This window comes from Petaurus breviceps, unplaced genomic scaffold, assembly GCF_028583685.1.
Source record: "Petaurus breviceps papuanus isolate PSGF00001 unplaced genomic scaffold, PetGlider_PUasm1.0 287, whole genome shotgun sequence".
Classification (NCBI taxonomy): Eukaryota; Metazoa; Chordata; class Mammalia; order Diprotodontia; family Petauridae; genus Petaurus; species Petaurus breviceps.
In genome coordinates this window covers 2149368-2221275 of record NW_027186029.1, presented here as the reverse complement: position 1 = coordinate 2221275, position 71908 = coordinate 2149368, and the positions used below count along the sequence as shown (strand labels likewise).

Sequence of the window (71908 nt, the reverse complement as noted above, 5' to 3'; positions counted from 1 at the left end):
AACCTACAGCGAGGTTCCAGAACCTCTGCAACAGCAGCACTGTCCTTCACCAGTGGACAAACCTGGCAAAACAACATCAAAACAGACAAAATACTAGCATCACCGCCATGTCTCCTCAGTCCTTGGCAGCTCTGGGTGGCAGCTCTCAAAAGTCCTGGGCAGCTCAAACTGGCCCTCAGCAATCCTCTCCATTTTTCTGCCTCCATGATGCTGCTTCCAAAAGTTCTTCTGTCTCTCTTCCTCTGCTGGTGCCTCTCGAAATCCAGCACCAGCTCCTCCCAGTTCAGCCCTCTCTTTTCACATCAACAAATCCATCCCACAAGTGGGATTCACAAGCTCTGGGTTTTAACACTCAACCCGAAAACCAAGCCAATACAGGGGGATCTTTAAATTCCATTACTATTACAGTGCCCAAACTGTGTTAAAGCCTTTCAAGCTTATGTTTGTCTGATAGTAGACACACTTATACTTTGACCCTGACATAGTGATATCATTTTGGTCCTCTTAGAGCATAAAGGACTACAACCAACCAGTGAATAAGTCTTTAAAAAATTACCACCCATTCAGCATGATATTTCAGAAGCCATTGTGTATGACTCAGCAAGCACATCTGCCAGTTCTTTCAGTACCTGAGGAATAATTTTTCTGACCCAAGTGACTTGAATTCATCAGGGGTAGTGACTTCAGGCTCTCTTAAGACATCCCTATGCCTCTTAGGTATCAGTTCCCTATTAATTATTCTTATTCTGTCCTTTCTAGCCCAAAGTTCACTTACTTTGGCAGACAAAAGAGAGGCAGAATAATAGTTGACCAGTTTTACCTTCTTTCCTTCCAGTCTGAAAAGCAATCCTGTCTCTTCTCTGATTTTCTTTCCCACTATAACTTTTAAATAAAGAAACTTATTTCTTGTTTCCATAGCTCTCCTCAGCAGCTTCATTGCATTGAGAGAATTAACAGTGTTGACAGAACCAAGAGAATGTTGTATGAAGTAACAGCAATATTTTTCAATGAATAGCTCTGAAAGACTAAGTTATTCTGAGGATTATAAATACTCAAACCAACTACAAAGTACCTATGAAGGAAAGTGTTATCCACCTCCAGAGAAAGAACTGATAAATAGAAGTATGCATAGCATGGTTTTACATATGTACATATATATCTGTGTCAGATGGTGGACTTTCTGGTGTGGGGAGGGAGGGAGCGAGACAATTTGGAACTTAAATTTTATTTAAAAAGTATTGACATACTCTTCCTTTGAGCCCCTACCACACTTTTGTGCTTTGTGTTCTTCCTCTGTTTACTTTTGTTTTTTCCCTTTTCAGCGTGTCATTTAGAAACCAAGGTTGATTGGTGCATTCCCAACCTCTTTAGACAACTCCCCTTTTTCTACTTCAGAGTTGTTCCCTTTGTGTCTTGAGAATGTCATTTTTGGAGCTTTCTGTCTTTGCCAGAATTTTAACCCTACCTATCCTACCCAATCTCTGAAATCTGCTTTCCCAAAGTCTAGGTAGTATGGAAGCCAGGAATAGTCTGACTTATTCTCTATTGCAAATTGTAAGATGGAATATTCTCTTCTTTCTGATGTTCCCTTTATTCACACCCTAGCAGTCAGTCATACCTTGTTAGTGAGAGTCACATATAGAGGAGCATTTCCCCTTGTTGGTACTTCTAGCCTTCGAAGGATCACATTATTACTGCAAGTCAAGTGTACTTTTACTGTTGTTTTAAAAGTCAGTAAGCAGTTTTTAAGTGCGGGCGACCGTGCTAAAGACTAGGAATACAAAGAAAGGTCAAAGAGACAGCCCCTGCCCCTAAGGAGCTCACAGTTCACTGAGAGAGATAACACACAAAGAAGCTGAATAGTGAGGAGGGGGGAAGGAAGCCTGACGAAGTCTGGAAGAGTACAGCTAGCCAAGTGGGAAATGAAGACAGCTGCCTGGCGCCCTTGTGTAACAGAGGATCTCGGAGGAGCTTTCTGCTGGCCCCCCTTCACCCTCCCCAGAGGGAGGCAGGGGATACTGAGGACAGATGTGGGTCCAGAGAAGAAAAGGCAGCTGAGCAGGAAATGAGGTGGCTGCCCGAGGTACCTTTCTTAAATGGAAAATGTACCTCATGAGCATTTCCACATAGAAGGAAGAATAGAAAAAGAGGGTTGCATATAGAGCCATCGGTCTTTCTTATACTTCATGCAGCCTGAATTTCGTTTCAAAGTAATTTAGTAAATTCAGGTTTCAAAGCTGTCCTTGTCTGTGCTTCCCTCTCTGTCTCTTCTTATGTGCGTTTAACAAAATACAATTGCCTTATTTTCTTAATATTACTCTTATTATTTCTAGTTCCCTTTCCTCCCAAATTCCACTGTAATTAAAAAAGAAGTCTTGTAGAAAGTAAACATAGCTGAGCAAAATGGATTCGAACTTTAGGCCATGTCTAAAACCCTATTTATCACTGTGGACCTTGAGTCCCCAGTATATCTGTCCGGCATAAGGTATCTGTGTCTTTTGTTGTCATTTCCTCATTTATGTCTTCCCAGGTTTCTCATCCATCCCTTTCCTTTCTTAAGAAAAATAATATTTCATTACTTCATGTATCATAATTTTTTTGTTCCTCAGTTGATTGACACTTCACTGTTCATTTCTACATAATAAGTGATGATATTAATATTTTTGTATATATGGGTCCTTTCTCTTTCTTTGATCTCTTTATGTTATAAACCAAATTGTGCAATTACTGGGTTAGAGGATTATGTATATTTTAATGACTTTCTGGCTATGGTGCCAAATTGTCTTTCAGAATGGCAGGTGGTTTCACATCTCTGCTTCCAGTGCATCAACATCTCTGTTCTCCTTTAGCTTCTACAGCAACTGACATTTTTCATTTTTGTCAGCTCTCCTACCCGATGAGTGTGAGATATAGGCTCAGAGTATTTTAAATTTCTATTTTTCCAATTATTTAAGATAAGGAGCATTTTTTTCATAGGGTTCTTTATAGCTTGGATTTCGGGGGCAATTGCCTGCTCATGTCTTTTGATCATTATCTATTACAGAATGGCTCTTACTCTTATAAATTTGAATTAGTTCTTTATATATCTTAGATCTTTAGCAAAGAAATTTATAGCAGAGATTTTCCCCAGTTAACTATTTCCCTTCTGAGTGGATCTGCATTGATTTTGTTTACAAGGAAGCTTTTCAGTTTTATTTAATCAAAAATGTCCATTTCATCTTCTGTCATCCTCACTTACCCTTATTTGGTATTTCCCTCTCCATAGTTTAGAAAGGTAACTACATTCTTGTTCCTCTAATTTGCTTCTATGACTTTTTCAGGGGCCAGCTAGGTGGTGCAGTGAATAGAGCGCTGACCGTGGAGTCAGGAGGACCTGAGTTTAAATGTGGCCTCAGACACTTGACACACTTACTATCCATGTAACCTTGCGCAAGTCACTTAACCCCAATTGCCCTCCCCCCCCAAAAAAAAAAACAAAAAAATTGATATGACTTTTTCAATCCAGGGTCATGTATTCATTTGGAGCTTATTATGGTACATGGTGTGAGGTGTTGGCCTAGCTTCTGCCAGATTGCTTTTAGGAGTTCCCTCTAATAGATCATAACCCATCCATACCAGTCCATCTGTTTCAACTTTTATTCCCATACTTACAAATGTTTATTATAACAGGTTCTCCAAACATCACAAGGGTCTCAGTGGAACACAGTAGGGGATGAAATCTAGTCAATAGAATTCTTCATCCATTTGGTCTTTCCTATATGGATGAACAGGCCAAACTCTCTTGAAATATTATATATCTCTTCTAAGAGGCTTTGTAGTATCTGGGGCTTGATGTTGTTATCTGCAAATAGTAACATCTGGAGTGCGTAAATTAAGTTAAAAAGCTTATATCAATAAGTAAACTCATGAAAATATATTTAAAACTTATAATTAGGATTAAAAAGAAGAAATTATTAGAAAACAATCCGATGTGTATGGATGGGATATGCTGGCATAATACAAATGGTAATGCTTCTAAATTAATCTGCAGAATTGATTATTTAAATTACCAAGGGGATACTTATATATTGGTAGAATAGTAAAAATTCATCTATATGTTATTAAGATTGTAAAATCTGAAAATTATATTATAAAGTAGTAATCAAAATATGTAGTACTGATTCATAAGTAGAAAAGCAAAAAAGGGGAAGGGACTAAATAAACCCAGAACTGTAATCTTTGAAAAATTGAAGACCATAAGCTGCTTCTGAGACTTGACAAGGAATGCTAAGAAAAATAAAAAGTAGTTTAATAGAAAACAGATTTAGACTATAATTTTTCCTGGTGGAGAATACAGAGAACACTATGTATGTATATACCAAGAATAACAAAGAAGACATTGACATTGCTTTTCATCTCATTTCAGATTGGGAGGCTACTCCAGAAACCAAGCAGTCATTTCTGAAGCTGGGCGTTTCAATAAAAGATTTATCCCAGGGAAGAGGCACAAAGAAGAATCTCTCTTTCTCCACATTAAATAAAACCTGGAATTGTGATGCCACATTAGAGAGGCATCAGAGCAATGAGGAAAAACATTGTCAAAAAGAAAATATAACCAAAAAGAAACCTAGAAATAAATCTAGAAACCACAAATATAATAAATGTTATAGAAGTTTATCTCAAAGGCACTTTTTTTTGGCACAACAAATATCTCTAAAAACAAATCTTTGTAAACATGAGACCCAAAGAAAGGGCATGAAACAATCTAAAAATTTAAGGAAATGTAAGAAAGCATGTTCAGAGAAGATATTTTGCAAGTATAATGAATTTGGAAGATGCTTTAAGTATAATTCATACCTTAATGAAAACCTTAGTCTACAAAATGGAGAAAAACGTTATCAGTGTAATGAATGTGATAAAGCCTTCAACCAAAGGATCAGTCTTATTCAACATCACCGAATTCATACTGGAGAGAAACCCTATGAATGTCATGTATGTGGTAAGACTTTCAGACAGAGCACTGGACTTACTCAACATCAGACAATTCATACAGGAGAGAAATATTATGAATGTAATGAGTGTAAAAAAGCCTTCCGCCTGAGATCACAACTTATTCAACATTATAGAATTCATACTGGAGAAAAACCTTATGAATGCAATGAATGTGGGAAGGCTTTCCGCCAGAACTCACAGCTTATTCAACATCGGACAATTCATACTGGAGAGAAACCTTATAAATGTGATGAATGCGGAAAGGCCTTCCGCCTGAGAATAGAACTTACTCAGCATCATAAAATTCATACTGGAAAGAAACCTTATAAATGTAATGAATGTGGAAAAGTCTTCCGACTCAGTTCACAACTTATTCAGCATCAGACAATGCACAGTGGAGAGAAGCCTTATGAATGTAATCAGTGTGGGAAAACTTTCCGCCAGAGCACAGGACTTACTCAGCATCAGACAATCCATACAGGAGAGAAATGTTTTAAGTGTGATGAGTGCAAGAAGGCCTTCCGCCTGAGAACACAACTTATTCAACATTATAGAATTCACACTGGAGAGAAACCTTATGAGTGCAATGAATGTGGGAAGGCTTTCCGCCAGAATTCACAGCTTATTCAACATCAGACAATTCATACTGGAGAGAAACCTTATGAATGTAATGAATGTGGGAAGGCCTTCCGCTTGAGAATAGAACTTACTCAACATCATAATATTCATACTGGAAAGAAACCTTACAGGTGTAATGAATGTGGAAAGGTCTTCCGCCTCAGTTCACAGCTTATTCGCCATCAGACAATCCATAGTGGAGAGAAGCCTTATGAATGTAATCAGTGTGGGAAAACTTTCCGCCAGAGCACAGGACTTACTCAACATCAGACAATCCATACCGGAGAGAAACATTATGAGTGTAATGAGTGTAAAAAAGCCTTCCGCCTGAGATCACAACTTATTCAACATTATAGAATTCATTCTGGAGAAAAACCTTATGAATGCAATGAATGTGGGAAGGCTTTCCGCCAGAACTCACAGCTAAGTCAGCATCAGATTGTTCATACTGGAGAGAAGCCTTATGAATGTAATGAATGTGGAAAGTCCTTCCGCCTAAGAATAGAGCTTACTCAACATCAGAAAATTCATACTGGAAAAAAATCTTTTGGGTGTAATGAATGTGGAAAGGCCTTCCTCCTGAATTCACAGCTTATTCAACATCAAACAATCCATAGTGAAGAGAAACCTTATGAATGTAATGAATGTGGGAAGACCTTCCGTAAGAGTGCATACCTTACTCAACATCAGAAAATTCATACGGGAGAAAAACGGTTTAAGTGTAATGAATGTGGGAAAACCTTTGTTCAGAGGGCAGTTCTTACTCAACATTATAGAATTCATACTGGTGAAAAACCTTATGAATGTAATGAATGTGGGAAGGCCTTCCGCCAGAGCACAGGACTTGCTCAACATCAGGCAGTTCATACAGGAAAAAAAGAGTATGCATGTAATGAATGTGAGAGTGCATTTAGTCAGAGGGCAGATCTTATTCGACATCATAGAATTCATACTGGTGAGAAACCTTATGAATGCAATGAATGTGGGAAAGCCTTCCGTCTGAGTACACAGCTTACTCGACATCATAGAATTCATACTGGGAAAAAACCTTATGAATGTAACGAATGTGGGAAGGCTTTTCGCTTAAAGACACGTCTTAATGAACATCAGACAGTACATACTGGTGAAAAACGCTTTGAATGTAGTGAGTGTGGGAAGGCCTTCCGCCAGAAGACACATCTTACTGAACATTTGTCAATTCACAGTGGTGAGAAACCCTTTGAATGTAATGAATGTGGCAAGGCCTTCCGCTTGAGAACACAGCTTACTCAACATCACATAATTCATACTGGGGAAAAACCATATGAATGTAATGTATGTGGCAAGGCTTTCAGTCACAGGACAGAACGTAATCGGCATTATCGAATTCATACCGGAGAGAAACGTTATGAATGTAATGAATGCGGGAGGGCCTTCCGCTTGAGCACACACCTTACCCGGCATAAAAGAATTCATACTGGTGAGAAACCTTATGAATGTAATGAATGTGACATGGCCTTCCGCCTGAGGGCACAGCTTACTCATCATCAGAGAATTCACACTGGAGAGAAAATGTAGGAGAGTTATCATTGAAGAAAGGGTGGCCTCCAGAACACATCACTTAATACTAAACAAAGAAAACTTGTCTATGTGGTAAATATGAAATGACTTTTAGCTACAGCACAGGACTTAGGAAATGCCAAGTAATAAATACTGAGAAGCCATAAATGTAACCACCCCAAGAATTATTGCCAGATGTATACTACTTTACTGAAAATTTAAAGAATTTTAACTAAAGGGAAACCCCACATCTGAAGCAGAGCCTATCCACATTCCCATAGCTATTCCAAACCTTTTTCTTCCTCTTCAGATTCCCAGACTTCTTCCTCCCCACACTCCAGTACCTGTTGAGATTGACACAAGTAATTAGTTGTCTTAGAGAGGTTTTTCTTAATCCAATTTCATCTTAATGTACACACCAGTAAGTGTAGGCTCTTTCCCCTAATTACTTTCTATCTTACTCCTTAAAGTGACTTTAGACTAAAAGGAGACTTTCCCAAATATATTGTAATAATCTTCAGTCTGAAAACAGGTTTATTAATTGAGGCTTATGACCATCTAAAGAGATCCTACTTCTCTAGTTCTTTTATTGTGAATGCTGGCCCTAGAGCTGGCCTGCACAACATCCAGCCCTTGACCCCATGTTTCACATTCTCTGCATTTTTCTCAGTTTCCTGAAATCCATTGGTGGGCCCAAGTGCCATGTATTTTGTGCTGACCTGCTGTAAGTGAATTTTGCATTTTCACTGCCCCCTTTCCCCTCAGTGGCTGGTGGGCTGTGAGCTGCCCATAATGTTGTGCAGGCCTGTCCCTGAGAGATTTCTTCCCCAACCCTCTTATGGGGCAGAATCTTATGGGGCCTTTATCCCCTTAGATCTCACTTTGTCGGTAATCCTTTTATAGGCTCAGACCACAGATACTAATTTCCTGGAAGGGCTATGGGGGAGAATAAAAGACAAGGTTGCCCATTCCTAATTAGGAGCTGTAGGAAGCTGAGCTCTTGGAGACATCTTCCTCTAGCCTAGATTTTCCTGATGCTTTTTTACTGTGTATAGGATATAAATTCTCACAAGGGAAAGGCCCTGTAAGATTCACATTTTGTGTTGCTCTGTCTCCTTCTTAGGTGGGCTAAGGCTTGACAGGATATCTGGTCCCATAATTAGTGTTTACTGGGTGTCTTCCACTTTACAAATACTCGGACCTAAGCTGTGCTGAATTATATATCCCCAGTGTGGGTGCCTCTGAAACAACAGGTTAAAGTCTTATGCATTTAAAGCAGGGTTACCAAGTTTTTTCTCAACAAGCATGTATTTTCTCTCCTGGCCCAAGCCCTCCTCAGTTGGAAAAGAGGGGGGAGGGTAATAAATACACAGTCAGACGAATCCTCCAGTGGCCACATCCACAAATGTATGTCTGTTCTGCATCTTGAGCCCATCACCTGCCTGTTGGGAGGTGGGCAGCATGCATCAACACAGATTTTCTGAAGTTGTGGTTGGTCATTGCATTGATCAGAGTTCTTAAGTTACAAGGTTGTTAGTGTATAAATCATTATGGCTCTCACTTCAGTCTGTTCGTACATGTCTTCCCAAGTTTCCCTGAAACTATCCCTTTTGTCACTTCCTAAATCATAGTAGTATTCCAGTACATTCAAATGTCAGAGAAGCTAGGTGGCACAATTGATAGCGTCAGGCCTGGAGTCAGGAAGACTCATCTCCCTGAGTTCAAATCTGGCCTCTCTTTACTAGTTTCATAATCCTGAGTAAGTCACAAATCGCTGAGTAAGCCCTGTTTGCCTCAGTCTCCACATCCCTAAAACAAGTTGTAGTAGAACACGGCAAACCACTACAGTGTCTTTGCCAAGAAAACCCCAAATGGGAAAGATTACAAGAAGTCAGACAGGACTGATTAATAACTGAACAACAATATTCACATGCTAAGCAGCAACACTGAGGGAGGACCCCAGAGTCTCTAAATGTGACTCGAGTAGCTAATCCTCACATTGATTCTCCGGCTCCTAAGACAATTCAGCCAATGCTAACGTCCTGACTTTCCCTGGCCTTTAAATCCAAAAAAGAGATTTTTAGCCATCTCAGTTCTATGACAGCAGTATCAAGCATACAATATCATACTCAAGTTGTGTGCTCAGTAGAGTGAAACACTCAATACTTTAGACGCCATTAAGGACAAACCATATTTGAACAAATTATTTTCCCTGTGGGCAAAACCCTGTCCAGCCTTGTGCATTAAGGAGAGGAAGCCCACATGCAGATTTTGGCTTCTACAGATCCCAGCTTCATTGGTGGACTTAAGAACAAAGATCACTCTTCTTGCAGCACGGCAGAGCTTGTCCGGACTGAGGGATGGAAAAGGGGTAAAAAGAGGGGAAGACTGTAATGGCAGGATCCCAGCCAAGACATCAAGTAACAAAAGGTTTTCGAAGTAGCTGAGGGGGGAGGAGTGTCATGGATGACAAAGGTTCAAGGGATGGTCATAAGATTGGCCAAGCTAGAGTGGAGAGGCCAGAGTTAGAAGCTCAGGTTGATTGGGGCAGTAAGGAACCAAATTGTGGAAGGCTCCTCTTGCTGTTGTGTGTAGGATGGATTCAAGACTGAGACCCCATATGGAAAGCCAGAATGGCACTGACTTCAGTGTAAGCCCACAATGACTGAACATAGTTCTGACTATGAATCATACATAACCTTAAGGGTTGGAAGGGGACTCTCACACCATCATGGTCAACTCATACTTGAGCAACAACTCTATCACACCCACAGCAAGGGGTCATCCAACTTTTGCTTGAAGACCCACTGTCAGTATTAGCCCATTCCATTTTTCAACAGTTCGACTTTGTAGGAAGTTTTTTCTTCCATCAAACTAAAAGCTCCCTCTTTGAAGTTTCCTCCCATTGTTACTATTTATATTGTATTATAGGACTATCTTGGGACAGGCCTAGCTTAGCAATAGTCGACTGATTCTGGCTAGGGAATGGAAGGCAAGGAGACGGTCATGGACTAGATACTGCAGTCAAAACAAGTATACAATGCAGAAAACATTACCCCCTTTCCTCTCTGCTTTAACCATGGCAGTGACCATGCTGCATCTGACAGATTTCCTTGCAGAGCAGTGTGGCAGTCAAGGGAGACCTTTTAAACCTCAGGTACCAAGGACTCCAAATCACTGATGATCTCCAGAATAGCCTTCTCTTCCCCCAGAGGGAAACCAGCCCAGCCTACACAAAACATGCTGCTCTTACCACATCCCAGCCCTCGGGCCCCAAAGTTTTCCGGATTCTCTTCCACCAACAAAAAAATCTTTAAACAATTGTGACCTCAGAAAGAAGACTAATAGAAGTAACATTGGATGGGGCCCTTACTAGAAATGACAGCACACATTTCTAAAAAAGTGTAATTACTGCACTGGGTGTGATGTCGAGGGAAGTTCAGAATATGCTGATATAAAAGCATGGATAACCAAAAGCAGCATCACCATCAGGCCCACAGCAGAGCAGGCAGTATAGTGGAGACAGCAATGTCATGGCCCTTGATCATGCATAGCGTTGCTGGGAGTGTTCACTAACAGACTGTGATTCTGCTCAAAGCTCAAGAACCCAATACCCTGCCTCCTTTGCTGATGCAATTGGCCCTGGCCTACAAGGATCCAGTTTCTGAAGATCATAGTTTTGTCTGGTTCATCCAGATCTCTGTCCCACTGTAAATGAAGCACATTCAACTGATTCTAGCAACCAAATTCCTGGTACTGTCAGAACCAGCAATGGATATGGTCTTACAGGTGTAGACAGCATTAATGATGCATTACCATCTTGTTTGCCACTGCAAGGGACCTTGTAGCTGAAACTTATTTCTGTTTCCCATATACTTCTCAGGAGGCTGACAGTGAAATGGACTCTTTAAGCAATCATTTCATCAGTATGACCAGATACTAGGATTGATTGTCCCTTTTCCTAGGACTGCCATCTCTGCGGTGCCTTGACCACATGGCAGGAAGGGGGGAAGCTTTCAGTTTCAGCCGTTTGGGGGCTATGGCTTTCAGGAGAACTTATATGACAGTTATGGTATACATTGAGATGTAATTCCAGTTAACCCCTTCTGACCCACCTACAGTGCAGAGTTGCCTGAACCTTGAAGCCTCTGCTCCCTAAAAGAGCTCTACATACCCCAAGAAGTGGCCCAGGTTCTGTCCTCAACTGGCAAGTCTTTTCCCAAGAGATGGTTTGGACAACTTCCCAGAGAGGACTTGAAGAACCTCAAGGGATGGAAAGTAAGATGGAAGAGGGTGAGGGTTGAAGATAGTCTTGCTTTCTAACCACATGAGAGAGTTGTTTGTATGTTTAGTAGTAGTATGTAGTTTCATAACTACATTAAGTGTGAAATTGTCCAGAAGAAAAACATTTCTTAGCCAACTTGGTGGTAGATGAGAGTGAGGGAGAGTATACATAGCCCTAACAGGACTCAGCTCCTCAACAAAGGCACCCAAAGGGGCAAAGATTTTACATTTCACACCCCACCCAAGGGGCCCCCAGGACAGGGAGTTTCTGGCTAGTGGGCTCTAGGGCACCCAATGAACCTCAGTATCAGCTTGGGCCCCAGCATGAGTTGTATGCAAAAGGGTTATATAGATCAGAGTCAGCAAATCCATTCTTGGCTGAGTCTATAAAAACAGGTGGCCAGATATGGCCTATGAACTATAGCTTATGACCTCTACTATAGACAGTGGTGACCCGTGATAAGGATCAGTGACTATTTCATCTCAGTAGATGCGATGTGCGCTGCCCTCTGTATCTCTCACACAGCCCAGTAAGATCTAGGGCACAGCCCTTTAGAAGTGGCAGAAGCTGGCATGTCTGGTCTCTAGGGGGCCATTCTGTACTCTTTATTGGCATTTCCCCCCATTGAAGCCTCCATCGGGCTTCTCACATCCCGTCATGATACAACACGAGCTCCTCGTCACCAAGGACTGTCTCACTTTTGCATCTGTAAACGGTCCACCCTGTAAACGCTTGTGAATGACTGCCTAGATCAATGTGCCATCCTGTGAAATTCTTAATGTGCGTTCCAGCTCAGTTCAGTCGTTTTCGCGGCAGTATCCAACTCCTTCTGTGCAGATGCTCAAGTGCTTTGCCATTTCCTTTTACAGATGAGGAACTGAAGCAAACTGGGGAATCTCCAAGGGTTAAGTGACTTGTCCATGGTCACACAGCACGGACGCGTCTGGGGCCAGATCTGAACCCAGAAAGACCGAGTCTTCTGCCTCCAAGCCCAGCTGCTCCCCATCACAACTTAACAGCTGTGTGACCCTGGCCACGTCCAGCATCTTCCCTTTCCTGGGTTTTTCCAGCAGTAATGCATGGCTGTGAAAGCCGGACTCGGAGAATATGCAGAATCACACTGCCCAGCTCTGGTGCTGGAGAGCAGCAAACCAGCTGCTGCCTGAGGGACGCAAGACCATGGACTGGGCCGGACCTGCAGAGCCGGGGCTGATGACGTCACCCGCGGGCCGGGGGCCCGGGGAGGAAGGGCGTCCAGGCCGGGACAGCCTGCCGAAAGCTCAGGCTCGGGGGAGGGGGTGTCACGGCTTTCTAAACCCTGGGCCGGCTCTGGCGGGGCGGGGTGACCGGGGCGGCGGGGCCGAGGCGTGCCAGGCTGGCTCCCCGCACGCCTCGGGGTGCACTGGAAGCCCCTTCACAAACATCCCCACGCGCTTCCGCGGTCCGCGGTCCGAGGACCCGGGCATAGCTAGAAACCGTGCACCGCGGGCGGACTACGATTCCCAGCGGCCTCTGCGGCCGCAGGCACTAAGCGGTGGCCATGGAAACGGGGGCGGGAGGCTTGGGCAGAGGAACGGCAGAGGATTGGTGGGGAGAGAGAGGCGAGGCCGGAAGAGGAAGGACCAGGCCAGGCAGGTACGCCTCGTAACTTCCGCTTCCACGTGACGCTAGTGTCTCGGACGGGTTCGCATCTTCTTTGCCTCCTCTCCCTTTTCAGCCGCCACTGGGACTAGAGCCCCGCGTCCCGGGCCGGAGTGAGTACGACCCGAAGGTCGGGGAGGGCTGGACTAACGGGACGCCAGCACAGGCTCGCGTCTGGTTTCGGAGCCCCCGAGAAGGTGTCTAGGGAAGGGGAACGAGAAGGGGGAGCGGCCCAGAAGAGTCACGCGTGCGCAGAGCCCCCGAGCCCTCGCGTAGCCACGCCCCGCACGCTAGGGGACGCTCTGATAGGCGAGGCCTGTGCCGCTGCCCCGCCTCCCGCCCCGGGCCCCGCCTCCCGCCCCGGGCCCCGCCCTCTGTGGCTCCATTCACCCCTCCCTAAGGCCAGGACTCCTCCTCCCGACCTGGTTCCCGCCCCTCCCCAGGAGCATTCATTGAGCACCTACTGTGTGCCTGACCTGGAGCTGGGGCTGTGGGTATCGCCATGGCTAGCGTCCAGCCAAACCAACCAGCATTTATTCAGCACCCACGGCATAGCGGGCCCGGGGCTAAGGCAGTCCGTTATGCCCTTCGGTCCTCAGTTTCCTCTGCTGTAAACGGAGGATAATAATCTCCCCTGCCTCGCAGGAGGTCGTGGGGACCAGACGAGGCGCTGTGGGCTTTAGGGGCTCCGCAAACCCTTAAGCGCTGCGCACACGCGAGTGCTCCTTGGTGAGCCGGGCCGCGGGACGTTGACGGGTTACATTGTATCCTCGGTAGCGCCCTGCGCTCCTCCCCCCTCCCCGGGCAGAGCCCCAGGTCCGCAGGCAGTCTGTGACTGCTCGGGGTCCCCTTTTTTCTGCAGCTCTGCCTCGTGACGCCCGATCCTCAGGCACAAGGAGGCCATGGCCCCTGTGCTTCTGGCCGCCGGGACCCCGCAGGTGAGTGTGCTCTGCTTCTCTGCATTTGTCTCTGAGCCGCCCCATCCGGGTCCCTTTGGGTCACGGCATTTTTGTGTTATGGCCTCTGACGGCTCAAGGTAAGGTCTCCCTCCTGCCCTTTTGCTTAGTTCTGCGTGCCTGAAAGCTGGTTCCTTGTCATTACCATAGCAGCCTCGGAAACGGGCAGAAATGCTGCTCTGGAGCTGGCAAAGCCCTTTGCAGGGGCAGCTGTCTTCAGCGGTGGGTGAGCTCTCTCTGTGCCAGAAGCAATTGATTCTTTTTTGTTTTGCCTTATCAGCCTGCGATTAGACTTGAACAAGCGAGATTCCTACGGAATGGATTGTCAGCTATACTATGGTTCTGGTGACTGTAAGTTGCCATGTTCCCATAGCCTTTTCATGGCTATGTGTACTAAGTGTACAATTTTACACCTGTGGCATTCTGTATCCTAAATACAAATGGAGGCCGGGCATGCAGCCAAGCCAAACTAATATTCTGAATTGTTCTTAATTTTTAGATCTCTTAAAGACTGTATGGCCCCCTGCCTGCAGTGGAACGTGGAATCCACTGGACAGGAGTGCTCTGCCAGTCAGTCATTAAATCGGTGTGACAAAGATGTATTAAGTCTATGCTGGTGCTGGGCAAGATCCAAAGTTCAGATAGTTCCTGCCCTAGGGGAGCACCCAGGCTAATCACTGCAATCTTCTCTATTTACTTGATAACTCAAATGGTCTCATAGACATAAGAATTGGAGCTCAGAGCCAACCCCCAGGTCTTACCTCAGTCTCACCCAGAGACTTCTCTCCCTTGTGGTAGAATCCAGATGCCTTTTTTTTTTTTAAGCAATCAGGGTTAAGTAACTTGCTCAAGGTTACACGGACAGTTATTTTTGTGTGGGTGTTAAGTATCTGAGACCTGAACCGAACCCAGGTCTACAGACTCTGGGGCCAGTGCTCTTACTCACTGCACTACCTGACTGCCCCCAAGATGCGCTTTTAATTCTCCAAGGAGCATGTGCATTCCTCAGTGCTGCTCTCAGCATAAGTATGCTGCCAGTAGATTTCTATATAATAGTGACAGGTGTGCCAGTAAGTGACCATCCTAATCACACACCTGCTTCACGGTGCCCCTGTCACTGCCATGCCATGAGCTAGGGAAGATTGCATTGTGTATGTAAGGATCATCTACATAAATGTTATATGTACGATAATTTCCCTTTTTGTACGTCAGATAAATATTTGTAAGAGCTATACTTACACAGATGAAATTATTATAATAAGTAATAATGTATTTTTCATGTTTCATTGCCTGAATAAAAACTGTTTATCACTGTTAAAATAGATGGCCATGTTTGCTAAGAATTTAACTTAAGAGTGTCTGTGGGTCTGTCAAATCCAGTTTTTCAAATATTTTGTTCACATCCGCTCTCCTTATTTATCTCTGATTTGTAAGAGAGCCTAAGATTAACCATAATCAAGACTTTCATATTATTGTTGTTGAGTCATTTCAAGTCATGTCTGACTCTTCATGGCCCCATCTGAGGCTCTCTTGGCAAAGATACTTGAGTGCTTTGCTGTTTCCTTCTCCAGCTCACTTTACAGATGAGGAAACTGAGGCAAACAGGGTGAAGTGACTTACCCAGGGTCACATCGGAGGCGGGATTTCAGCCCAGGAAGCTGAGTCTTCTTGGACTTCCAGCCTGGTGCTCTGTGCACTAAGGCGCCACCTGGTGGCCCCACAGTAACACTTCATAAGGCTGGTTGGTTGGTTGGTTGATGGATTGATTCTCCTTTGATCATAATGCACTTGGCCAACTTTCCCCAGTAGCTTGGCCACAGTTGTCTTATTTGGCTAATTCAGAACAGGATTAACTCCAGCCCTTCCTCCACAATGAATGTGTGTGAAGTCTGGTGCTTTGTTTAGGGTTTTTAAAAGCAACAGATTCTTTGGTTTTGTTTTCTGTTCATTCTCCTGTTTATTCTTTGTGTTTGTGGATTCACCCCTTTAACATTGAAGATGATGGGTTTTGGTTTTTTGTGGGGTTTTTTTGTCATTTATTTATTTATTTGTTTATTTATGTGTGCCTTGTAGCTCTTATTCAAAGTAGTTAGCAAGGCTTCTGGAGTGAGCAGGGGAATTAGGCTTCAGTGGGAAGGGATGCATAGTCATCTTGCTTTGTAGACTTTCTTTTTTTTTTTTTCATTTTTCAAATGCTTTATTAACTTCTGATTTGTATCATTCATTTCCGCCAGATTTTGAGTTACAAATTTTCTCCCCGTTTTTCCCCTACCCACCGCCCCAAAATAGCAGTCCCACAGGATATCCCCTCCTCCAATCTGCTCTCTCCCACATCTTCTCCCATACCCCCTTCAACTTTTCCAGTAGGGCACGGTGGATCTCTATGCCCCAGTGCCTGTATAACTTATTTCCCAATTGAAGATAATGTTTTTAAGGCTTTGGTTCCTTTAAATTTTGTTGTTCATTTGTCTATTTCTTTCAGTGTAAGATGCCTCACTCTGCTTGGTCTTCTCCTTTGCTTTTATGCTGCCCCACATGGATCCTCTCTGCTCCAGTCTTTGATGAATTCACAGGGATCTCTTGGGTTGCCAGGGGTTTGCTTCACTCTACTTTCTTACAGCTTGAGTGAGTTTCGATCCATTCATATCAGTTTGTCAGTAAGTTGGCAGCCACAGTTCTGAGCACAGAGGCCTCCAAAGCCAGTCCCTGCCCTCAAGGAGCCCACAGTCTAATGGAGGCGACAACCAGGAAGCAGATATGAGCCAGCAGGCTTTCTGCAGGATGGATGGGAAATGATGATTCTTGGAGAAGGTGGGACCCATGCTGGGACTGGAGGGAAGCCAAGAAGCAGGAAGGAGAAGGGAGCACATTGTGATCAGCGGAGAGAGCCAGCTTTTCCTTCTGCTTTCTTTTGTCCGCGTCACTTCCTGTATCACAGCACCTTTGAAGTCCTTAGCCACTGCACACATAGTACATTCCCAGCTTCCTGTTGCGGCCAACGCTGTTTTTAAAGATGTTGGGTATTTATGGAGCCTCTCTCTCATTATTGTACTTGGGGAATAAATCTGAGAATGGCCTCTTTGGATCAGAAGGGAAGAGGTAGAAGGAAGGCAGCATTAACATGCCACTGACCATGTGCCATGCCCTGTGATGGCCACTTTACAGATATTATCACATTTGGTCCTCATAACAACCCCAGGAGGGAGCTGCTGTTATTGTCCCCTTGTCACAGCCAAGGAAACTGAGGCAAAGGTCAAATGGCTGGACTCAGGGTCACAAAGCTAGTAAGTATCTGAGGCTGGATTTGAACTCAGGTCTATTTGGACTCCAGATCGAGTGTTCTGCCCACTGAGCCACCTCAGTGTCAAAGGATATGATCGATTGAGTGACTTGTGTTTTGGAAGGCTAGATCGTTTTCCAGACGAATGGATCCCAGGCCCACTTTGTGGGTGAGCTGTAAGATTCCAAGTCCTGCAAGAAGTAGCAGGTTTCTGATTATGTCCAACTTCTCCCCTTTCCAACCCGTGGCCGGATTGACGGATATTTGTTGGTCTCGGATTTCTGAACGTTAACTTCCCAAATAACTCAGTATTAGAAGTGATCTCTGATTGTTCTGTGCCCTGGTTCTCTTCCTCCCCATCCAAAGCTAGAGGACACAAAGAATAACTGATGAATGCTTGTTAGTCTTCAGCGTAGCAATTTCCCAAATGAATCACCACTAGAAGTACAGTGTGTGTGTCAAGATTATCCTCTATTACCTTATTCCTTGTCAGTCTTTGCTTCTTCTTGGGCCAGCTCAGGGGTGAGGGATCTGGGGCCTTCTGGGTCTTTAAGTGCAGCCTTTTGACTGAATGCAAATTGATAGTAAAATCTGGATGAAGTCTAAAGGCCATACTTGAGGACCTAGAAGGCCACAGGTGGTTCCCCACCGCTGGACTAGCTTAAGGGTTAACCCTGGTTTGGTGAAAGAATGTAGGAAGAACTGCCTTAGGGTTGGATTGAATTTGGGGGAGGGGGTTGGAGAGACATGATCAGAATGAAACTTGAGGAAGATCCCTCTGGCAGCCAAGCAGAGGGTAACGCAGACTGGAGCTGTTAGAGCAGTGTGGCATGAGGAACAGAGGAGCTGCCCCAGGGTGGCAGAAGTGTCCAAGATGAGAGAACGGGCCTTGGCAGCAGGTTGGGTGGGAGTGAGCCGTGGAGAGTCATGCCTGAGGGGCCAGGAGGACGGTGGTGCCTCAGCATTAATGGGGAGGTACGAAGAGAGGAGAGTCCCATATGAAGACTGGAGAGGAGGAGGAGGAGAGGACGGACTGGAGAAGGTGACCTGAGAATCATCAGCATAGAGATGATCATCCATGGGATCCATGGCAGCTGGTGCTGTCGCCAAGGGAAGTGAGACAGGGCTCAGAACAGACCTGGAGGGACGGACAGTTACAGGGTACGGTCTAGAGGAGGATCTTGCAGGAGACTGAGGGAGGAGGAGAACCACGGCACAGGGCTGCCTCAAAAGCCCAGAGAGAAAAGGGGTCAAGGAGAGGAGGGCGACTGATAGTGTTAAAGCCTGTGGAGAGGCGAAGAAGGAGGAGAATTGAGGAAATGACATTTCAGCTGAGGGAGTTTGGAAGCCAGACTGCAGAGCGTGAAGAGGACAGGAAGGGGAGGAACCTGCACAGCTTTCTCAGGGGGGAGAGAAGAGAGATATGGGATGTAGCCAGCAAAAATATGTGGATGGGGTGAGGGTCTTTTGAAGATGATGGAGATGTTTGTAAGCAGCACAGGGGAAGCTAGTAGGCCTAGAGAAATTAAGGTGGGTGAGAGTGGGAATGACCGGGGGGGGGGGGGAGGTAATCTGCCAGAGAAGACAAGATGGAATGGGATCCCTTGGGCATCGAGAGGAGCTCACCTTGACAAGGAGAAGGGCAGAGTGGGGGCATCTAACTGATACAAGATAGAGGGGGGAAAAGAGGAGCTTTTGGTACATAGCCTACAGGGAAATAGGAGGCCAGGTTCTCAGCTGAGGGGTAGGGGATGGGGAAAAGGGAGTTTGGAGGGCTTAAGGAGGGACGAAAAGGTTTAGGAAAATCACTGTGATGAGTGTAAGAGGATTGCCAGCTGAGATTATGAGAGTCCAGTTGGAGAACGCTAGGGCACCAGGCAAGAAGCTGGTGGGCGAGGGGGAAATGGCCAGCCTGGGAAAGCTAGGAGCCTGCTCATGCTCTGGATCATGCCCCATTTTGATGTCCAGCAGAGTCCATGGTAGCACCAAAGTGCCACATGATCATGAACTGTGATCTCTGTGATTTTGTTATCTTGCTCATTAGAAGGTGCGTTCCTCGAAGGGAGTGACTGTTTTCTCTTCCTTTTTGTCTCTGACATTGAACACCAAGTCTTGCACATAGGACATTTAATATTTATTGGCGTGTTCAGAATGTAGTCAACTGGAGGCCCACCATTGTTACTCTCTTAACAGGGCTGGACTCCACTAGTGGCCACCCACTCTGGGGCTCCTTCCACCGGGGCTGCTGTTGCAAGGCTCATGCTTGGACACGCATTCATTTCTTTTCTCTTTAAGGAATCAGTTACATTCAGTGACGTTGCTGTGGAATTTACCTGTGAGGAATGGAGACACCTGGCCCCGGCTCAGAAGGAGCTGTACAGGGATGTGATGCTGGAGAACTACAGGAATCTGGTCCACCTCGGTAAGGACGGCTTTCTGCAGCGGTTCAGAATCTGCCTTGTGGAGGGGGGTCCTTAGTAAGTGTGGGGCATTTTCTCAAGCAGCTGCTGTTGATATGCAGAGGCCAAAATTAGCCATCCTTTTGTAGGCAGGAAGCAGTATGCTTGGGAAAGGTTTTGCTTTGTACAACTAGAAGCTGGCTGCTGGGGTATGTTGTCCCTGAGGTTTTAGCTCCTCTCTGTTCCCTGATGTCCAAAGTCAGATAAGGGCATGAAAGGTTCGATGCCCTTAAGTCAAAGGAAATGACTTTTTCTGAGATCAGACTCACTTATGAGATCTCTCCTCCATTTTCTGCCTGTTTTGAAGGTCTTCTATAGCACTTTCGGGACCTTACTAGCATACCTACTCTTTTGCAAAGGAAAGGTATAGGATTAAATTCTGGAATGGTTCTGTGTCCCCAGTAATTCCCTTTTCCAATGAATAGGACTTACAGTTTCCAAGCCAGATGTGATCTTCCAGCTGGAGCGAAGGGAAGCACCCTGGACACCAGGAGGGATGCAGAGAAGTAGCCATCCAGGTGAGTGTGTCACTGTAAACAACGTTCACTTGGCCAGTCCGGGAAAGTGCTAGTAAATGTGGACGTCTCCTCTTCGCTGCCTCCTGGACACTCATCTGGGCCTCCACAGCTCAGGGTCTGTGGAGGGCATCTCTCCCCTCCTAATGTCCCTCCAGTGTCAGAGAAGGGGATGCCTCGGCAGGAGATGGGACTTCCTCTCCTCCTTTCCTGATGCTCTGCTGTTTTCACCACACAAAAACAAGTTGAGTTCTTGTCTCTCTGGTGTGTCAGCCTTTCACAAACCCGACAACGTGGTGGTGTCCCTGCCCCAGATCTTCTCTTCCCACTAAACACCCCCAGTTGCTTCATTGAGCTGTTTGATGGCAGGAACTTAAGGCCTCCCAACCTTCTGGTTTTCCACCTCTGGACGCTTCTTTACTGAGATGCCCAGAAATGACTGTGCATTCGTATCAAGAGATAACTGGAAAACGATCTGGGGCTTCTAGTGGACCACAAGCTCAGAGGAGGCAGCCCTGGGCTGTGGTGCCATTAAGGGAAGCATGGAATTGAGAAGGGGGAGGCGAGAGTCTCCTCGTGGCCAGCCCTGATCAGATCTGTCTGGAGCGTTGGCTTCTGGTGGCGGGATTCAGAGGCCGGGTCCGCTTTGCAGTACCCACTCACTGCCTTTTTTGTTTAATTGGGACATGATTTGTTTTTCAATCTAGCAAGGTCTCTCCCATTCAACCTGCTATTTATTTGTAATGCAGAGACCAGGGCTGTTGGTTCTTTTGTAGCCAGGACACCAAATGCTTGGGAAATGTTTAGCTTTTTACAACTAGGAACTGGCAGCTGGAGTGTGTTGTCCCTGAGGTTTTATCTCCCTCCTTTCTATTCCCTGAAGCCCACGGTCAGATAGCTGTAGGAAGGATTTCACCCTCTTAATAAGTCAAAGGAAATCACTTTTTCTGAGAATCCGTGTGACCCATTTCCCAGATATTTCAGGGGACTGTGACAGTGGCTCAGTAATCCCCCCTGCCAGCTCTCTCAGTACCTAAGGATGTAATGCCATACCTGGGCCAGGACACGGGCACTCCTCAGAGGCAGGGGCTCTCTTAAGATCTCAGTATTTGTCTTAAGTGTCTCTTCCTTTGAGTCCCTCTAGTTCAGTCCTTTCCAGCCCCAAGGTTGGACAAGAAAGCTGAAGAAGAGCCACGTTATTGTTCCCATCCAACACTGGAAGAGTCCTGCCTCCTGACTTAGCTTTATTACTCCACAGCTGCCCTCTACAGCACTGTCATCCTGTTGCCTGTCTCTGATTCTCTCTACGTATGTTTTACAAACCTCAGGGAGCCAGGGAGTTCCGTGTGTGGGGATCCATCTCTTTTGGAAGCTTCCCTCCACACTTGCTCACTTTGTGATAAATCACCACCAGCACTGAGAGGGTGCTTGGAGGCTTGCAAAATGTGCTCTGGAAACGTTTTCTCATCTTATTCTCCCAGCAGCCCTGACAAGTAGGTGCTCTTCTCATCTCCTGGTTACAGATGGGGAACCTGAGGCAGGCCGAGGCGGAGCGGCTAAGTAAATGCTTAAGGCTGGGTTTGAATTCGTATCTTTCTGATTCCAAATCCAGCAAGTCTGTGCACTACACCACCTAGCTGTGCCTTAAGAATGTCATCCTTGAAAGCTTCACTGTCTGTGATGCACTAGGAGCTTCATCTTGGAGAATTGGGACCCATATGATCCTTCGTAGGTTTTGTTTTGGTTTTTTAAGTCATTAAAATCTGCTCTCCCAACAAATTCCAGGGTGGAGTATTCTCTTCTTCCCAAGATTCTCCTCATTTCCATCCTGGCACCCGGTTCTACCTTGTTGGCAAGAATCTGATCTGGAACAGTAGAGTTGGTACCTCCACATTTGAAGGATGGAATTTTTGAATCAGTCCAGACATCATTCGCCATAATCTGTTTGGGTAGAGAGAGAACACTGGCAGATGGCCAGATAACTAAGGCCCTTTTATCATGACTGCATCATGCCTCTTTGCCAGGCTTGCCACTGGTTTCCTTTTTTAAAGTAGAAATTTTGTTTCGTTGTTTTTAACATGACAAGCATGATCATTTCTCCATAAACCCAACACGAGAGGTCAGTTCCTAGTCCGCTGTGGTCTTTTTGTCAATAGTGCTTGCACATCTTCTCTCCTTTGTCCCCTTGGAGTTCTGTACCCATCTTTGCTGCATGGCCCGCAGTTCTTGGGTGTGGCATCCCCTGCTCTTCTGCATGTAATGTGTGTTACAAGATCTCTTCTCACGTTTTATTGGAGGTTTCCCCGAGCTTCCTTAGATACTTGAGCTCCTTCTTTCACAATATCTGCCATATATTTTTTTTCTTTGAGGTCAATAGATCTTGGTAGTGACACATCTAACACTTTTGTGACTTGCTTAAGGGGAGATTAGTGGATCCTGTCTTTACTTTGCCTCTGGTTTTAATGAATATCAGCAGTTGTTTTTTTTTTTTTATGATATCTCAAAATAGTGTCCAGGCCTTTTTTACCCCAGTGGTTTTTCAGGGACTCCACTGCTTTTTTAAATTCTTTCTCTTTGACCTGTTTTCTAGGTCTTTTTTTGTTTTTCTGTTTGTTTTTATATATCAGCTTACATTTTTTATTTTTTTAGTGTTGTAATTTTTTTTCTATTTCTTACTATCTTATGGAGTCATTGATTTATGTATGTTTGGGCTATTCTTGTTTTTAGGAAGTCATTTACTTTGGCAGAGTTACTATTTTTCTAAGCTATTTATTCTCCTGATTCATTTCATCAGGACTTTTATTACTATCTATGACTTAATTTCTAGATATTCATGTAGCCCATTTCATCTTCTCTGAGCCATTTAGTCTCATTTGGTCATGAACACTTAAGTAGTCAGGGTATTTCCAGGATTGCTGTTCTGATTTACTTAGTACATGACCTATTCGGATAATGGATTCATTGTGCCATATGGTACAAGAGCTTCATCCAAACGTAATTTCTGCTAGATGACTTTTTCCAGTTTTCCTGGCATTTTTCCCAAATTATCTTCCCAGCAATGCAGATCATAATGAACTTATTCCTGCCCACTGTGTGAGAACCCATGGTCTGTGTTCACCACCAGGAGCTGGTGCTGAATATGCCGTGTGTAGTCCTTGCTTTCTGCCACCATCACGAGTGGACCAAGGTAGTCCTGTCATACTCCCTCCTGCCATGTGATTAACCTATGACAGAATGTCTGGATGAAAGCCTTCACTCACATTCTTCAGAATTCTTCTAGGTTGCATGGCCTCTGTATTGGTCTTTGTATGATATGCATCTTCAGTTCCTCTGAGGCAGTGATGATCCACATTTCCCTGCCAGGTAGCAATATCAACAGAATGCTTATGTTTTTTAAAGGGCCTTTGTTTTCATGGGCAGCTTCATTGTTTCCCAGAGGCCATCCATATTGTTCACCTTTTCAACTGGGGGCCCAGCTCACTGTTTGTACTGTCACTGAGATACGTCCTTCTGGATAAGCTCTTTAAGACAGCATCCAGATGTGTGTCAGATCTGGCGGCATGCCTTTTTTGTTCATCCGCTTGGTCTTCCTCTTGTGGATGGACAAGTCTGACTTCTCTGAGTGATTTTAAATCTCTTTCACAAGGCTTGATACAGTCATCACAATATGACTTCCAGAGTCCTTAAAATAACTAGCTGTGAGCATACCGAGATATACATAGGGCTCATAATTAGGACTTGAAAATAATTTTGGCAGAAAAGAAGGAAGACCAAAATAATTAGGAGTAAGAATAAATTTTTGTGGATAGTATATGACAATACTTCCTCAAATGATTTACAGATTTGATGTTATGTAAATTACCTATTTATGTAGATATGAATAAAACAATTACAGATGCCATTTGGAAGAACAGAAGATCAAAAGAAATAATAAAGATTTTAATAAATGGAGTCTAGCATTATCAGATCTCAGAATTATATTGTAAAGAGATAATTATCGAAATGGTCAACTAGTGTTTAAAATAAAATAGTGAAGTCCAGTAAGTAAAGGGGCCTAAAAAAGTAAGACCCAGACCTCAATGTGTCGATAAATTAAAGAACACAAACTCCTAGGGTAGGGACTTCTTGTTTTAGAGGCAATATTGGGAAAAACAGATAGTTTGATACAGAATATTTAGAAAGTAATTTCTCTTAAGGGAGAACATGCAAGGCAGGTCTGTGTGTATGTATGCAAGAGTAACACAGCACTGTTACATTTCTTTTCTCATTCAGATTGGGAAGCCACTCATGAAACTCAAGAGTTTGCTCTAAACCTGGGGATCGCAGAGGAAGAAAGAGGCATGGGAGAGGTTCTCCATTCTTCTGCCTTGGGAGAAGCCTGGGAACATGGTGATACAGCATTAGAAAGGGAGCAGAACAATGAGGGAGAGCATTTTTGGAATGTGAGACCAGCTCAAAAGAAAGGCGCAGATAAGCCAAGAAGCTTCAGTCTGGGGCACGTCTCCTTTGTGCGGCAGAGATCATCGTTAGGAATGAGCCTCCTTAAACGGGATGCAAAAAGAAAACACTTCAGACTTTCTGCAGACCGAAGAAAACAGAACAGAATGTATTCAAAGAAGATCTTTTCCAAATATAATGACTATGGAAAATTCTTTAAACATCATTCAGACTTTACTGAAAATCATAGGCTGCATGATGAAGAAAAACGTTATCAATGTAATGAATGTGGGAAGGCCTTCAGCCAGAGGGCCAGTCTTATTCAACATCATAGAATTCACACTGGAGAGAAACCTTTTGAATGTAATGTGTGTGGGAAGGCTTTCCGCCAGAGCACTGGACTTAATCAACACCAGACAGTTCATACCGGAGAGAAACGTTATGAGTGTAACGAATGTGGAAAGGCCTTCCGCCTGAGAAAACAGCTGATTCAGCATTATAGAATTCATACTGGAGAAAAACCTTATGAGTGTAATGAATGTGGGAAAGCCTTCCGCCAGAGCTCACAACTTACTCAACATCAGACAATTCATACTGGAGAAAAACCTTATGAGTGTACTGAATGTGGAAAGGCCTTCCGTCTGAGAACATTACTTATTCAACATCATAAAATTCATACTGGAAAGAAACCTTATAGATGTAATGAGTGTGGGAAGGCCTTCCGCCTCAGTTCACAGCTTATTCAACATCAGACAGTTCATAATGGAAAGGAACCTTATGGATGTAATGTATGTGGAAAAGCCTTTCATCAGAGAGCTCAACTTAATCAACACCAGACCATCCATTTTGGGGAGAAGCCTTATGAATGTAATGAATGTGGGAAGACCTTTCGCAATAGTACATGCCTTATTCAACATCAGACAATTCATACTGGAGAGAAACCTTATGAATGTCGTGAGTGTGGGAAAGCCTTCAGATTAAGCTCTTATCTTACACGGCATCAGAGAATTCATACTGGAGAAAAGCCTTATAAATGTGATCAGTGTGGAAAGGCTTTCTGCCAGAGCTCACAGCTTACTCAACATCAAACAATTCATACTGGAGAGAAACCTTATGCATGTAATGAGTGTGGGAAGGCCTTTAGTCAAAAAACAGAACTTACCAGGCATCAGACAATTCATACTGGAGAGAAACCTTATGAATGTAATGAATGTGGGAAGGCTTTCCGCCGGAAAGCAGGACTTGTTGAGCACAAGATAATTCACACTGGAGAGAAAACTCATAGATGTAATGAGTGTGGAAAGGCCTTTCGCTGGAAGACAGGACTTACTATTCATCAGAAAATTCATAGTGGAGAAAAGCAATATGAATGTAATGAATGTGGCAGTGCCTTCCGCCTGAAAAGACAACTTACTCAACATCAAAGGCTTCATACTGGTGACAAACTTTGTGAATGTGATCAATGTGGGATGGTCTTTAGCCAGAGTAGAAACCTTATTCGACATCAGAGAATCCATAGTGGAGAAAAACCTTATGAATGTAATGAATGTGGGAAGGCCTTCCGTTTGAAGGCACGTCTTACTAAACATCTAACAGTTCATACTGGTGAGAAACATTTTGAATGTAGTGAATGTGGGAAGGCCTTCCGCCAGAAGACACATCTTACTGAACATCAGACAATTCACAGTGGTGAGAAACCCTTTGAATGTAATGAATGTGGGAAGGCCTTCCGCTTGAGAACACAGCTTATTCAACATCATAGAATTCATACTGGTGAAAAACCATTTGAGTGTAATGTATGTGGCAAGGCTTTCAGTCACAGGACAGAACGTAATCGGCATTATAGAATTCATACCGGAGAGAAACGTTATGAATGTAATGAATGCGGGAGGGCCTTCCGCTTGAGCACACACCTTACCCGGCATAAAAGAATTCATACTGGTGAGAAACCTTATGAATGTAATGAATGTGAGATGGCCTTCCGCTTGAAAGCACAACTTACTCATCATCAGAGAATTCATACTAGAGAGAACCTTTAAAGAGGTTATCATTTAAGAAAGGCTTTCTTCTGAAACAAACAATATTAATACAGAATTTTAAAAGCTTGTCTATATTATAAATATAGAATGTCTTTTAGCTAGACAACAACTTATGAAATAGTGGGAATTTCTTGCTGACAAGCCATACAAATATAAGGAAAGGAATGTAATTAAAGAATTGAACAAAAGGGAAATCCCATAGGTGAAGCAGATTATTTTCTGTTTTCCCACAGCAGTGGGACCTTATTCTTTCTCCTCAAAGCCTTCTTCAACTTCCTCCCCAAACCCCAGTACTTTGATTAATTTAGATTTTTAATTGACTTACACATTTACATCATGGAACTCAGCTTCATCTACAATTCAGGAAGTATGGATTCTTCACTTTCTGCCAAACTCCCTGCAAAGGTTTATTTAGAATAAAAAGGTCCATTTTCCATTGGAAATTGTTACTGTTGCAGTTGTTTCAGTCACATTCAACTCTTTGTGATCCCATTTGCTATTTTCTTGGCAAAGATACTGGAGTGGTATACCATTTCCTTCAGCTCAGTTTACAGATGAGGAAACTGAGGCAAACAGGGCTAAGTGACTTGCCCAGGTAACACATCTAATGTCTGCAGCCTGATTTGAACTCAGGTCTTCCCGACTTGAGGCCTGCAACACCTAGCTTTCCTCAGAATATTTTAAGAGTTTATAAAATTCAATCTGAAAATATTTTAAAATAATAAGCTGAAGCTCCATAACTTGATATGTTTACCCCCAGGTCAAACTTTGTTTCACAATAGTGCTACTGTGCCTTAACCTTGGAAAATTGGAGTTGGATCAGCATGTGGCAACATGGGCTCTTCATCTGCCAGTTTTGGGAGGGATGGGGATGTGTAGACACCTCCAAGTGGATCCTGTGTCAACAAAAAATCTATATACAATAACAATGCAGAGGGCACGGCTATCCCCAAGCCTTCTCACTGCTAGGGTCTTCCCACAAACGAACACTCACAGCTCACTGCCTGCTTCCTGTCTCTCCCTCAGCTCTAACTACTCTGACCAACTTCCTTCCAGCTCTGCTCCACCTATTCGGCAAGCTCCTCCCACCACAGACTCTTGTGACTCAAACAGGTCACATGGGCCTCTTAATGGATGGGAAAGACCTTCCCATTGAGAAAAATCAATTAACAATACACATGGTTATAGATAACGGTGTCTATGAAAAGTAAGGGTATTAGTGACTCCAGTCTGTGGCTGCAAGAGCCAAGCCAAAGAGAGCATTCTCAGGGTGATGTGGAACAGGTCTAGTACATCCAGTACTCCCTTGTTGAGACCAACAGCTCTAGAGACAGACCTGCTCAAGCCTTCACTCAACCAGAGAGTACCTTTGGGGTACTCTGGACTGGAGCATAACCTGTTACGCTTTGTGTGAACTCAGAAAAACAATCAGTCATAATTTCAGAGAAAGCAATAAATATAGACAAGATAAAATCAGATGGGGGGGGGGGTTGCATTATGCTTAAAAGGCAGCCGATAATGAATCAATATGAATGCCTAAAATATATTCACCTACTAACACTGAATCTAAATACTTAGAGGAAAAAGCAATCAAATTATAGGAGGAAACAGTACAACTATAAGTAGTGGGACTTTAATATATTCCTTCCAGAACTAGACAGATTAACCAAGATAAAAGACCTGAAGAGAAAAACTAGAGTTGACAGATTTCTGGTAATGGGAATAGAAATGCATTTACATATCCTCAGCTATATATGGCACCTTTGCCATGTATTGGGTCATTTTATCAAAAATCTTGCCCCTCCCCAAAATACAGAAAAGCAGAAATACTATACACACATTTACTGATCACAAGGTAAAAGTGACTATCACATAATAGGTGCTTAATAAATGCTCATTGACAAAATAGTCATTAACAGACCCTTAAAGAATTTAGAAGTAATGGGAGACAATTCAAAACTCTGACTCAGTAAAGAACAAATTATAGAAAATTTTATCAAAAAAAAAATACTAAGCTTATCAAAACTTAAGAAATGCAGCTAAATCAAGTTCTGAGGAGTAAATAATTTCATCATCAACAATTTGAATGTGTAGTTTTTAAAATGTCACTAGCAACAATTGAAAGTCCCAACTTAGTAATAAAGAAATTCTGAAAATTAAAGATTAATAAAAGTTGAAAGCAAAAAGACTATTGAGCTGATAAAACTAGGAACTATTTTTAAAAGAAAACTAATAAAATTAAACTGGTTTAAGAAAAGGGTGGAAAACCAAACTGGTCATATCAAAGTGATAAAGGGGAACTCAAAACCATTTTTAAAAATTAAGAGGGGCGGCCAGGTGGCCCAGCGAGTAAGAGCACCGGCTCCAGTGTTGGGACGACCTGGAGATCGAATCCCGGGCTCAGACACTCAGCACCACACCTAGAAATAACTGGCCGTGTAACCTTGAGCAAGATACTTAACCCCGATTGCTTAAAAAAAAAAATTTAAGAGAAAACGTCATACGTAATTATGTGCTAAGCAAAATGGAAACAAAGGAAACAGATGAATACTTACAAAAATATAAACTACCAAGTTTAACAAAAGAACAATTATTTAAATAACCTAGTATCAAAAAAAGAAATTGAACAATCCAAAAAGAACTAAAAAAAAAAAACAACAACAAACCAAGACCAAGTGAATTCTATCAACATTCAAAGAACAATTCCCATTAATGAAATAGTAATATTTGTCAAAGTTGCTTAGCACAATGCCTCGCATACAGGCACTTAATGCTTAATTCCTCCCCAATACTTACATAAACTATTTACAGAATCATCAGCATAAAGATGGTCATTAAATCTGTGAAAGCCCATAAGCCTACCAAGTGAAGTACTTCAGAGAGGAGAGGGCCAGGACAGAGCCCTGAGAGGCACCTATGTTAGAGGGCATGATCTGGAGGGGGATCCAGCAAAGGAGACAAAGGAGGAGAACCAGGAGAGAGTGGAGGTCCCAAAAACCAAGAGAGAAGAGAGTGATCAACAATGCCAAAGGGTGCAGAGAAGTCTGAGGGAATGAGGAAGGAGAAAAAAAACAGTGGATTTGGAGAGAGCAGTTTCAATGGAATGATAAGGCTGGAAGCCAAAGTGTCAGGGGTTAAGAAAAGGGTGAAAGGAGAGAAATCGAAGGTACCTGTTGTCAAAGGTCTTTTCAAGAAGTCTAGCCACCAAAGACAGAAGAACTGTAGCATGAGAGTAGGGATGGAAGGATTTAAGTGAGGGTGTTTTATGATGTGGGAGACACAGACATGTTTGTAAACAGTAGGAAATGAGCTAGGAGAGTGGGAGAGAGTGAGAATAAGTGAGAGATCAGGGATGACCAAGGGAACAACTTGGAGGAGAGGAGATGCCATAGGATCACTTGAACCAGTAGAGGCGCTAGCCTTGGTAAGGAGTAAGGTCACTTCCTTATGTAATACAGGGGCAAAGGAGTAGAAAGTAAGGATCAAGCAAGAGGGTTTTGAGAATGTGGGAGAGCCTGGGCATGTTTTTAGGCAGTATGGAATGATCACTGTCTCCATTTTATAGATGAGCAAACATTAAGTGACTTACTCAGGGGCACACAGCTGGTCAATGTCTGAAGCCACATATGGACTCAGGTCTTCCTGACTATTCTACTACCTAGTTGCCTTGAATATTTCAGTAGACAATGTACAAGATAAGTGAAAGAATAAGGAAGATAAAGGATGAAATCTACTGGAGAAGACAGGACAGAATAGAATCACATGTGTGGAAAATGATTGAAGTTGGTGAGGAGAAGGATCACCTCTTGGCGTAAGATAGATGAAGATGGAGAGAGTGGAAGAAGGGAGCTGGGAAATGTGTTTTGAGAAGAGGAAACTTGGTGAACAGCCTTAATTCTTTCAGTGAAATATGAGGCACCAATCTCACTGGACTCAATGGTGGGAGCCTCAAGAGGTGTGTGGAGGGTTGAAAAGCTTGGGGGGAAAGCAGTGTGGTGAGCAGCCTGAGTCAGTCAGGGAGGGGTGAGAAGGGTGCCTTGCTGCAGTAATGGCACAGTTCAGATGAATGCATTCAGTGTGGTTTCAGGATTTTTTCCACCTCTGTTTGGCAGGATGAGTAGGAGAAGGCAGGCTATGGATATTGGGAGATCTGGCAGGGCAGGATAAGCAGGGGGATGAAGGGCAAGGGATTCAGGAGAAGAGGAAGGTGTAGAATTGAACTGATTCACCGAGGGGTCCAGATAGAGGAGAGTGTAGTCAGTGCAGGAGAGATACTCTGGGAAAGGACTGGGGGGTAAAAGGGATAGAGGGGTCAGAGGTCATGATGAGAATGAAGAACAGTGTTAGGGTTTGCCAAACAGAGGGAAAGGTGGAACAATAGCATATGGTCTTATAAGGGAGTTCAGAGCTCATCAATGTGGAAGTGGTATATTTCTGGGTGTGCCATTTCCGTGCAGCGGATATAGGGTGGAGGAACAGATCATAGGAAATGTTTGTGTTGAGGAGCTGGGAGATAAAGGTGTTTGAGGGAATCTCACCATCTATGCTGAAATCCCATAATGGCAAGCACTGAGGGGAGGGAGGGATAAGGAGAGAGACTGTGTTTCTGTCCTCCCAAGCTACCCTGGGCTGGAAAAAAATTACTCATCGTGGCATTCCTACTCAGAATTCAGTATGACACTTTGGGAGAGTTGTTTAGAGTGTATTGGGAAAGCTAGACAAAAAATGCTCAGTTCACTTTGCCATCAAGGCTCTGCCACCCACCCACTCACCCTGGGGTTTGCAATAAGTAAAAAACACCCCCTGCCTTCATGCATCTTGCAAGCCTATAGGGGAGACACCATACCAAAAATCATGCCTTGTCTTATTGCTACAGTGAGCACTTCTCCATTACTTTTAATGTTTGCTCTGGATTTTAGATAGATATTGCATATATTAAGGAAAGTCTGTTTACACAGAAATGAGAGTGAGATGTTTCTAAAAGTCTTTAAAGCATTTATTGATATATTTGTAAAAAAAGTGGGGCAGATACCAATAGAGTTTTGTCAAAGTAACTTGCTGGTCATATCAAACACTTTTCCAAGAGCTCAAAAGGTTACTCTACACATGGATATCACCAGATGGTCAATAGGGATTGTCAATATAATCAGATTGATGATATACTTTGCAGCCAAAGGTTGGAGAAGCTCTACACAGTCAGTTAAAACAAGACCTGAAGCTGACTGTGGCTCAGATCCATGATCTGCTTCTTGCAAAATTCACTTAAGCTAAAGAAAGTAGGGGGACCATCAGACTATCTAGGTATGACTTAAGAAACATCCCTTATGAATATGAAATGGAGGTGATGAGTACATTTCAGAGATGAGATCTGCTAGATAAAGTACCCGAAGGCTATGGACATATGGACATAGGATATTTGGACTATGGACAGAAGTTGCCAATATTGTATAGGAGGCAGCAATGAAAAACATTCCAAAGGAAAAAAAAGGGTAAGAAAGCAAAATGGCTATCTGATGAGACTTTATAAGTAGCTGAGGAAAAAAGGAAAGCAAAGAGGGAAAGATATGCCAAACTGGATGCAGAATTCCAGAGCATAGCAAGAAGGAAATAAGGTTTTCTTAAATGAGCAATGCAAAGAAATAGAAGAAAATAAAATGGGAAAGGCAAGGTGTCTTCAAGAAAATTAGAGATATCAAGGGAAAGTTTCATGAAGAAATGGCATGATAAAGACAAGAATGGTAGGAACTTGGTAGAAACAGAAGAGACTAAGAAGAGGTGGCAAGAATACACAAAAGAACCATACAAGAAAGATCTTCTCACCAATAACCACAATGGTGTGGGCACCAATCTAGAGACAGACATCCTGGAGAATGAAGTCAAGTGAGCTTTAAGAAGCATTGCTAACAGTCTGGCCAGTGGAGGTGATGGAATTCCAGCTGAGCTATTTAAAATCCTAAAAGATGATTGTGTCCAAGTGTTGCATTCAGTATGTCAGCAAATTTGGAAAACTCACCAGAAAAGATCAGTTTGTCCCTGTCCTAAAGAAGGAATGTTCAGGGGCAAGCTAGGTGGTGCAGTGAGTAAGAGCGCTGGCCCTGGAGTTGGGAGAACCTGGGATCGGTTCCGGCCTCAGATACTTAACACCCACACAAAAAAACTGGCTGTGTAACCTTGGGCAAGTTACTCAAACCCAATTGCTTTAAAAAAAAAAAAAAGGAATGTTCAAATGACAGCATATTTGCAGTCATTTCATGCACCAGCAAGGTTATGCTTAAGATTCTATAAGCTAGGCTTCAGTAATATATGAACCTAGAATTATCAGAAGAGCAGATTAGCTTTCAAAGAGGTAAAGGGACTAAAGACCAAATTGCCAACATTGGCTGGATTATGGAGAAAGCATATGCAGATGATACCTCTGTGATGGGAAGAAAGTAAAGAATTAAGAAGCCTCTTGATAAGGGTAAAACAGGAGAGTGTATAAGCTGACCTGACACTTAATATCAAAAGTACTAAAATCTTGGCAACTGGTCCCATCACTTCCTGGCAAACAGAGGGAAAAGAAATGGAAGCAGTGGGAGATTCTATATTCTTGGGCTCAAAGGTCATTGCAAATTGAAACTACATCCATGAAATTAAAAGATGTTGCTCCTTGGAAGGAAAGTTATGACAAATCTGGTGAGCACACTAGAAAGCAAAGACATCACCTTGCCAACAAATGTCCATATAGTCAAAGTAAAATATGGCTGTGAGAGGTGGACTATAAGGAAAGCCAAACCCCAAGGAATTGATATTTTCAAATTGTGTTGCTGGAGAAGACATTTGAGAGTCCCATGGACAGCAAGGAGGTCAAATCGATCAACCCTTAATTCAGGTCATTCACTGAACGGTCAAATAGTAGGGGCGGCTAGGTGGCGCAGTGAGTAAGAGCACTGTGTCGGGATGACCTGGGGATGGAATACGGGCTCAGATACTTAGCACCACACCCAGAAATAACTGGCCATGTAACTTTGAGCAAGTTACTCAATCCCAATTGCTTAAAAAAAAAAGTCAAATAGTAAAGGTGAAGCTTAAATGCTTTGGCTACATGATGAGAAGATGGTAATCACTGGAAGAGACCCTGATGTTAGAAAGGTTTATGGCAAATGGAAAATGGGACCGAAGAGGATTGGATGGATAGATAGTATCATGGAGACAATGAATGTGAACTTGGACCAACTGGGAGAGATGGTGGAGGATAGGTGTGCTGTAGAGGGGGCTAGGTGGCACAGTGGGTAAAGCGCCGGGGCTGGAGTCAATTGCCCTCCAAAAAGGTTAGAAAAAAAAAAAAAAAGGTGTGCTGTGGTCCACGGGCTCATGAAGAATCAGCCTGAGTGACTGAACAGCGATCCCCCGCCTAAAGGCCAAGTGTGTGACCATTTACGCCTTCCCGGAGGCCTTCAGTACTTTTAAGGGGGGGTCTCTAGGTCTCACCAATGGCATTCTCTGAATTCTAGGAGCTTTCCAGCACTCCAGCTCATTTAACCCCTTCATAGTCAGATTGGATTTTACAAAAGCAGTATTTACCTCAAAAGCCTAACATGGAAACATCCCCCTCCACTGACAGCTCTGACACTGACACTCTCCTCCACGGGAGGAGAGCTCCTTTCCTGAACAGCACAGGCCACTGGGGTGCGCTGTTTTCTCAGGATCTTCCTGCGGACCCGGCTGCAAAGTCTGCACGGTCTGGGCACCCTGGGGAGCGCTGCCTGCGCCTAGGACGGACAAAACCCCAAGCCTGCTTCTCGGAGCTACGGGGTAAAGAGGGGAGGGGGAAATGCCACCCGCCCCCCACAGGGCGAAGCGGACTCTGGCTCCACCTGGCATCAAACGAGGGGTCGGGGCTGTCGTAGAATGACCTTCGAGCCAGGCCATCTAATTTGTAGGGAGAGTCACGCGGCCATAATTAGCCCGGGCCGCTCATTAACTCAGTATTCCAGTGATTAACCCAAGATGACTGAGCCGCCGGACAAGCCCCAGTGTCAGCCCGACTCCTGCCCCTGAGCCGTGTCCCGTCGGTGCCCCGTGCCCAAGCCGCCACGCGCTGTCCAGGCCAGCTCTGGGTGCGAGTCCTGCGCCCGCCTTCCCTGGGCGGCAGTGCCAGGAAGGCGGCCACAGCCTCGGGGGCATCTTCTCTCTCCGCGCCCGGCTTTAACCGTCTCCGCCTGGAGGAGGCCGGCACGCGGAGGCCTTGCCGGAGCCCTCGGCAGAGAGGAGCGAGGCCGGCTCCAGGGGCTGCTATGCCGCGGACCCCCGGCTAACGCTGACGTGACGGGCCTTCCAGCCGCGCAGCGGGCGCTTTCGCAGCATTCCCTCGGCCATCAGAGGGCCGGGGCCAGCCTTTGGGCCCTTCGTGGGGGTGGGGCACGGCCCCAAGCTCCGAGGTCTCACTGGGTCCACGTGCTCTGGGTCCGGGATCCAGGTCGGGATCCACCACCGGGGGGGGCAGGGCGAAGGGCCGACGCTGGGCATGCGCAGACATCGCGCGCGACCGGCGAACTACGCTTCCCAGCGGGCTCTGCGACTTCAAGCAGTTGCCATGGAGATGGAGCCGGCCGGTTACGTCAAGGGGCGTGCCCAACGTCTCTCGAGGATTGGTGGGGAGAGGGAGGCGGGGCCGGAGGGGGGGCGGGGCTCTTACGTCCCTACCGCTGTGTCCGGCGGCCTGGAGCTGTCTGGAGTAGAGAGCCCTCCTCCGCCCAGGCCGCCCCCTGAGCCCTACCCTGCCTGACCGTCCTGGTGAACACGATCGGCCGCGGCCGGGAGAGGCCGGAGCGCCGCGAACATAGACCAGGAGCGCTGCCCGGGGCCGCTCTGGGACCAGGCCCCCTCCCAGCTCAGCCCGCCGGGCTGCAGGGCCGGAGTTCGAGTCCTGCCTCCGTGTCCGGGCACGGCCCTGGGCACGGAGCCCGGGACCGGCGGGCAGGTGAGGGAGGGGCCCGGCTCAGGCCGCAGGAAGGCTTCTCCTTCTGTTTGAGCTCTTTGAGCCCCTGCGCCCAGCGGGTGGTCGGGGTGGGGGTCGCGGGTTCGCTCCTCCCAGAGTGAAGGCCTGCAGCGCCCCGCTCCCGTTGGGATGTGGGGGAGCGGAAGGGGGGGCTGGGGGGCTGCGCTGCGGGGTCCGGGATGCCCAGCCGCCTGCGTGCGGAGGGAGCCTCGGGAGGTCGGGGCTGCGCTCTCCCTGCGGGGCGTTCTCCTTTCCTCCAGGGGGCCCGTGTTTGCGGATTGAAATGGGGATTGCCACCGCTCCTTGGTTGGGCCGATCCCTAAGGAATTCTGTTCCCGCCCTTCCCTTTGGATTTATGTGAAACCCGCTTCCCATAGGTCTCTTAAGCACCAGATTGTGGGGCTCTGAGGTTTTTATGATCATGTCTCTTTATTTGCTTTCTTTACTGGTGAATTCGGCCCATTAACATTTAGTGTTATGGGGCGGCTAGGTGGCCAGTAAGTCAGGACCCCAGTTCGGTTCCGGCCTCAGACACTTAACACCCACACAAAAAACACTAGCCGTGTAACCTCGGGCAAGTTACTTAACCCCAATTGCCTGCCAAAAGGCAAAAAAGAAAAAAAAAATTAGTGTTACAATTTTAAAACAACTTAACATCATGGAGGCTAGAAGTTAAATATTCCAGAATTATTGTTTCATTTTCCCTCCTATCATCTCTGCCTTTGTAAATAGGAATTTCCTCTCTATTGACTAGTTTTGGTGAGATTGAAACTGTATAGAGGTGCTAATTAATAAATTTTAATATTTCATTCACTTATAGGTGGTACTCTTTACCATTCCTCCCAAAAAGTCTCCATTTTTAAAAGTTAAGTAATACTGAACATGTTGATTATAACTGTTAGTACATAATACATTTTTACAGGTTAATGCTTAACTGGAGAATTTTTTTTTTAACTTTGTAAAACCAGTGAGTTTGACCTCAGTTTCCTTGCCTTTTGGAGTTGTCTTTATTTCCATTGTTTTTGTTGGTTTTCAGTTCATAAACACACATCTATTTAGTATCTGCTTTTGTCAGGCCCTCTGCTAAGCTGTAAGAATGAAGGTAACTTTAGACCAGACTAGCTAAGGAATGTTAGCACCTGCATATAACACAGGCAGAGACAAAATAGTTACAAGGCCATTGGGGAAGAGAGGTTTTTGACCTGAGTGTTAAAGGAAATTATGAAAAAAGTAGGAACAAGGTGAGTCTAGATTAGAACTCAAAATATACTACAAAGCAGTAACTCCAAAAACTCTCCAGTCAAAATAGTTGGTAAAAAAAATTAACTGGGCAAAAAATAGAAAAGTTGGTCAGTGGAATTCAAGTAAACAAGACCCAGAAGCAATCAGCTTGGGAAGGACCATTAGTAAAGGCATGGAGCTAAGACAGGAGAATGGGGAGGGAGAAAATCAGCTGGGTCACTTACTGGGGAGTGATGTGGGATAAGAATAGAAAAGGTAGACTGGGGCCACACCAGGGAGGGCCTTGAATATCAGGAACGAGACTTTATCCTCTGTTTCTGAGGCAGTAGAGATTCAGATGGTCAAAGGTGAGGAGAGTGTATGTTCCAGGTATGTGGGACATCTACCATGAAGGTAGGAGGTGGTGTTGTGTATGGGAAATAATTAGAAGGCCAGTTTGGCTGGACTGTTGTGTGGATGGTGAAGAGGAATGTGTCACAAAGTTGGAGGGTGGAGTCAAGGCCTAGTTGTATAGTGCTTTAAATGATAAAAAAGAAGAGATTGTGTTTCATCTTTCCAATAATAGACCCACTGGAGTTTATCAGATTAGGAGGCATAGAACTATGCTTTCAGAAAATCACTTTGGTGGTATTGGGGAGGAGGGATTGTACTTCCGAAGGATAGAGGCAGGGAAACCAAAGAGAATGTTATTGCAATGATTCAGGCAATAGCAGACAATTGCCTGAGCTAACAATTGCTCTTTGAGTGGAGAGAAGGGGGACACATGTGAAGGATGCTGTGGAAGGATACTGTTGGGCATCTGATTGGTTATGTGAGATGAGTGAGAAGTTAAGGATGACTCTGAGGTTGAGAACCTGGATGACTGATGTCCTCAACAGAAATTAGAGAAGATGAGAAGAGGGCTGGGTTTAGAAGAAATGATACTGAGTGTTAAGTTTTAGCTACCTAAGTGACATCTGCTTTGAAATGTCCAGTGAACATTTAATGGTGTGGAACTGGGGCTCAGGAAAGGGGCTAGGGCTAGATTTAGATCTGTCAGCATAGAGATGGTTATTAAACCTAGTACTGATGATGAGGTATAGAGATGGTCTCGAATGAAAAGAGAAAAGGGTCGAGGGTAGAGCATTAGGGTACACCCAGAGCTGGGGGTGGGGGGGGGCTGATGTTGATGATGCAGTAAAGGAATAGTCAAAAGGATCAGGGAAAAGGAGACTCAAAAAAGAACAGTGTCAGAAAAACCCTGAGAGTTTGGTGAGTAGGGTTCAGTGCTACCGAGAGAAAGGTGCCCCCTGAGAAAAGACCATTATTAGATTTGGCAATTAAGAGACAGATCATTGGTGACTTTGAAGACAGTGGTTTCAGTCGAGTAACATCAGAAGAGAGATTGCAAAAGTCGGGGCGGGGTGAGAAAGAGGAGAGGAAGCCCAAGAAGTGTAAACAACTTGGTTTAAGGGTTCTCAATAAAACCCTACAAGTCTTCTCATGTTTTTCTGAATTCTTCAAATTTGTTCTGACAACACAGGAAAGTTTCTCTTCTACCATTCTTGCTCAGCCATTCCTAAAGACAGCTTGGAGATGTCACAGATAGAGTGCAGGACTTAGAGTCAGAAGACCCAAGTTCAAATCCTGCCTCAGACAATTACTAGCTATGATTGCTGCATATTGTTCTTCTTAATTCTTACTTATTGGATGCACAATTCGTTTCCATCGTTTTACTCTTACTTAAGACTGCAGTAACAATTTGGGTCCATGTGGACTTTTCCAATATTAGACATCTTGGAGTCTACATAGACTCCATAGAGACATCAGTTTAATAAAATTGCTTTGGGGAGTGGGGGATACTTTATTTGGTTTTTGATAACTTTTTGTTTTGATACATTGTTTATTTTTAAAAGTAAATTAAGTAAAACCATTTAATTTAGCTAGTGTGATTGACAACAGCTATAATTTTATTTCCTCTCATTACTTAACAAAAATGAAAAAATCTTGGTCTGCCCTCAGTTATCTGGACCCTGCATTTTTGTTCAGTCAGGTCCAACTCTTTGTGACTCCATTTAGGGTTTTCTTGGCAAAGATACTGGAGTCATTTGCCATTTCCTTCTCCACCTCATTTTACAAATGAGTAAATTGAGGCAGGTAAAGTTAAGTGACTTGCCCAGGGTCACACAGCCAGAAAGTGTCTGAGGCCCGATTTGAACTTGGGAGGAGGAGTCTTCCTGACTCCAGATTCCACACTCTATCTACATCTGCCCCTCTGACCCCCACACCAGCCTGTGTATTTGCCCTGAGGCTGGTTGTCTTTTAGAAGTGTATTCATTTATGCTGTTGTGGACCTAATATATTTCTTTCTCTTGATTTTTTTTATCACTCCATGTGATTTTTCTCCCCTGTAACATAGTAGGTATTAGTTCTTTTGAGTATTTGATAGAATTCACTTATAAAACCATGTGCTCGGGAGGATATTTCTTTGGGATTTCATTTATGGCTTGCTCAGTTTCTTTTTATCAAATATGTTCTCCATTCTGTTCATCTCTCCACCAACAATTTACTTCCAGTTTATGTGTGAAAAACATAAAAATTCCTTGAAAGTTATCACCCCAAGAATGACTTTGTGAAATTTTCCCAATTTATCATTTCTCATATCACAGATTTTAGTATTTGTATTCCACTAACCATGTATTGCTGCAGACATTCTTCAGTTTCATCTCATTGAAATCCTCTGTTCGATCTTTTGTGATCATCCCACCACTGGTTTCTTCGAGACTTCTCCCCCTGCATCATTACTGAAGGTCCTTCTGTCCAGGTTCTGCCACTGTGTGATGATCTGGCCTTTGACATTTAGGCTGTCTAGAGCTTATTTCAACATACGATGTGAAATGTCTTTTTGCCAAGCTGTTCTCCAGCTTTCCTGTCAGCTCTCGTCTCAGTTTCTGGACCACTGTGGTAACCTGTTTATTTGTTTCTTATTCTTGTTCATCTACTTTGTTCTGCTGATTTGCTTTTCTTGTTTTTAGCCAGAACAGAATCGCTTTGATAACATGCTGTGCATGTAATGTAGTTTGGCATCTGGAAGTATTCTTTGTCACTCTGTCCAGTTTTTTTCTTCATTCCTTTCAGTTTTTAGACATTTTTTTCCTCCAGCTCAATTTTGTTACTTTATCTTGTTACATGGTAACTTGCCTTGGTAAGCTGATTAGCATATCACTAAATCTGTAAATGTGTTTAGGAAGTATTGCAATTTTCTGTGTGTATTGGTGGACCAATCACAATCAGGTAATATGTCCCCATGTAAGTCTCCCTCTCTCTCTCTCTCTCCCTCTCTGTCTCTGTCTTTCTCTGTCTCTCTATCTCACTCTCTCTGTCTCTGTCTCTCTCTCTCTGTCTCTGTCTCTCTGTCTCTCTCTGTCTCTCTGTCTCTCTCTGTCCCTCTGTCTCTGTCTCTCTCTCTGTCTCTCTCTGTCTCTCTGTCTCTCTCTCTGTCCCTCTGTCTCTGTCCCTCTCTCTCTGTCTCTCTGTCTCTCTGTCTCTCTCTCTCTCTCTCTGTCTCTGTCTCTCTCTCTCTCTCTCTTTCTCTCTCTCTCTCTCATTTTCAGGCTTCGTGGTTAAGTTGCCCAGAGGCACACAGCTAGTAAATGCCAAGTGTCTGAAGCTGAATTTGAACTCAGGTCCTCCTGACCCCAGGGCCAGTGCTCTGTCTAGTGCCCACTGTATCCCAACACTTAGCTTCTCTGCTTTGTTTCTTTAAAGGTTGTTTTTAATTGTATTTACATAAGTCCTGTCTGTGTCTGGGTATATTGCCTCCAAGATATTCTATGTATTTTGTAATTATTTGGATTAGGATTTCTATTTCCTCCTGATTTTTTTATATAGAAACACTGATGATCTTTGTTTATTTAAGTTATATCCTGCTACTTTACTGTTGCCTTGAATAACGTTTTTGTTGATCCATCATATTTACAGACAGAGATCATTTTGTTTCCTCTTGGCCTGTATTAGACTATTCACTTAATTTTCTAGTTTGGCAGCCCTGTTTTTTCTAGCATTGTTTCAAACAGAAGTATACCCAGTGGGCATCTCTGCTTTACCCAGATCTTACTGGAAGAGTGTCTTATTGGAAGGTCATCCCTAAAAACTGTTCTAAGCTGTTATTTAAGTCTCTTTTATCTGTTACAAAGAGGGCTCGCTTTTGGATCAAAGTGTTGAACACAGTGAGTGATTTTCTGCATCTTGAGATGTGTGTGAGTTTTAATTATCTTTGTTATTAATATCTTTGTGGTACTTTTCACCTCTAGATCTACAGTCCTGTTAATAGGATTTAGAAAGCTTATTGTTTTCATTATGTTGAACCACCCCTGCAGATCTGATAGAATTACAGGTTAGTCATAGTGAATAATTCCCCACAGTTTTGTAGCCTCATTCCTAATGTTTTATTTAATAATTTTGTATCAGAATTAGTTATTTTGTCTCTCATTTCCTGGCTCCACTTTCTTTATCAGGACCATATTTGTAAGGAGTTTGAAATGCCTTCTTTCTCATTTTCACCAGCAGTTTATGCAACATAGTAGGTATTATTTCTTTTGAGTATTTGATAGAATTCACTTATAAAACCATGTGCTTGAGAAGATATTTCTTTGGGATTTCATTTATGGCTTACTCAGTTTCTTTTTATCAAATATGTTCTCCGTTCTGTTTATCTTTCCACCAACAATTTATTTCCAGTTTATGTGTGAAAAACATCAAAATTCCTTGAAAGTTATCACCCCAAGAATGACTTTGTTCTATGACCCCATGATTATTAATAATCAGTAAAGCATAAAAAGGGAGGTGAATGCTTATTAGAAATGTTCGGCCCCATCTTGGCAGATGCCCAGCAGAATCTAGATGGAAGAAGGATTCCTTCTAAGTGGTGAGGTCCTCCCAAAGCTCCTGTTTGCTGTGACCTTATGCTGAATGCATCAACCCCAAGACTTTCACAGATCTTATGAATGAGATATCTAGTCATTCAAAAGGATTTGACTGAACTCTCTACAAAGGAGGAAAAAAAGTTGATGAAGAAAACCTGTTCAGATGCAGATGGCTGAACACTCCTTAGAAATTGCCCATCATTACATATATCTTGGATGGAAGGATGGATGGATGTATATGGCAAATGAGCTAAGCGTGGAATTGTACAGGAGGAAGGGAGTAAGCTGGGTTGCCTTTGGGAAAGTGAGCAGTTTTTTAAGAGACCCTCTTTGTAACACCAGTATTCTTTCAGTGACACATGGCAATGAACTATGGAATGCTACAGACTCTGAAGAATTGAAGTTGAGGATATGCCACAGTACAATGGAGGCACCCATAACAAATAAAGACAAGGTGTGTCCACCTCAAAGAAAGGTGTGTCCCAGGATGACTAGGTGATGCAGTGAATGCAGTGGTGGCCCAGGAGTCCGGAGGCCTCTGACACAACACTTACTAGCTGTGTGACCTTGGGCAAGTCACTTAACCCCATTTGCCCTGCCATCCCCCCTCCCAAAAGCAAAAAAAGAAAGAAAAGTGTGACCCAAAAAAGCAGGAGAAGGGTTGTCAGAATGCCCAATTCCCCACACACATCTCTGTTGGGTACCCCCAATATTGGTGGTACCCCCAAGCTGTTCCAGACTTCCCTATGCTCCCCCACTGCACTTGTCTTGTTTGTTGCTGGAATGCCTAAGCCTAGGACTTGTCCCTCCGTCCACTTAGTGACTCTTAGGCAAGAAAAGTATTGGAGAGAACTATATCATCACTTAGCCCATAAAGCCTTTTGAAGTTGTTTTTTAAGTTCATTTTATCTGCTGGGTTTCCATGTCAAAGAAAACCTAGCTCTGGCTCTTCCTACAAATGTCTGATAGGAATACTTAAAAGTCATCAATTTTTTTAAAAGCTTTTTAATCCTTGTAAGTTTATGCTTAACAGGAGCGGACAGGTAGCACAGCGAGTTAAGAGCACTGGCTCCAGTGTCGGGATGACCTGGGGATCAAATATGGGCTCAACTACTTAGCACCACACCCAGAAATAACTGGCCGTGTAACCTTGAGCAAGTTACTTAACCCCGATTGCTTTAAAAAAAAAAAATGTTTCGCTCAACAAGTTATTTTCCCTTCTTAGGTAAATTTAATTCCAGTTTCTCCTTTCCAGTTCCTGATGCAAAACCCATTGTATTTCTGGCTGGGGTTTCTTGGCACACGATTTACCTTTCTTGCTAGCTGCTTACAATAGTTTTTTTCTTTTTTTTTTTAACTTAGGAGTTCTAAATAAGTGAGTCAATTAATAATAATTTATTAAACTCCTTCTGTGTGTCAGGCACTGGGGACACAAATTTAACAATGACAGTCACATTTCTAGATGACTTAAAACTCAGATTCCTCTCCAGTGATAACCATGGGCCACATCAATCTATACTTTACCTGATATTTTAGCTCCAGTACTAATGGGCAATTTTCTTTTATCATTTAAAAAACTATGTGTATATGTGTGTGCGTGTATACACACATATATACATACACATGTATATATATACTCACATGCAGGCTTTTTTAATTGTATCCTTTACATGTATTTTCATATTATTTCTACAAAAATTTTTCAAGGTCAATTTTAAAAAAAATTTGAAACTTGTCATTGAAACATCCTGTTTTGCTATCTTTTGAATTTGCTGTAATGTTTCTTGTCATCCCACTATCGAAGGTCTATTTCTTCCATCATTTTATTCATAGCCTACCTTTCCTGGTTAAGATTTTTCAGTATCTTTTTTACGTCTTTCATTAAGAGCTCTAATATCATCCTTTATCTCTTCCTTTAAAAAAGGATTACCACTTCCATACATTCCTGGCATTCTTTCAGTGGTTCCATTCTCTTCCCTTGAGTTCTGATTATCCTTACTGCTTTATTATTTTGCTCTTGAATTTTGTGGGCAGCAAGGTGTTGCCAGACCTGGAGTCAGAAGGACCTCAGATGCTAGCTGATGACCCTAATCTAAGCAAAGTATGTAACTCTATTTGCTTAAGTTTCCTCATCTGTAAAATGAGCTGGAGAAGGAAATTGCAGATCGCTCCAGTATCTATGAGGAAGCTAGTAGATAGTAGTGCTGAGCCTGGAATCAGGAAGATTCATCTTCTTGAGGTCAAAATCCAGCCTCGGACACTACTAGCTGTGTAACCCTGGGCAAGTCACTTTACCCAGTTTGCATCAGTTTCCTCATCTGTAAAATGAGCTGGAGAAAGAAATAGAAAACTACTCTGGTATCTTTGCCAAGAAAACCCCAGATGGGGTCAGGGAGACTCACACTGGAATTGTATCCTAGCATTCTTTTGCTATACTATGTCTTCATTGTATTAGTTTTCCTTTGCTTGCTCATCTCTTGAGTCTTTATAGGTTTTTTCCCTCCTGTGTAAAGATTTCCTTGCAGGAAATAGATACCTTTTAGGTTATTGTTATTGTAGGCTGAGTTTTTTTTAAGCTTACATTCCTAGCTACTTGGAGGTCCTGATGAGTGATAAGTGTATATGCAGTTTGTAATTCGGCTTTCTTCCCAAAGACCCCTTCCCTTCAGTTCCAGATATCACTGGAGCAGGCTCCCCTGGCCAGCACCTCTATCAGCCTGGGCTTACTACTTGCTCTTTGTGAAGGGGCAAGGTAAGCCCCTCTGTGAGAAGTAAGATCATACAAACCAAGGCCCCAGCTCAATATGACCTTTCTGTTACCCTGAGGTGTTTGAGCACAGAGGATCCTGAGAACACGAAGGCTGTGCTCTCTCCTGGGACCCTGGCCAGATCCTTGAGAGGAGATATGATAACTGCCCAACTCCTGGAACTAACCATTCTAAGGAAACATCATTCTTGGGGGAGGGGGGGAGCCCTTGGAGGGATTGGCCTCAGGCCCAGGCCTCACACAAGATACAATACTTGCTAAAAACACCTGGAAGTATGGCTTCTTTGTTCTCAGCACTACTTAAACTGTAAGATTCAGACCCCAAATTGGAATCTCACCCATGGAGGAGATGTCTTGCCTGGGACCCTCCCATGTGGGACCCTGACGGCTGTACCAGGCTTCCCCAGCTTGTGTGGTCAGGTGTTCGTGCTTCCCCACAATGGTGATGCTTGTAAATATATATATAGATATATATCCATTATTAATCATAGTTGCTCTTATTCTGCTATCTTTAAGCCTCTTATTCTGTTATCTCCAGTTTCTTTCTCACTTGCCTATGTATACATACATATATACATATATTCTGAATAAATATTCTGAAGAAATTGCATTAGGTCTTTTTGGAGTGTCGAGCATTCCATTCACTCGAATCCTGAACCTCCTTAATCAGACATTAATTGGCATCATGAACAGGATTTGCAGGTTAGAATGCCATTCTTCAAGAAATCCACTGTGGAAAGGCTGAAATTGAGTGGTTATTGTTATTGAATTTGAGATGGGCACTGATTATGGTAGAAAATATAGATTATTGAAAATTGTTATCATTTAAGAACCAAAGAAAGCAGTTAGAATATTAGCCCAGTATATTTTTAAATGACCTGATTATAATAAGGGAAAGCAAATTGCTTGTAAACTTTCTTATGAAAATATGAATGGGGAACTGAAATATTAAGGAAAGAAATTAATTTGTGGATATATTTTCTTTCTGAGGGCCAAGGGTATTAGAACTTAGAAATATATAATTATATGATAAAAAGGTATATATTGTTATTTGGCATTAAGAAAGTGACTGATGCACTGTATGCCGCCTCCCCAAAAGTTTTATTTACCTTAGTTTACTGTTCAGTAAGGGGATAGTGGTGGAATCCACATCCTAGGGATTTTGTGGGACTAATATAATTGTAAAGGTGCTTGGTACAATGCCTGGTATTTAAAAAAATCTATTTCAGTATAAACTGTGTAAACTAAAAATTAATTGTTTCATGTTTGTTAACCTTATGTGGAATTTTCTTTAGGTGTGAATTTTATGCCAACGATTATGGGATAAATGTTCAAGGTGAATTGGAAATGCATTTTGTAGAATTCTTACTGAACAAATGAGAAACCTTGAAAAAAAAATATAGGGATGTGATTTTCAAGCTTGCTTCATCTAAGGATGTATTTATGTTAATTTGAAGGTTTATGGATTACCACATTCACCATCTATGTGAAATTCCAGAATGTAATTGATTTCTAGTGATAAATTGATTGGTAGTTACTTTATTTGGGTTTCAAAGTTTAAATTTAGGTACATGATAATTGTTTATGATACTGTTACTGGTAAACAAGTTGTAGTAAAAACAAATTTCAGTTAAGATTGTTTAAACTTGTAAGATTGTTAACCAAGCTATTTGGAGTTATTGCATAAGTATTTACAAAAGTTATGCTTGTGAAAGGTAATTATTTGTGATTATGTGAAGAAAAGACCTCTGAAACCTACCTGTGTAAGTTTTGTCAATTATGTGGGAAAGATTTTATGAACAGAGAATTTAGGAATTGTATAGTAGTTAATGATATCAGCATAAACTGTTTTTGAAAAAGGGAAATAGTCTTATGAAGAAATGTTTTATAAGATCTTTGGTATGAGATGATGGGGAACAGATTAGAAGACAAGAAAGCTAAGGAGGCTGCCCTATTCATAGAATCTATGAAGATGTATGTGCTGAATCCCCAAGTCCCTAAGACAAAAGAAAAACTTGTGTTCATAGAAGCTGAAAAGGAAAATTTGATTAAGTTTGGGAAGATTGAAACTGAGCAAGGCCATTGGTTATTGCTCAGTGGGAGAGAAATGGATAATCAACAAATCAAGGGGGAAATTTTGTCAATTTTTACATCAAGGAGTCCATTGGGGAGCGTAAGTAATGTGTGTCCTAGCTTTAAAGAAATATAGATGTATAAGTAGATATATAGTTGTTAAACAGATCTGTGAAGTGTCTCATATGCAAGGAAGTAAACAAAAGGGTATCAAGAAAGCAGTGTGAGTCTCCTGGCAGGAAGGCTAAGAAAGACAGACACTGAGATTTGGAGAGTGGTTTTTATGGGTTCCAGAATAGTGAAGTAGTTTCAGAAGTTTTATGGGAAAGACTGAGAACATGATGGGAGACACAAAATAAGACAGACAAGGAAAATTTTATAATCCAGGAAGCAATCTCATCAGTCCTGGGAAAGGAAACAGGAATAGAGGAACAGCAAGTAGAGAAGTCTGCCCCTTAGTGCATTAGATATTATCTGTAGTGAATTGTTTATAATCAGAATGATTTGGTGAAACTGGGATATTGTTTTAATGCTAAAACCTAAAATTGTTAATTGATTACTGTATGTAGAAAGGGGGAGACTGGATGAAAACTTTATTCTGACTAGTTCTGCCTATTCAGAACAGTCCTCCTGCATGTATGATGTTGTAAAACTGCCAAAGCCCCATAAATTATCTCTATTAGACAAGGTCATTCAGCCTGGGAAAGGAACTTGTTTTTAGTTATGTAGTTTTTAAATGAACTTAAATTGCTAAGAGTTGTAAAAGATTAAAAAGGATTTCTATCAGTTGGCTTTTGTATCAGGATAAGTTTAGATTTAAGATGATAAATGGAATCCCTTACATATGTGAGACTTGATAAATCTTTATTGCTTATTGCAGCTCCGTGAGAATAAAAATTGGCTTTAAGCTGTGATTGGTAAAAATTGCTGTTTAAGGTAAAAGGCACTCGGGACCATAACTAAATTTTGTTTTGAGTTTGAATTTGGGTATAGTTGTCTGCATTAAATCAGTATCTGAGAGAAAATGCTACAAGCTACTCAGAGGGAGTGTGATCCTGTACTGTTAACAGGTAGAAGTCTGCATTTGGTAAAGGCCAAAGGGACAATCAGCCTCTGTCTGGGATGGGATTCCTCCTGGCTCAGTTTACCCATGGGGTTCCTTGGAAAAGGAATGTTGCCCACCTATTCCTAAATCTAGCTATGAGATAAAATGGATGCTGCATGGTTGGATGTCTGTGACTTTACCTGAATTTAAAAGGAGTCAAGGATGTTTTATCCTCTCCTCTTTGGAATGTCATGTGTCCCTGATTTTTTCCTTCTATAACAAATTTCTATGATTAGAGCAAGTAGTCAGTAAAAGATATGAGCTCTTTTTGTTAGCTTATTGGAAAACCTAACATTATTTTTTCATCCAGAATTAACATATAAGCAGAAAGTTATGCAAACTGCTTAAGACTAAATTTTGTGATATCTAGGAATTGTGCAAGTATATAGGAAATTAATCTGTAAAATACTTTGGGAATTTGTGTTACTCAAGAACACTAACTTAGTTAAATGAATTCAAATTTTAAAGGTTTGTTTTTGCTCAAAGGAAAAAGAAAGATATTTAAAACATTCCAATTAATTTTTCTTACGTAAAGGTTTAATGGTTATTCCTCTCAACACTAGGATAAATTCAAATTGTTTTTTTAAGAAAGGAAATACTTTTAGAAGAGATGTTTCTGAAAGGTCTTGTGTGTTATACTTTTGAAGGTTTGGTAAATTTCAAATTAATGCAATAAATTGTAAAGCAGAAGTGATCTTGCTGTTTTAATCTGAATTTGTAGTTATTCCATGATCTAAGCAAAAGTTAACATTTGTAACTGAATATATATGTAAAAGATTCAATTTCTGAAGTATCTCTTTCTTCCAGAGTGAATATAATCAAAGGATAAACAAGTTTTGTGAAACAAGGACGTATGTCTACTATTCAGTTGTGAGGTTCAGGTCAGGAACATCTTTGGTTTAAGGCAGTACAGTTATGTTAGTAAAAGAATAAAAAGTTATGCGATATCTTGTCTATGTGAAAATGTAAAGGAAAGTGAAATAGTCTGAGTAATGGGTTATACTAGCCCATACTCACCCTACTTCTGGTTTGTTTAACCTCTTTGCCAGATGTGTTTCTTCTAGGCTCAGCACCCTTCACTTGCAGATGACATCTCAGGCTGAGTAACAACCACTGTCCAAAATCATGACCCATCACCCCTGGACCTGGCATCTACCAAGTTCTAGACACTGGCTATAGACCCAGCCCCTTGAATGGTGGGACCCTATGAAGCAGGGACAGCTCTACGTCCTCCCTCAGTATGAAGCAGCTTGGGAAGCTGAGACCTTCGTCCTTTATCCCAAATGATTTTCTGTCCGATCTGTTTAAAGGGGGAATGATGGGGTACTGGGGTGCCTGTGCTTGAACCACAGTTTGTAAAATCACATTAGTTTGCAAAATCATATTTCTCCCTAGCTTACGGGCAGCACACCCTAACAAAATACTTATCTCTTCCCCTGTTACAGTGGTCAGTGGCACCTATAGAACTTCGTGGTTTGATCTAACTGTGTACTGGCTGAGGCAGTTGCGTACAGGTTTGTGGGATGGTCACTAGGCAGCTGAAGCCCTGTCCATTGAACCATTCCTCCAGCCTGTGTGATTTGACTCTGTAACTGCTTTCTAACTTTTCTATGCTATATGAAGTATGTAGCCACCATATTTTTGTAAGCTCCAATAACTAGAATGATTTATCCTCTATAGGCCAAGAGGCTCCTTTCTCTGGATGCCTGTATAATATAACTTACCTGCATTGGCAGGGTGATGATTTCTATTTTTCCTCTCACCAAGAGGATATTCTTAACCTTGAATGGACCCCTAAGCCTTTGTCTTTACCCCATGTCTGTCTTTCCCTTGAGCCCTTAATTTCTATATTGAATTCTTCCTGGGAACTGAGGCAACTATTGGAGAAAAATGAACCAGCGCTCAATGAACATCGAATGCAAACCCATATAGTTGCTAATAAACTATTGGAGGCCTCTCATTTAATCACTTCAGACACTAATCACCACTAATATGATCTATTACTTAGCACATTGTTAATTCTTTTATTTTTGTGTAACATCTATATATACTTTAGGATAAGGAAAATCTACCAATCCATGACCCCACTTGTAGGTACGGCCTATGCTTTGTATAATCTAAAGGCTGAATGAAGGTGTAAGGTAAGCTTCTTTGTGAGGAATAAGACCATGCAAACCAAGGCCCCAACTCAAAAGGACCTTTCTGTTACCCTGAGCTGTTTGGGCACAGAGGATCCTGAGAATGTGAGGGCGGCTCCTCTCCTGGGATGCTGGCCAGGTCCTTGAGAAGAGATATGGTAACTGCTCAGCTCCTGGAACTAGCCATTCCAAGGAAACATTGCTCTTGGGGGGGCCTTGGAGGGATTGGCCTCTGTCCCAGGCCTCACACCAGATACAATACTTGCTAAAAACACCTGGCAGTATGCCCTCTTTGTTCTCAGCACTACTTAAACTGTAAGATCCAGACCCCAAATTGGAATCTCACCCACGGAGGAGACGTCCTGCCTGGGACCCTCTTGTGCGGGGCCCTGACGGCTGTAGCGGGCTTCCCCAGCGTGTGTGGTCACGTGTTGGTGCTTCCCAGTAACAGTGATGCTTACAAATATATATATATGAGCATGGCTGCTCTTATTCTGCTATCTTTAAGCCTCTTACTCTGTTATCTCCAGTTTCTTTCTCACTTGCCTATATATACATATATTCTGAATAAATATTTATATATGTTTATATATTTGCTTTTTGGAGGGGCCCAAGGTCACACGGCTAGGTTTTTTGTGTTGTGTCTGAGGCTGGATTTGAACTCAGATCCTCCTGACTACAGGGCTGGTGCTCTATTCACTGCGCCACCTAGCCGCCACAGCTGAATAAATATTCTAAAGAAATTGCATTGGGTCTTTTTGGAGTGCCGAATGTTCCATTCACATGAATCCTGCACCTCCTTAACCAGACACTTTGCCAAGTTATCGAGGCTAGAAGCATCACCTTGAGCCTCTTGGGCAGTGGAGAAGTCTGGTTGACCATTTCTGGCAAGGCATAGGAGGCAGTTGAAGCCAAGATAATTGGTGATGATGCTTCTTGCAGACATCATCCCATCATGGGGAATACACTTGTCTGATCACCATTCTTTCTTCCAGGGGTGTTGTTATCGTTACCCTACTTCTTCTTTCTAGAGATTTTAATTTTTATTCTGAACTATTTTTTCTTTGGGGGCTTTTTAAATTGTTCCTTTATTTGAGTTTTTTGCTAGTCTTCCTGTAGGTTTGTTCATGTAAAGACTTCTTTCCATCCTGCTGTCTGGTGTGTGGTTGTTGCTTTATTAAGTATGTTTATCATTGTTTTAGGGGATAGAACATTGTGGGGAGTGGGAGTGAGAGTATTGGTCATGAGTACTTGCACATTTTGCCTAAAGTCTCAATGCAGAAGAAAGACCCTGAAAGGCAAGAATCTTGGGCAGATAGGTGCAATTTCCATGATTCCAGAATGGGTGATACATTTTCTGATTATGGACAATCTCTCCCTCCTCTGGCCCAAGACCAAAGGAGACAAAGAATCTCTGATTCTTTGTTCAAATTGAACATTTGTTCAATTTGGCAGTTCTGTGTGTGATTTCCCAAAGAAATCATAAGAAGTACTTTATGTGCCCTGAGAAAGAAGACAGAGAGTGTATGATGATCTCTTGCGTTCCTCCTGTCTACCAGCCTTTCCTCCTTGGGCTCCTTTAGCAGTTAGGGAGAATGTGGGGAGGGTGAGCTTCACATCAAGGTTGGGTCTTAATTTTTAAAAGCAACAAAAAGCAAACCTTAATTGTCCATCAGTCAGAAGGGATGTTAAGTAAGATCTAGGTGGAAACAAGAATTAGGATTATGTCACGGTGAGGAGGAGGATAGAAACGAAGCCAAATTATAGCAAGCACATTGTTCTCTAGGAAATAGGTCTGCCCTTGGATTCTGGCTGGCTCAGTGTACTTGATCGTCTCTGTGGTAAGGGGTGAGTAGTTTAAGAACCAAATGCTTGCACCAGAGCTGTCAACTCCCCCAAACCCTTCCAATCAGATTCAAATGGAATGGCAAAGTATTGGACGAAATAAAAATACAGCATAACATGGTTAAGGCATGCTGTGTGTGGCCAGCAGGGACTGGAACTGAAGTTAGGAAGACCTGAGTCTCAAGTCTGCCTGAGAGACTACAAGGTTGGGTGACTGTGGTCCTCAGTTTCCCCATCTGTAAAATGGGGATCACAGTGGTACCCACCTCACAGGGTTGTGGCAAGGATCAGATAACATATGTACTGCCTTATAAACCTTAAAAAGACATAAAGGCTACCATCATCATCATCATCATAAAAGCCTTCGTCACGTGTTCTTAGACATGCTTGGACTTGTGCAAGAGAGAGAGAGGCATCACAGTGGGGCAGAGAGCCCTGGCTTGGGCGTCCAACCAGCTGGACTCCGCGGGCCTGGCTGTGGTTCTGCTGAGTTTGGGAATGATTGTCTTTCCATCTCTAGGAATCTCAGCTTCCTTTGAAGCTTAGCTCAGTGTTGTGCAGTCCCTACAGGAGGTCTTCCCAGGCCTCTGACACACACAGTTACCTTGGATTGAGTTTGTATTTCAATTTATGTATAAATTGGTGTGTTTCTTGCCTTGATAGAATATCTGTTCTTTTAATTTTGTCTTTGTATTCCTAGCCCCTACTTTGATGGGTCACGTGCTAGGCACCTAAATGGTGGTGTATTGACTGATGGGCACACCACAGGTTTTCCAGATTACCTTTTACAGATTTTTTTCTGCTTAAAATAGTGGGTTTTTATCAATGAATATAAATATATTTTTTCTCCTCCCATGGGGCAAAAATCCTCATAACAAATATGCATAATCCAAACAAATTGCTACATCAGTCAAACTATCTGCATGACCACAATATGTACACAACAATCTGGATCCTAAGTATATTTTCTGTCAAGAGGGGGCTCACTCACTTCCTCATCAGTCCACTGGACCTGTGACTGGTTAGCAGATTAACTGAAATCGTTATTTCTTTCACAATCATAGTACAATGGTTCTGCTGCTTCCCTGCATACCAGAATTCCCCAGTTCTCTGAATCAGTGGACTTCAGTGTTGCTTACAGCACAATGATATATCACTCCATAGTTTGTTTGGCCCTTCCTCATTTGATTACACTCCCTTAGTTTCCAGTATTTGTCATTTTCCTTTTCGGTCACATTAGCCAATCCGATAACTGTGTGATGGTAGCGCACACTTGTTTAAGTTTGTATTTCTCTAAACCATAATGATTTAGAGCATTTTTTAATATGAGTACAGATAGCTTTGATTACTTTGTCTAAAAACTGTTCATATCCTTTGACCATTTATCAGTTGAGGAATGGCTCTTATTTCTATAAATTTGACTCCATTTTCTATATATTTGAGAAATGCGATCTTAATGAAACTTGCTATAAATTTTTTTCACCCTGTTTATCCCACTGTCTCCTTTCACCTGTTCATTCTCAAAGGTGTTCTGCTTCTGACTTTTACCTCCCCAGTCTGTTACCACCACCCCCTCCTCTTATCCCCTTCCCCTCCTACTTTGCCATATGGAAAGATAGATTTTTACACCCAACTGAGTGTGTATATTATTCCCTCCTTAAAGCTGATGTCAGATAATTTACCCCATTCTACCCCCCCTTTTCCCCTCCTCCCAATGCATTCCTCTTTATTACCCTTAATTTTTTTTTAAGATAATCATCTTATCATATCCAGCTCATACCATGCCCTCTCACTATGTGTACTCCTAACTGCTTAATAATGAGAAGGTTTTTTGGGAGTTAAAGAATCATTTTCCTATGTAGGAATATAAACAGTTTAACCTTATTGAATCCCTTATGATTTCTCTTTCCTGTCTATTTTTTTTTTGTGCTTCTTTTGAGTTCTATATTTAAAAGTCAGATTTTTCAGGAGAAGCTGGACAGGGCTCCAACCCTGGAGTCAAGAAGGTCTAAGTTCAAATCTGGCCTTAGACACTTACTAGCTGTGTGACCCTGGACAAGTCACTTAACCCCACTCATCTCCAAAAAGTTTGTTTTGTTTTGTTTTAAGTCAAATTTTCTATTTGACTCTGGTATTTTCATCAGGAATGATTTCATTGAATATCCATTTTTCCCCCTAAAGGATTATACTCAGTTTTGCTGGGCAGGTGATTCTTGGTTCTTATCCTAGATCTTTTGCCCTCCAGAATATCATATTCCAAGCCCTCCCATACTTTAATGTAGAATCTGCTCAATCTTGTGTTATCCAGACTGTGGCCCCACAATATTTGAATTGTTTCTTTTTGGCTGCTTGCAATATTTTCTCCTTGACCTGAAAGCTCTGGAACTTGGCTGTAATATTCCTGGAGGTTTTCATTTTGGGATCTTTTTCAGGAGATTATTGGTGGATTCTTTCAATTTCTATTTTGCCCTATGGTTCTAGAATATCAGGGAAGTTCTCCTTGATAATTTCTTGAAAGATGATATCTCGGCTCCTCTTTTTGGTCATGGCTTTCAGGTAGTCCAATAATTCTTAAATTCTCTCTTTTGAATCTATTTTCCAATGAGATAGTTCACATTTTCTTCTTTTTTTAATTATTTTTATTTTATTATTTCTTGATGTCTTATTGAGCAATTAGCTTCTGCTTGCTCAATTCTAATTTTTAAGGAATCATTTTCTTCATGGAGCTTTTGTATTTTCTTTTCCATTGGCAACTTCTACTTTTTAGAGAGTTTTTTGGGACACCCCCCCCCTTTTTCTTCTTGACCAATTCTGCTTTTTTTAAGGAGTTCTTTTTAGTGAATTTTTTGTTAATTTATTTTTTAGTTTCAACATTCACTTCCATAAGTTTTAAATTTTCTCTCCCTCCCCAAGATGGCATGCGATCTGATATAGGTTCTATACATACATTCCTATTAAACACGTTAAACATTAGTCACGTTGCACAGAAGAATTGTAACTAATGGGGAAAATCGTGAGAAAGAAAAGCAGAACAAAGCTTTTGAGCTCCTCCCTGTCCTGAGGCCAGACCATAGCTCTCTCGGAGGCTCGCATGTCGGAGTTCTGACTTCATTGCCTTCTGAGTGTGTGCTTTGATCTTCCTTGTCACCATGGTAACTTTTGGTAGTCAGGATCTTTTTCTCCTGTTTGCTCATTTTCCAGCCTCTTTCTTAACTTCTAACTTTATGCTAAAGTGAGGATCTGCTTCTGGAGTGGCCGGGGCGCCATCCCAAGCGTCATGTTTTTGGTGCAGCTGTTTCCAGAGGGAATTCTGGGGACTTGTGAGTTTTCAGTTCTTCCGAGGGGGTACGAGCTAAGGAGAGGTGCATTTGCTACTGTCCTGTAATGTGCCACTGGTTTGTGAGCAGCCACAATCACTCTTTTCAACCCTGGGGCTGTGACCAGGGTCCCTGCCCCCCTGTAGGCATGAGCTGTGCTATGCAAGTTCTCCTTCTCACCCTGGGACTGAGATGCAGGACTGTGACCCAGATCCACGTGTGGGTGACGCAACAGAGCTCTGCCCCTGTGCCAAGCGAGGGAGCCCTGTAATCTCCTCCTGACCAGTTGTCCAACCCCCTTGCTGTCAATGGAAACCATCACTCCAACTGAGGCGGTCACCCCAGAGCTCCCTGCTAGTGTGCTGGGGCCTGTGCTCCACTCACACCCTGATGCAGCAGGCCTTTCCTGCCAACCTGCTAAGGTGTCTTGGGTTGAAAGATTGTCCCATCCCAGCCTCTTGTGGCTCTGCTGCTCCAGAGCTTGTCTTGGGGCCTTATGTTCCAGGTGTTTGGAGGCAGCTCACGCCATGCCAGCCTTTTCTCTGCTGTCTTAGCTCTGCCTCCTGAATCTTACTTTAGATGCACAGTGTGTGTGTGCACGTGTATGTGTGTACACATACATATATATGTATGTGTGTGTGTACTTATGGGTCCTTTCCCTCCTTTTTTAAAATCTCATTTGAGATATAGATCAAGTCATGGTATAAGCAGCTCAAAGACTGTGCAGTTTGGGCCTTTCCAGAATGGCCGGGCCAGTTGACACATTCACCAGCAGTGCAATGATCGGCCTGTTTTCCTGAAGCCTCTCCAGTATTTGTCCTTTTAATTTTCTGTCACCTTTGCCAACCCAGCAAGTGAGAGGTTGAACCATAGAGTTCCTTTGATTGAAATTTCTCTGTGATTTGAGCCATGTTTTATATGGCTCTTGACCATTTGGATTCCTTCTTTGGAAACTGTCCAGATCCTTGTACTATTTGTCACTTGGGGATTTTTCTTAGATTTAGCAGTACTTTCTGATTTTTCTTTGGATTCCCGTCATTTAACCGAGTCTGGAGTATAATTGGCTGGTTGCCCTTCTTTCTCTAAGAGGACCACAATGACCTCACTGAACTAGAGTCAGGTTCAGTGGCTGATCAGACCAGTCCGAGCTCAGAACACTGTCCCACAGGCTGGGCACAAATTGTCCCTGTGAACCTGGGTGGATTCTCCACATTTGCACATCCTGGATTCCCTCTGAGCTGGCTCCATTCTGCTTTGCTCACAGAGCACAGCGACTTCTCTGATGCAGGCACACCATGCAGGGCAGTCCTGTGCCAGGGTCTCCCACATCATACAGTCAATCGAAAGTTCTAAGCACTTAACAGATGCCTCCTGATAGGTCAGGTGAGATGTTTGTCAAATCTGTAACAAGTGCCTGGCACTTATAAATGCTGATTCACTCCCCTCTCTGTATATGGCTCAGGGTCAAGTGTGTTTCATTTGTCCGGCAGTCACTCAGTCATTGTCATGGAGCCCAGCTGAGCCAGCAGTCCCTTGGGAAGTCCTCCCTGAAGTCCTGAACACATCACCGATCCTTTCAGGTCTCCTCTGAGGGATGATGCCTGAATAAGCACAAAGCTATGTTGTATTTCAGGGATCGGTGACATTCAGAGATGTTGCTGTGGAGTTCACCCGGACAGAATGGCGGCACTTGGCCCCTCCTCAGAAGGAGCTGTACAGAGACGTGATGCTGGAGAATTACAGCAACCTGGTGTGCCTTGGTAAGGACAGGCCCCTGCAGGGATTCAGAATCTGCTCACTAGGTGAGAGGGGTCTTCATTAGCGATGGTTGGGGCTTGTTTGGAAAGAATGCAGAGAGCAGAGCTGATGAACCCATTTGTGCCCGAGATACGGGGACTTGGGCTTTGCTTTAAACCACTGGGCACGGGCACCTGGGCTGTGTTGGCCCCAGGCTCCTACAGTCTTGCTCTTTGTACTCTAAAGTCCAGAATCGGGTCATCAATGATATAAACGGTTCCCCCCTCATAACTGCAAACACATTTGTTCTTCTGACACCCCATATACCATGTGAGCCATTTCCCCGTGCCTGGCATGTTTCAGAGGTCATTTGTAGCACTGTCCTCAGCTTCAACTGCTTTTACTCCGAAGAGAAGGAATAGGATTTCCTTTTTCCAATTAATAGGACTTGCAGTTTCCAAGCCAGATGTGATCTCCCAGCTGGAGCGAGGGGAAGCACCCTGGACACCAGGAGGGATCCAGAGAAGTAGCCATCCAGGTGAGTGCGTCACTGTGAACAACGTTCACTTGGCCAATCCGGGAAAGCACTAGGAAATGTGGACGTCTCCTCTTGGCTGCCCAGGCCTTGGGAGAAGAGCTGAGACTGTATGGCCTTGGCTGCCTCCTGGACACTCATCTGGGCCTCCACAGCTCAGGGTCTGTGGAGGGCATCTCTCCCCTCCTAATGTCCCTCCAGTGTCAGAGAAGGGGATGCCTCAGCAGGAGATGGGACTTCCTCTCCTCCTTTGCTGCCCCTTTCCTGATACTCTGCTGTTTTCACCACACAAAAACAAGTTGAGTTCTTGTCTCTCTGGTGTGTCAGCCTTTCACAAACCCGACAATGTGGTGGTGTCCCTGCCCCAGATCTTCTCTTCCCACTAAACACCCCCAGTTGCTTCATTGAGCTGTTTGATGGCAGGAACTTAAGGCCTCCCAACCTTCTGGTTTTCTACCTCTGGACACTTCTTTACTGAGATGCCCAGAAATGACTGTGCACTCGTATCAAGAGATAGCTGGAAAACGATCTGGGGCTTCTAGTGGACCACAAGCTCAGAGGAGGCGGCCCTGGGCTGTGGTGCCATTAAGGGAAGCATAGAATTGAGAAGGGGGAGGCGAGAGTCTCCTCGTGGCCAGCCCTGATCAGATCTGTCTGGAGTGTTGGCTTCTGGTGGCGGGATTCAGAGGCCGGGTCCGCTTTGCAGTACCCACTCACTGCCTTTTTTGTTTAATTGGGACATGATTTGTTTTTCAATCTAGCAAGGTCTCTCCCATTCAACCTGCTATTTATTTGTAATGCAGAGACCAGGGCTGTTGGTTCTTTTGTAGCCAGGACACCAAATACTTGGGAAATGTTTAGCTTTTTACAACTAGGAACTGGCAGCTGGAGTGTGTTGTCCCTGAGGTTTTATCTCCCTCCTTTCTATTCCCTGAAGCCCACGGTCAGATAGTTGTAGGAAGGATTTCACCCTCTTAATAAGTCAAAGGAAATCACTTTTTCTGAGAATCCATGTGACCCATTTCCCAGATATTTCAGGGGACTGTGACAGTGGCTCAGTAATCCCACCTGCCAGCTCTCTCAGTACCTAAGGATGTAATGCCATACCTGGGCCAGGACACGGGCACTCCTCAGAGGCAGGGGCTCTCTTAAGATCTCAGTATTTGTCTTAAGTGTCTCTTCCTTTGAGTCCCTCTAGTTCAGTCCTTTCCAGCCCCAAGGTTGGATGAGAAAGCTGAAGAAGAGCCATGTTATCTTTCCCATCCAACATTGGAAGAGTCCTGCCTCCTTCTGGATCGCCTTTCCCTGAGCTAGCTTAAAACAGTGTTTGTATTCTGTATTCAGCAGGGTCCAGATATTCTGTGCTCTCAATGTGGCAGGCCCATGCAAGTCTCCTCTTCCCAGTGTTCCCACTGTTTCTACCCCAACACTTAGTTCATGAGAATCTGTTCTAGAGCCGTATTTCCCTTGGTTGGCACCTTCGTGTTTTGAAGCATAAAATTCTCCAGGTAAGTCCCGAGTCACAGCTCCTCCAGCTCAGTGAGGGAGACCTCCAGCTGGCAGCCAGACTCCCAGCATCCTCTTCACACCCTCTGCTGGGCCTCTGCCAGACTTGGGAGCGGCTTCTTTTTTTAACATACAATTTTTGTTTTTTAAATTGCTCCAGATTTGACAAACAGCCGCAAACATGCACATTGCAAAATTCAGAAACATAAGCACTGCGTCCGATCTCTGTGGTGTGCAGCTCGTATTTCTCAGCAAAATTAGAGAATAAATTCAGCACGTTAATTTTAAAGCTGTCCCACTTATCTTGACCTTCTTCTGAATCTCTCTCTGCTCACTTCTGTTTTTGAAGGTTGCCATGCAGGGGTGGCTAGGTGGCACAGTGAATAGAGCACCAGCCCTGGGATCAGGGCCTGAGTTCAAATCCAGCCTCAGACAGTTAACACTTACTAGCTGTGTGACCTTGGGAAACTCTCAACCCCGACTGCCCTTCCAAAAAGCAAAAAAGTTGCCCTAACCATCTTTTCTTTAGTCCCTTCTTTTCTTGGCTTCATTTACTGTTTCCCTTTCCCCACCTCCTCCTCAGTTAAAAGCCGACACTTATACCAAGTAAGCACAGCTAAGTAAAACATGCGTTTGCTGGTCAGACTGGGCATGGGCGTCTCAGTTTGCCCTGCTTGTCCCACCCTTTTCTCTCGGGCACTGCTTGGCATGTTTCTTCATTGGTTTCCGTATCACTTTACTTTTCCCGAGTGTCTCTGAATGCACCCTTTGCTGTCTTTTCCGATGGTGTAACAATGTGCTATACAACAATAACATACTGTAATTTGTCCAGCCATTCCTCAGTCGATGGGCGCCCACCTTACTTCTAGATCTCTGCTATAACAAAAAGTGGTTCTGTCAGTATTTTTCTATACAGAAGTCCTTTCTCTTTTCCTTTGGGTTTTTTTTTTTTTTGAGGTATATGTTCAGTAGTGGTGCCTCTTGGTCCGAGGCCATGCCGGATTTCATGACCCCTTGGGCCTGGCTCCATCACAGTGGGCCCGAGCCCTAGCTCCACTCTCACAGCCTTGCTGAGCCTGGATTCCCCTTTATCCGTCATCATTTCCCTTTCTGCCATCCTCAGTATGAGGTGGCCCCTCAGGGCTGCTTTTGTTCATGTTTCTGCCGTTTTTCTGGATGTTGAGCATTTTTGTGAGTGTGTAATGTGTGTCTATGGATAGCTTGGACTGTTTTTCCTCTGAGAAGATGTCCTTAGACCATTTATCTAATGAGATGTAGCTCTTGTTCTTGAATCATTGTCTTGTATGTGTCAGGTGTGACGGGTTTATCAGGGAAACGCTACAAGGGCTTTGTTTTTTTTCCTGTGCTTAATTGTTTCCCTTGGTCATTAATAACACTGATTTTGTTTTTTTGAAAAAACGTTTCTATCTATGTAAGGCCAGTTGTCCATTTTATCTTCTGCATCCCTCTGCACGTGTATTTTCTTCCGTACTCCTTTAATTCATTTGTAATGTGGCCTTTTATGTCTGGATCACACATCCATTTGGAGCTCCCAGGGGTGTCTGTGGGAGATCTTGATCTAAACCTGATTTCCACCAGACTCCTTTCAGGAGCTTCTTCTCTTGGCACAAATCTAAAGCTACTGATGTCTGCCCACGCTGCGCCCTCTTGTCTGTGTGCTGCCGCATGTCCGAGGCCGTCCTGGCCTCCCCCGACGTCCCTGGTCACCATCAGAGCTGTCGTCATGCCTTGCCATGTAAGCTGTGCATCTCTCCTGTCATCTGATTCCTTGACAAAGACCTTTACTCACCAAAGTTCTTTGTTGGTCATATGTCATAGCCTGATCACACCCACCAAGGCCTCTTCATTGCCCTCAGTGTCATATCTGTCTTTACGTCTTCAAAGGCAATGGTATACGCCACATGTCACTTCCACTTAACAGTACTAGGAAATTGTTAGTACTGAAAAAATGGGCCTTTGCTTTCATGAGAATCTTAGGGTCTATAAACACTTTGCAGTTTTCCTCAGAGGAATCCATCTTGCTCTCCTTTTCAACTCAATGCCAAACGTATTGTCTCTTTCCTGTCCATCTCCAATATAGATACTGTTCAGCAAGCTCTATGGTACAGTTTCAGAACATACATTGAAATATGGGTGATAGACATTGTTTATCCTCATGATCTTTTTTCAGTAGGTGGACAGACCAAACTCTTTTGAGAATTTATAAATTTCTTCAGGAATATTCTGCATTGTCAGGAGTCTTTGACATAGTATGCAAATGGTGTATCTGGAAGATAGCAAATAACTACAGAATTCTTTAAATGATCATAGAGTGAACACACCAAGACATGTATAGGGCTTAGATAATTAGAAATGTAAAACTATTTTGATTGAAATGAAGACAGACCTGAATAATTAGAGGCAGAACGTGTGTGGACAAGATAGGCCAGGGCGACAAAAGTGACACCGCTTCCTAAATTAATCCGCATATTTTATATTGTACCAATTGAGTCACAGAGGGGGATCTTTATGGACTGACATAACAGTAACCAAATTCATGGAGTAACCAGGTGAAGACTATCAAGGGAAATAGTGAATGGCCATTTTAGTGAGAGGGCTATAGTATTATAAGATCTCAGTTACATTGTAAAATAATAATTATCACAAATATCTCAGACCAATGAATGAAATAGAAAAGTCAATAAATGGAAAGAACTTGTAAGTAATATCCATAACCCTAATATTTGATAAACTCAGAAACACAAACTCCTGCAGAGGGACCGCTTATTTAAACAAGAACTTCTGATAGACGTAGATGTATTATAACATCTTTCTTGATGGAGGATGCAAAAGGCAGGAAGATGTATGTGTTTTTTATTTCATTTTTTTTTTTGGTGCTTTTTTACGTTTTGTGTTTTTTTATTTCATTCAGATTGGGAGGCTACTCATGAAACCAAGGAATCAGCTCTAAAGCTGGACATGTCAGTAGAAGAACCATCCCAGGAATGTGCTGCCACATTAAAGAGTGAGGAAAAACACCCTCAAAAAGGAAAAATCACCCAAAAGATGCCTGAGAATGAACTGAGAGGCCTCAGATATAACAGCTGTGACAGTAATTCTAGTCTAGGGCACATCCTTTTGGCACAACAGAGATTATCTGCTGGAACAACTCTCCATCAGTGTGATAAGAGCAGAAAGCACTTCAGACTGTCTGCAGGCTTAAGAAAACATAAGAGAATATGTTCAAAGAAGATATTTTCCAAGTATGGTGAATTTATGAAATTCTTTAAGTATAACTCACACTTTATTGAAAATGGCAGGCTACATAATGGACAGAAGCACTATCACTGTAATGAATGTGGGAAGGACTTCAGCCAGAAAGCCAGTCTTACTCAACATCATAGAATTCATACTGGAGAGAAGCCATATGAATGTCATGTGTGTGGGAAGGCTTTCCGCCAGAGCACAGGACTTAAGCAACACCAAACAGTTCATACTGGAGAGAAGCATTATGAGTGTAATGAATGTAGGAAGGCTTTCCGTCTGCCAACACAGCTTATTCAACATTATAGAATTCATACTGGAGAGAAACCATATGAATGTGATGACTGTGGGAAGACTTTAAGCCAGAGTATACAACTTACTCAACATCAAACAATTCATACTGGAGAGAAACCTTATGAATGTGCTGAATGTGGGAAGGCCTTCCGCCTGAGAACATTGCTTATTCGGCATCATAAAATTCACATTAGAAAGAAACCTTATAGATGTAATGAGTGTGGAAAGGCCTTCTGCCTCAGTTCACAGCTTATTCAACATCAGACAATTCATACCGAAAAGAAACCTTATGGATGTACTATGTGTGGAAAGTGTTTTCATCAAAGAGCCTTACTTACTCAACATCAGACAATTCACAGTGGGGAAAAGCCTTATGAATGTAATGAATGTGGGAAGGCCTTCCGAAATAGCACATGGCTTACTCGACATCAGACAATTCATACTGGAGAAAAACCTTATGAATGTTATGAGTGTGGGAAAGCCTTCTGACTGAGCGCATATCTCATACGGCATCAGAGAATTCATACTGGAGAGAAACCTTTTACATGTAATGACTGTGGGAAGGCTTTTACCCACAATGCAGGACTTTCATTGCATAAAAGAATTCACGCTGGAGAAAAACCATATGAATGTGATGAATGTGGGAAGGCCTTCCGACGAAGATCAGGGGTTGTTGAACATAATAATTGATAATTCATACTGGAGAAAAAACTTATAGCTGTAATGAATGTGGCAAGGCTTTCCGCTGGAGAACAGGACTTATCCAACATCAGAGAACTCATACTGGAGAGAAATCTTATAAATGTGACATATGTGGGAAGGCCTACCGCTTAAGCAAAGGACTTACTCAACATCAGAAAATTCACACTGGAGAAAAACAGTATGGATGTACTGAATGTGGGAGTGCCTTCCGTCTGAAAAGACAGCTTACTCAACATCAAAAGCTTCACAGTGGTGAGAAGCATTATGAGTGTGATCAGTGTGGGATGGTCTTCTGCCAGAGTAGAACCCTTATTCAACATCAGAGAATTCATAGTGGAGAAAAACCCTATGAGTGTAATGAATGTGGGAAAGCCTTTCGCTTGAAGACACGTCTTAATGAACATCAGACAGTTCATACTGGTGAGAAGCGCTTTGAATGTAGTGAGTGTGGGAAGGCCTTCCGCCAGAAAACACATCTTACTGAACATCTGTCGATTCACAGTGGTGAGAAACCCTTTGAATGTAATGAATGTGGCAAGGCCTTCCGCTTGAGAACACAGCTTACCCAACATCACATAATTCATACTGGGGAGAAACCATATGAATGTAATGTATGTGGCAAGGCTTTCAGTCACAGGACAGAACGTAATCGGCATTATCGAATTCACACCGGAGAGAAACGTTATGAATGTAATGAATGCGGGAGGGCCTTCCGCTTAAGCACACACCTTACCCGGCATAAAAGAATTCATACTGGTGAGAAACCTTATGAATGTAATGAATGTGACATGGCCTTCCGCCTGAGGGCACAGCTTACTCATCATCAGAGAATTCACACTGGAGAGAACATTTAGGACAGTTGTCATTGAAGAAAGGGTGGCCTCCAGAGCAAACACCTTTCTCTCATCAGTTAATACCGAACAGAGAAAACTTGTCTATATAACAAATGTGGAAAGCACAGAATTTAGGAAATATTGAGTACTCCATACAGAAAAGCCATATGCAAATAATGAATGGGAGGGTGATGGCTAGAATGCAAACTTGTGCTGAAAAGTAGCGAGCTTAAAGGGAAATCCCCCAGTTGCGCTATCTATCTACTTTCTAGCAGGGTTCCCAAAGCTTTTTTTTTCCTACCTAAAGTTTCTTATCACCTTCCTTCCAAATCCCAGAGCTTACTGTAGTTGACTGAGATGACTAATAAATTTAAATTACCTAATCTTAGCTTCATTCAGACCTCAGCAAATGTGGATTCTAACTTAATTTTTTTTCTCTTTCTCCTCTTTCTTGTACCTGTCTAACTTCAACCTATCTACTGGCCTCTTTCTTGCTGCCTGCAAACATTATCAAATTTCCTGCATCCTTGAAAAACTTCCCCGGAATTACCATCCCTGATAGCTGTTGCCCTGTATCTTTCCTCTCTTTGACAGCTACATCCTGCTCAGAAAAGCTCAAAACACCTTGGCTGCCTCCATTTCTTCTTCTCTCAATCCTCAGTCTCTTTAAGTGTTGCTTCCAGCCCGGGTTTGACTGACTCCAAGATTACTAGCGATCTCTCATTTGTTAGCTTGGCCTTTCCTCAATTCTCAGAGTTCTCGGCTCTGCAGCATTTAATTCTGTTGACCACCGACTCCTAATGGGTACTTTCTACTCCATGGGTCTTCGTGACTCTGCGTTCCCCTGGTTCTCCTACGTGTCGGGCTGCTGTGTTTTCTCAGTCTCATTCTGTGCATAATTATCCATATCTCATCCCTGTCTTTATGAGAGTATCCCAGAGATCTGTCCTGAGCTGCCATCCATCTGCACTCTCTCTTGGATTTCTCATCTCTTACATAGTGAACTAGTAAATCAAGGCATGTGACTCCTAGATATCTCTTGAATTCTAGTATCATATCTCTAACTGCATATTACACATTTGTTACTCAATTCCCTGTAGGCCTCATAAATTCATGAACATGTACAAAACAAAATTTCATTATCTTCCCCCTAAAACTCCTCTTCCTAAGCTCCCCATTTCCATTGAGAGTGCCACTGTGCTTTGTTGTTATTCTGTTGTGTCCGACTCTCCATGGCCCCATTTGGGGTTTTCTTGGCAGAGACACTAGAGCAGTCTGCCATTTCCTTCTCCAGCTCATTTTACGATGATGAAACTGTGGCAGCCAGGGTGAAGTGACTTGTCCAGGGTCACACAGCTAGTAAGGGTCTGAAGCCAGATTTGAACTCATGAAGATGAACCTCCCATTGCTCTACCCGCTGCGCCACCTTGCTGCCTCATAGAGCGCCATTGACCCAAATTCACAGCCTCAGAGCCATCCTTGCCTTGCCCTCTCACCCTGCGTCTTGAATCAGCTCAGCAGTATGGGCTTTGCTACCTAGGACATCTCTCAAATCCCTTTTCTTCCCTGAACTCACACCCTAGTTCAGATCAGCCTCCCCTCCCTCCCGAAGTCATGGTGAAGTCTCTTCATTGCATCCCTGCATCCAGCCTCTCCCATCCTCCATACAGCTGCCAGAATACCAAAGCAGAGGACTGCCATCATCACTCCCCTGCCAAGACCCTCTGCTGTCTCCCTTTTCCTTCCAGTTTCAAATGCAGACTCCTATGTTTGTCAGCATACCTTTCGGGCTTCTATCATGTTACTTTCCTGTTATGCACTCTATGTTGTGGTCAGGCAGCCCTTCCCAGTGATCCTCATAGATGACATCCTGTCCCCCATCTTCATGGCTTTGCATCAGCTGTTCTCTGGTCTGCAATGCCAGGCTTGCCTCTTTATTTCTTTCTCACAATATCCATAGTTTTCTACATGTTTTGGCTCAAAAACTACCTGTTGCATTATTTGGATTGAGATTGTATGTATTTTTTCTTTTGGTTTATCTCTGTCCATACTGTTTTATCCCAATAGAACGTAAGCTCTTTCGAGGCAGGACCAGATAGATTTTGGTCATTTTATTTCCAACTTAGAATTAGTCCCTGGCACTGGTAGGTTCTTAATGCTTGAATGAATGAAGATGAATCAGTGGCAAACATTTGCCACCTCCACCACTCAAATTAAAATTTGTTAAAATCATTGACCCTTTTTCCAGCCTTCTGGTCACCAAAGTATCCTTTTTCCTTGCTGAAGCTAATTCATTGTCCTGCCCTCTCGATCCCCCACCTCCTAAATCTTCACTTTCCCTGTCAAATGGGCCTTTCCCTGCTGCTTGTGTTTCTTATTAAGTTAGACAAACAGTTGGAAGCCCTTTGAGTGTAGAAGGCATTGAGCTATGTGATGTGTACCTGTGGTGGGCTGTCCCTCCCTCCTCACTCCCAACAAAACCTAAGCCAGACAAGAGCAGGAACTCTGGGTTGGGTTTTTGTCCCTGGTTCTCAGCTTGTCATGTGGTGGACCACCCAGCAGGTTCTTGAGAAATGTTTGTTAAATACAAAGACAATAGTGAAGAATTTTCCCTGCCCCCTGGGGAGCTCACTTCACTGAGGGAGAGGATATCTGAGCAAATACAGAAGCTCAGGATCAGTTGAAGAAGAAAGTGCCCATAATCACCCATAAGGTGGTACCCAAGTGGAGACTTGGAGGAAGTTAATGATTCTAAGGGGAAAGGTGAAGGAGGGAGTGCATTCCAGGTGCTGAGGGCCATGGGTCCAGTGATACAGATGAAAGCTGAGCATTAAGGTCAGAAAACAGCTAGCTGACTACTTTGGCTAGATTGTAGATCAAGATTGAAAGGGCATAACGTGCAGCAAAGTTAGGAAAGGAGGTTGGACTCATACTGTAGGAGACTCTAAAGACCAATTTAAAGAACTTTCCAATCAGTAAAAATTTACAAAGCACCTACTGTGTGCTGGGCCCTGCTAAGCCCTGGGGATACAAATGTGAAAAACATCCTGCTCTCAAGGAACTTACAATCTAATCGGGGAGACAGCACACAAAAGGAAGCTGAACAGGGGATGGGGTTGTACCTGGCTCAGGGGCATGATGGAGAAGTGAATAAGGAGGACCATCAAGTGGGAAATGGAATGGCCAGTGTGGGCCCCTCCTCACATGGCTTCTTGGGAGTCTGAGGGGAAGAGGGCACTGCTGAGGCATCAGCTCCAAGGCTGACTGAATCCAGCAGGATGATGAGATTCCTGGGGTCTGGGAGAAGTCTGCAAGAAGTGCATTCAGATGTGTTCTGTCCCAGGGCCAGCAGGGAATTGCGGAATGTTTTCGAGTAGGGGGATTAGCCCTGTTATTTAGAAAGGTGGCTTTGGCATATCTTCTAGTTTTTCAGCCATATCCAACTCCTTGTGACCCTTTTGGAGTTTTCTTCGCAAAGATACTGGAGTGGTTTGCCATTTCCTTCTCCAGCTCACTTTATAGATGAGGAAAATGAGGCAAACAAGGCTAAGTGACTTTTCCAGAGTCACACAATAAATGTCTGAAGCCATATTTTAACTCAGCTCTTCCTGACTCCAGGCCTGGCATTCTTTGTACTGTGCCACCTACCTGGCATCTCTATAGAGAATGAATTTTAGAAGGGAGAAACTGGAAACTATTGCAGTAGTCCTGAGTGGGAAGGAAAGAGGGGTTAAATTAGGGTCGTGGCAATGTGAGTGGAGAGAATAGGACCAATGCCAGAGAGGTTGTAGAATTGAACTAGGGCCAGCCTGGTGAGTTCTGAAGACCTGGCTCTGCCCCTTAGTGCCTGTGGGGCCGTGGACCAGTGTCCTAATGAGGAAGATCAGAGATGTGCACAAGGTGACCCCTCAGGACAGCTCTCCTCTAAATCTGTGATCATTTTGTGGGGAAAGAAAAAGAACAAATTCACTCTGCTTTTTAAAGTCTGTCAGAGACTCTTATTTGTGATGTAAGCAACTTCAGGGAGATGCAAGACCTTGAGTTTCTCTTGGCAGCCATGTGAGTTCTGCCTAAAGCAATTCTCAATGAACATTTTATCAAAATAAGTTTTTTTTTACCAATGTCTGTTTTCAAACCATAGTTTTCCCAGTATCCCTTCCCCTCCCAGAGAACCATCCCATACAACAAATGACTCAGCCCAACTGATGAATCCATTGGAAAAGTCTGAAAGCATAAGCCATGTTTAACACTTGTGGACCTCCCACCTCTGAAATGGCTGGGTGGGGGAGGGGATGTCTCATCTCTCATTGTTTGAGCCGTGCTTGCCAATTCATATTTTTAATAACAATGAAATAAAGCTTGGTGTTTGTTGAACACCAAGGTTCCCCAGCAATGCTCTCTCCTTGCTGCAGTTTTGACACCCATCGGTGCTTTGTCCATTGGGGGGATTCTTCAAAACTGACACCACGGCCAGTTGGTACAGGACATCTTTCTGGTTGTTCTTTCCGCCTTTCTGTCAACTAAAGGACACACAGGTTGTGAGTATTTGCATTCCCTCAAACACAAAATCAGTAAGGTAATAATAGCTAGCTCTGCTACAAAATTTCTTGCATTTTTTTACATTTTTTTATTGAATTTATTTATTTACTTTTCGTTTACGACATTCAGTTCCACAATCCTTTGAGTTCCAACCTTTCTCGCCCTCCTTCTCCGCCCTCCCCCCCGCCATGGAGGCATGTAATCCGATAACAGATTTTGCAAATACCTTCCCATTAAACATTGGTCACTTTGTAAAGAAGAATTAGAACCAATGGAATGAACAACGAGAAAGAAGGAACAAAAAAGAACAAAAGACAGAGAGCAGGTAGTCTGCTTCCCTCTGCATTCAGACGCTGTAGTTCTTTCTCTGGATGGGGATGGGCCTTTCCATCACGAGTCCTTGGGAGCTGTCTTACAGCCTTGCATTGCTGAGAGGAGCCCAGTGTATCCAAGTCAGTCATCACAGATACAACATGTCTCTTAATTATGTACCAAGTTCTCCTGGTTCTGCTCCCTCCCTCAGCATCGGTTTACAGAAGTCTCTCCGGGTTATGAGGAAGTCTGGCTGCTCATTTCTTATGGCACTGTAGTATTCCATTCCATTCACATACCACAACCTGTTCAGCCCTTCCCCAGTTGATGGGCGTCCTTGATTTCCAGTTCTTTGCCACCACAAAAAGAGCTGCTGTAAATAGTTGGGTACAGACAAGTCCTTTTCCACGTGGATGATCTCTTTGGGATACAACCCTAGAAGTGGTCATGTAGATAGCCCTTTGGGCATAGTTCCAAACTGTTCTCCAGATGGTTGGATCAGTTCACAGCTCCACCAACAATGTATTAGGTTTCCCACATCTTTTCTAATATTTATCATTTTCCTGTGTTGTCATCTTAGCCAGTCTGACTGGTGAGATGTGCTACCTCAGAGTTCTTTTGATTTGCATTTCTCTAATCAATAGTGATTTAGAGCATTTTTTTCATATGCTTGTAGATATCTTGAATTTCTTCCTCTGAAAACTGGCTGCTCATATCCTTTAACCATTTATCAATTGGGGAATGACTTGTATTCTTATAAATTTTACTCATTTCTCTGTATATGTTAGAAATGAGGCCTTTATAAGAGACACTCATAAAAATTCTTTCCCAATTTTCCACCTCCCTCCTAATCTTGGTTACAGTGGCTTTATTTGTACATAAACTTTGCGGTTTATGTAATCAGAGTTATCCATTTTGCCTTTTGTGATGCTCACTATCTCTTGTTTGGCCATAAAGTCTTCCCTTCCCCATAGATCTGACAGGCTACCCCTTGCTCTCCCAGACTGCTTACAGTATCGGCCTTCATACTTAGCTCTCGTACCCATGCAGACTTGGTTCTGGTGCACAGTGTGAGATGCTAGTCTGTGCCCAGTTTCTGCCGTACCATTTTCATTTTCCCCCTTATGCTATAGCATTTTAAGGTTTGCCAAGCACTTCACAATTATTATTTCATCTGATCCTCACAATGGCTGTACAAGTTAGGTACCATTATTATTACTATTGAGGAAACTGAGCCAAATCAGGGTAAAGTGACTTTCCCAGGGTCACACAGCCAGTAACTATCTGAGGCCAGTTCTGAACCCAAGTATCTCTGACTCCAGCTCCCTACCTATGGGTAGTAAGAATGGTCCTTGCCCAGACATCAGCAAGTGCTATGTAAAACCTCTGGCCTCATTCCTCAGAGCATAGCAGAGTGTCCTCCAGATAACACACGGACTGTCCTGAGGCTTTTTGTTCCATCTCAGTGTTCCTAATGTGCTCACTGTGGCATTGGGGGGTGGCAGGGTGTAGCACTAGGTGTTGTTACTTGTCAGAGCTTCCATGGTGCGTAAATTCCTTGTGCCAACAATGGTCATGCTTCTGTGCCTCCAACAGCAGGCTGGGTCACAATTTCCGGTCTCAGCCAAAGGAGCTGCATTGAGTTGGCTCCCTCGATTTCAGGGAGTTCTCCGGGAGTGCTCAGTTTCATGCACATACACATGTTTCTTGCTCTTTTGTTGTGTTTTTAACTCTGTGGTTTTTAAGAGTGGGTATTACTTCAAGGAAATGTGCAAAATGTGTAGCTCTTAGAGAAGACACTTCAGTGGTTCTTCAAGAGGGTATTTGGGGAATTTGAAGCATTTCAAGCTTCATTTGAGCTCACAGTGACTAAGAGCCATCCCACTGAAACTCATGAATCCAGAGCAAACAGTGAGCTGGGAGTTGAAGGGACTCTGATTCCTCTGCAGGATGACTTCTCATTGGTGCAAGAGCAGCAGAAAGGTGAACAGAAATGTAAAAGAACAAGCCCTACAAACCATGGCTTGTGAGACATTTCAGAGACTGGAGAGTTGAAGATTCCAAGGAGGTGACTTTTAGCAATTAGACTCAGCTCAAGTTTTCATTCAGAGCTTTGTCATGAGAAGGCTAGATGATGTTGTCAGATCTGGGTATCTCCATCAGACTGTAAAACATCTACCTAAAAACATTTGGGAATATTTTATTTTACTCTCAGTGGACCTGGAAGTCTTGTCCAGATAAAGGGGATGAGGAGTGCTGAGGAATATACCGCTGTCCTGAGCAGAGTTATTATGGAACCTCTGAAATTCCTGAATGCAAAAGGAATATTGGCACATAGCCTTGTAACATAGCACAGCTCTCAGAAGGTTCAGACATTCATCCAAGGGATGAAGATAAGTGCACTTCAGTGGTTTGGAAACCTACAAGCTGTAATCAAGACACTCATCAAAAGGACACGTAATGGGGCGGCCAGGTGGCTCAGCGAGGAAGAGCACCGGCTCCAGTGTTGGGATGACCTGGGGATCGAATCCCGGGCTCAGACACTTAGCACCCACCCAGAAACACCTGGCCGTGTAACCTTGAGCAAGTTACTTAACCCTGATTGCTTAAAAAAAAAAAAGACAAGATACGATGGGATGAGAAAACATGGTTTTCTGAAGACTAAAGAATGTTTTGAAATCTCATAAACTAGATATGAAAATGCTTAAAACAAGTAATTGTAGCAAAATGACGTTGCATATTAAGAGGTTCCTTAAGTTGTAAAAAAAAAATTGTAAAGATTATAGTAAATGTGTCAACAAACTTCATTGTCTTGCTTTGTCCCAAGTAATTGTACACTCCTGTAACATTACCTTGAATAGAACTCGTTCCCAGAGATAGAAATGGCTGATTTGGTAACTGATTGGATTTCTAGGATGGTCAAGAACAAACTGGCTTGTTGGCCACCAAGGTTGTGCACGTGGGTGACTGAAAGAATGGTGGCTGGACCCACGACACCTGCACTGACTAGCTTCAACAAGTCCTGTGTGTCCTCTGCTTCTACACGGTTGTTTGCTTGGTGTTTCCCCCTTTACT

General features: G+C 43.2%; 2 protein-coding genes and 1 pseudogene across 2 annotated transcripts in view; all 3 read left to right on the top strand.

Annotated features, from left to right (window-relative positions):
• The window catches only part of LOC138167710 (zinc finger protein 850-like), a 49776-nt gene extending 22593 nt beyond the window's left edge, over nt 1–27183 (top strand). The window contains exons 4-5 of the mRNA XM_069096686.1: nt 4406–6747; nt 24998–27183. Coding sequence (XP_068952787.1) covers nt 4406–6747; nt 24998–26740 — 4085 coding nt within the window. The 3' untranslated portion in view covers nt 26741–27183. The remainder of the gene's footprint in view (nt 1–4405; nt 6748–24997) is intronic.
• On the top strand, nt 13038–22053 carry LOC138167706 (zinc finger protein 90-like). The gene is made up of 5 exons (XM_069096685.1): nt 13038–13167; nt 13917–13992; nt 19586–19712; nt 20175–20267; nt 21788–22053. Exons 2-5 carry the CDS (start codon nt 13957–13959, stop codon nt 21826–21828), a joined length of 297 nt encoding a protein of 98 aa, XP_068952786.1. The 5' UTR covers nt 13038–13167; nt 13917–13956; the 3' UTR covers nt 21829–22053.
• Nucleotides 27184–35429: 8246 nt separating the features above from the next.
• LOC138167686 (zinc finger protein 420-like) lies at nt 35430–65719 on the top strand (annotated as a pseudogene).
• Nucleotides 65720–71908: the final 6189 nt, after the last annotated feature.

Excerpts from the sequence above, each read along its gene's own strand:
- LOC138167706 (XM_069096685.1), top strand. The coding sequence starts at position 13,957 with ATGGCCCCTGTGCTTCTGGCCGCCGGGACCCCGCAG. Across the intron at positions 19,713-20,174 it reads CAGGAATCTGGTCCACCTCG|GACTTACAGTTTCCAAGCCA; the intron begins GTAAGGACGGCT and ends TCCAATGAATAG. Across the intron at positions 20,268-21,787 it reads GCAGAGAAGTAGCCATCCAG|ATGGGGAACCTGAGGCAGGC; the intron begins GTGAGTGTGTCA and ends TCCTGGTTACAG.